Source organism: Humulus lupulus, chromosome 4 (assembly GCF_963169125.1).
Source record: "Humulus lupulus chromosome 4, drHumLupu1.1, whole genome shotgun sequence".
In the NCBI taxonomy this organism is placed as follows: domain Eukaryota; kingdom Viridiplantae; phylum Streptophyta; class Magnoliopsida; order Rosales; family Cannabaceae; genus Humulus; species Humulus lupulus.
Window position 1 is genome coordinate 15,543,030 of NC_084796.1, and position 72,089 is coordinate 15,615,118.

Here is a 72,089-nt window from a genome sequence, read left to right on the forward strand (position 1 = left end):
ATGACCAATTATTCTGTAATACTAAAACTCTGCCAAAATATAGAGTGAAACATCAATAATATAGACTCGTGGATTTTAACCACTGAACCACGTAAAAGATTTGTGTTCTTGTGAATTCATTTAATTTCTCATTACAGTTTATACTAAGCATTAATCTACCTTTTTATTTCTTAATACACTGTTGGCGAAAAACCGCGTCAACATTTTGGTGCTTTCATTGAGAGGGAAATTAGTGCTTTATCAAAATCCAAGTCGAATCTCATCATGGTGCTCACTCGCTCAATGCACGACAATGAGATAGAACAGCCTGGTGGTCAGTAGGCCCATCATACTGCTGTTTCGAATGAGCATGGCCTTGAAGTCCAGCAACGTCTTGGAAAACAACCAGCTAGTCATGGCGAAACTGGGAGTTCGGCGTCATTACCACCGAATCCTAACACAGACTACTTAACTGTCGTTGAGTTGGAAAATATGCAGTTAAGAAGCCATCTCGCTAAGGGAAACAAGAAAATTGAGGAGGTTTTGGCTCAGTTACCCCCTCTTGCAACCGACGTAAATGTCGGAAAGAGGCAAAATGGGTCTCACAAGTCCCACAGGAATAACCAATCCAAACCAAGTCGATTAGTCAGAACTGCCACCCCAAGTTCTGTGCCAACAGGGCGAGACCGCCAGAATGCCCATCACAGTGGCCCTCGTAGGGGTCATCAGCATATCAGTCGATCGGTTAGAACCACAACCCCAAGTTTGGTGCCTCCTTCATAAGCACCTATGAGTGCCCATGGCAACCCATGAAGAGAGGCTGGGATAGGCTCACATATGTATTGCGGGGTGATGCCCGGACATGGTGGGAAGTGGTATCTCAGACACGAGACACAACTGTGATGGACTGGAAGGAGTTTAGACAGCTGTTCAATGAAATGTATTACTGTGATGCAGCCAAGACTGCTAAGATGAATGAGTTTCTGAATCTCGTTCAGGGAAATGCAACAGTAGCTGAATATGTTAACAAATTTGATGGGTTGGCCAAGTTCGCTTTGGACATGGTACCCACAGATGTAGCTCGGAAGGAAAGGTTTATCCAAGGATTGAATTCCAAAATAGCTTAGGGCATTAGAGTTGCCTCAGTGTATGAAATCTCTACCTATGCTCAGGTGGTGGGGAAGGCTCTTGCTATTGAGAGCATAAGAAATGAGAAGAAGAATGCTAGGGAGCACAGAGCTCAGGTAGTGGTACCTCCACTTATTGGAGCAAGCAAGAATGAAAGCTGGAAAATTTATCCAGTATGCACTCGGTGCAAGAGGCGTCATCTGGGAGAATGTCGAGCAAAGGCATGTTTCTTATGTGGCATGGTTGGGCATTTCAAGAAGGATTGCCCAAGGCTAAGAAAGAATGAGCAAAAATGGATGGATAGCTCGACTCTAGCTCGAGTGTTTGTTCCGAGGCAGTCAAAATCTGAGACTGAGACTAGTTTCTCAGGGGTGGCAGGTCAGCTTTCTAGTTCTGACTTTTGTATTATGCTTACTGGTTTTGGTGCCATGCTATTTCTTTGTTTGTTGCATATAGAGAAACATAAAGATGATATGCATATCATATGGTTATGTTGTGATGGGAATGTGATACTATATTGGTGATCTAAGAGATGAGTTGGGTTATGATAAAAGGACTCATCAGTGGTTTTGATAAAGTTGGTTTATGACTGGCTTTGGTATGATTCAGGATATGGATTGGTTAAGTAAGTATGGGGCAATGCTAAATTGCAAGGAAAGGATAGTAACTCTTGGGCTTGAGAGTGGGAAGCCTTGTGATAGTTGGCACTGTGCAGGGATTCTGTATGCTTATGACATCTGTATTGAGAGCTAGAGTTTTATTGCAGGGAGATGCATAGAACTCTTAGATAGTGTGGTGGATACCACTTAGATTGTGTCAGTGGGAATAGGATAGACTAGATTAGTCTGTGAGTTTTTGGATGTGCTTCCAGGGGAATTGCCAGGGTTTCCTTTATGTGAAAAGATAAAATGGTGATTGGATTGGTGCCCAGAATGGAATCAGATCTAGGGCACTGTTTTGAGCGGCTTCAGCAAAGTTGTAAGACCCAAGGGATTTAGTTATTGGATAAGATAGTATTCTTCAAAGTGGATCTTAGATCTGGTTAATACAACTTAGAGATCAGGGAGAAGGTTAAACAAAAGAGTACTATATCAGATAAAGGCACTGGGAGTGCTGAGTTATGATTTGAGAGTTTGATTAATGTTGAGTGTCTTGATGAATTAGATGGATAGAGAATTCAAATGATTATTTGAATGAGATTTGTGATCGTCTTGGACGATGGTATTGTGATGTATTTCTTGCGGAGATTTGCCAAGGTCAAGGGACGCCTTGGTAGGCAAGAGGTTCCTTGGATGGGCAGGATATTACATGTACCTTGGGAAAGAATTCTGAGTTTTCTTGCAGATCAGAATTAGTTTGTAGGATGTTATGACATCTTAGTGACAGGGAGAAGTGATTGTTTATGCAACATGTTGGTTAAAGGATCTGACCAGAACTAGAGTAGAGTTTCTAGTGGGCCAGGTGGTCAGTTTTATGCTTGAGATTATCATTTCAGAGAGGATCAAAAGGAAAGCAATTAAGTGAACCACATATAGGAAAGATTGTGTAACATCTTGGATAGCCAAGACCATTACAATGTGTGTTTATAAAGGTGCAGAACTTGCTAACCAAGTCATTAATTTTGAAACGTGTCACTAAACGTGTATGAGCTAGGGTTGAAAAGGTTTTGGTCTCAAAAGATACATTTTATAAGATTAAACAGTTTTACATAAGGGATCCCAAAAAGGAAATAGTGTTTGAAAGTTAATTTACAAAATCTCAAAAGTTATAGATAATCATTGGCCATACTAAGGCAAAGTAAACATTCCCGGTCCTCTCGTCCCTATTTTTCCCCCAACCATGGTGGCTGAGCAGCCGGTCATGTACATTCAGCTCGCAGAGCTCTCCAAATCAGGGCTGATCAAGTTTGCCCTTGCCTATACCTGCACCACGCAACACCCGTGAGCCAAGGCCCAGCAAGAAAACACAATACACATCATATGCAGTATTAGCAAACTAGTAACCTTTTAAGCATGTTCAATCATCTCAATATTCATATCAACTCTATAGCATGTAATCATAATCCAAGATACAAGTAAACCCCATTAATAATCAGATTACTCAATAGTCACAATAATCATCTTTAATAGCCAGAATACACAATAATCAGGGCCGACGACTTAGGTCGCACCCTCTGTTTAACCCACTGACTCCGGCCCGCTTAAACCGAGCTCAGTGCATAATAAGCTGTCCTCGGCTACCAGTGGCTGAGCCGCGCCCTGTGCACTAGTTTAACCTTGGCACGCTTAGGCCATTGGTTTACTATTTACATGGTATAATACCATTCTTTCAAACATACATATTAGGGAGCCCTTAGTCCCGTTCCAAATATACAATCGGGTGTAGTTTTCTTACCTTTAACTTCTTCGTTTACTAGCTACAAGCGACGTCCCTCGAGCATGATCCTTTCCCGAGTCCTAGCTTTAGCACCTAATCACAACCAAGGTATTGGGTTCCATTAATATCCAAATATAGGTTTCCGGGTACAAAACTAACTTCCGGGAAATCAAATCCCACCAAGCACGGTGGTGAAATTGATCCTGAGCACACTAGGCTCGATTCCCGTGCTTAAAAGCCCTAACTGTTCAAGTATGCATCTATGGGTTGCGGCCCTTGAAGCCTAGCCACAGCCCTGCCCTAAAACAGAACCTAAGGCCTCCCTGGAAGAAGACACGCGCCGCGGCCCTTGCTTTGGGCGCCGCGGCGCTCACCCCTGGTCGAGCCTCCTTGGCTCATTTGCATCCTAGGGTCGTAGCGCTCTAGAACAGAGCTGTGGCCCTTCCCTTCGTGCCCAGAAATTCCACCATTTTCAACATCTAAACCTTACCCAAAATCATCCCAAAGCTTCCTAGTTCAAAACCAATTAATCCCAACACTTTTAAGATGACTTAAACAACATAATTCAACTGAAAACTCAACCTAAAACTCATGGAAATCCCATCTTCAATTTCTGAAACTCAAGAACCTCAAACACTAAAACCATCCATGCAAAACTCGAATTTAAACCTCTAATTCACAAATTGAAGCTTACCTCTTCTGCTGAACCACTTCTCCAAGCAAAATCCAAGTTAATTCCCAAGCTTTCCACCTTAATTCTGCCCTTAAACATCAAAATCACAATTATCTCAATACCTAGCCAAAACTCAGAATTTCTAACCACAAAGAAGGGAATTCAATGCTTACCTTAGTCCTGATTAAGTTCCTTGGATTATCACTGAGTTAATTAGCTAAATCCCACCTTCAACTCTCAAAAATCCCAACTCAAATCCTCCAAATTTCCTCTGTTTCCTTGTGTGTTTTTTCCTAGTTCCCTTGAGAGAGAATATAGAGAAAAGGCTGAGAATAAAGGGTCGGTCTAACTTTTGTTCTACTGTTTTCCTTTAACTTTAGCTTATCCTTATCCCATTAAGTCAATCCCGAGGCTCGGGGTGCCAGAAACGTCCCCGAGGGCAAAACAGTAAAATTCCCCAATATTCCCGCCTACACTTCCTAACCTCAAATATATCTCCATATGTTTATTTTCATAACCCAATAGTCTAAATAACTACCTAATACCTAAAATACCCCTGACTTATCCAAAGTCAACTATTAAGCCCCGTTGTGACTTTTCCCGCTATCTAGCTCCCTAGGATCGCCTCAGGTCGCACGCTGCAGATTTGCCCACATAATAGTGTGGTTCTCACAATTTAACATTCATATAGTCAAACAGGCATTCTTAACATATAATCATGTATTTAGTCAATTAATCCACACATGGACCAAATATGCATTCCCGGCACACTAATCAAGGCCCTTAAGCCACATTAGAGAATTTGGGTCATTACAGATTGAGTGGAAAGTCTTAGCTGGATTAGCTAAGGATTAAACAGTATCATGTATGAACTTATTGTGGTGTAAAGACCAGATTTGGAATCCGATGGACACTGGGATAAATTGGGAGATTATGGATGAATCTCATGCTACTCTTTTATTCTCTTCATTCAGGCATCATGGTAGTGTTCCAGAGTTTGAAAGCTTAATAATGATGACCTGGGATAGAGAGGGAGATAATGGAATATGTTGCAAAGTTCTTAACCTGTTCGCAGGTCAAATCAGAGTATCAGAAATCAGTAACGCTATTGTACCCTTTGAGTATTCCATAGTGGAAATAAGGAAACATCGCGATGGGTTTCGCTGTGGGGGCTGCCCAGGATAATGGGCCAGTATGAGTTGGCATTGGGTCATCGTGGACCAGTATTCCAAGTGAGTTCATTCCTATTAGTGAGAGCAAGTAACACAGCTGATCAGTATTCAGATCTCTTTGTGAGAGAGATAGTGTGCCTTCTTGAGAATTCAAGTTCTATCTTATCAGATGAAGACTTTATTATTACTTCCAGGTTTTTGAAGGGTTAAGGAAGGCGATGAGTATATAGATGGAATTCAGTACAGTTCATTGTCTTCAGACTGATGGTAAATCAGAGAGGGGAGAGAGAGTTATCTAGTAATGGAAATGTACCTTATGATATGAGGTATGTTTGAGAATGTTTATCACCCGTTTATTGGAATGAGATGGGTGAGGTGTTGATTTTGTATCCTAAGGTAGTTTAGGGGACCGTTGAGATTATTAGAGGTTAAAGCTTGGATGCTCACTTCTCAGAATAAATGGAAAAGTTTTACTGAATTGAAAAGCAGGAACATAGAGTTCCAAGTAGAAGATTGTATCTTCTTTAAGGTATCACCATGGAAAAAGGGTGAGGAGTTAAGGGCAAGTTGAGCCCTAGATTGATATGACCGCTTGAGTCCTAGATAGGACTGGTCAGGTTGACTTTGGATCGGCCTTATCTTTGGCACTGTCAGTTGTATACAGTGTATTTTGTATTTCCATGTTGAGGACATGGGTTAAAAGAAACTCATGAGTTGAGTTATGAGAATTTGGGAATTTAGGCTAAGTAGTCAGTTTAGATTATGAAACAGAAAGAACAGGGTTCTGAGAAACAAAGTTGCACCTTGAGTTAAGGTATGATACAGAAACAGTGAGGTCGAGGTAAGGACCTAGGAAACTGGAATCAGTTGTGCGGAATTCTTATTCCGGGCAGTTCAGATAAATTTCGAGGATGAAATTTCTGTAAGAAGGGGATAGTTGTAATGCCCCAAAATCCCTAATAAGGTTTGGGACCTTGATTAGGAAGTCGGGAGGGCCATAATTGATTTATTATGTTATTAAATTATTATATGCATGTTTAGGTGTATTAAATATGCATGTGAACCCATTTTTGATTAATTGGGTGATTTTCACATTTTGGCCATTTTGGGCATATTTGGCATATATGTGATATGTGTGTGGTGCTTTATTATTATTTAGTTATGCTAGGGTTACCCATCACGAGACGATCCTAAGAAGTAAGCTAGTGGGAAAGTCACAACGAGATTTATTCTTGACTCGGAGTGAGTCAAGGGGGTATTTAGAGCATTACCGAGTTATTGGGTAATGGGAATTAATATTTGGTGATAAATTGAGAGTTAGTAAGATCAGGGGGAAATTCTGGAGGTTTTGACTATTTTGTCCCCGGGGATTTTTCGGGACCCCGAGTGTTAGGATTTGTTTGAGGCTACTTAAGCTTGAAGTAACCTTTTGTTAGGCTAAGTTTAGCCTACTTTTTAAGTGTCTTGATCATTGTCTTTTTAATGGTTTATGTGTTTTTGGAGCGGATTTATGCTTGTTTTGCTTGATTTCAGGTTTAAGCATATGTTTTGGGCATTTGGAGTGGATTGTGGAGAAAATATGCTAAACTGAAGGGTTATTCAAGTTTTGCTGAAATTGTATGCGGCGAGCCCTTTTCCAGAAACCCGAGATTTCGTAATTTCCGAGTAGAGCCGCGGCGCAGGAATTGGAGCCACGGCGCTGACATCCGTACGCCTCAGAATTTTAAGGGCAATTTCGTCATTTTGGGAGAAATATAGAATGAGGTCTTCATATTTAATTGGGGATCGCGATTTTTGAAGGGGCAGACAAAAAGGACAGAGAAAGAAGGTCGAAAAAGAAGAGGAGGAAGAAGCGTGGAACGAGCGTGGGCGATCTGTGACAATTCCCAATCTAGTTTCATTTTCTTTTCTTTAATTTCCTATGTTATTGTCTGTGTTTAGTTTGATTATGGATATGAATACTGAGATTATGAGCTAAACTCCTATTTAGGGATTTGATGGATATTGACTGAGATTATTCCATGGATTAATGCTATTTGATTGTTCTTTCTTCCTTGTTTGTGTGATTTGTTCATCTTTGTGCTTAATACATGTTTGAGATTGATCACCTTAAGCATGATTCATGATCCTAATATGAAATCTGAAAAGTGAATATTAGGAATGCTCTAAATGAATAAACATAGGTTTTGATGTGAAACGAAAGTATTCGCATAGCTTATGTGACTTTTAGATTATTGCTTAATGCGAATTGTTTGTTGTACTATCTCAGAGATGCAGTAGTTGACATGCAATTTAGTACCTTCATGATCTGAAAAGAGTTTAGGTGATTTTATAATCTGTCATCTCATTGGAGGAAGAAGAATAGTTGACTAGTATTAACAATTGGGTAATCAAAGCAATTGAAATCATATTCCTAATTTCACATCCATTGTTAGACCCTTTTTTTTATTTCTTGTTGTGTTTTCTGCATTATTATTTTAAAACCAAATTTTATTGTTGCCAAATAGAAATATAAATCCAATTTGGTTAGTACTTAGCTGCAATTCCCTTGGGTTCGACCTCGCCTGTGTGAGTTACTACTTGTATGATACATGCACTTGCGTGTAATAAAATCCGCAACACCTTTTAAGAAATAAAAAGAACGTTCTGTACGTTCTCTCTCCCTCAAAGTTCCATTTTCGTCTCCCAGTCGTATTTTTAAAGGTAACTTGACTTCTAGGACTCAGATTCAAGTGAGGATCAAGGTATAGCAGTCCTAGGGAAGATTATAAGCTTATTAGCCAGATGATTTAGTTGGGAAACAACTCAATCGAAGGTAATCCAAGTTTTACTTTTTAAGTTTTTAAGATTGAATTGGATTTTGTGTTTTGGTGAGTTTTTGATTGAATTGAAGCTTGGTTTTCGTGGGTTTTGGATCATGGGGATGTTTGGGAACTTTGATTTTTGAGTTTGGAGATGTTTTGGATAGGTTTGTGAAAGGTTTGCGAGGAAAAATGGCTGGTTCATGGGTGGGCCGCGGCCCAGGCTCGATGAAGCAGGTGGAGGATTCTGAAAGGCCTAGGGATCACGGCGCTTGGGGCCATTTGTGGCCAAAATGATGTTTTGATCATGGGAACTCAAACCTTAGGCCTCGGGATTGTTCCTACTACCCGGTTTAGTGGGATTTGATGTCCCAGAGGCTAGGTCTTGGTTCCGGGATTAGGTTTTAGAACTTGAACTCATTGGATCACCATTTATGGTTGTGACTAGGTTATCGCTAGGGGCTTGGAATCAGGATCGTGCTTGTAGCTCGTTTATTGGTAACCTGTGCTTGGACCAAAGGTAAGAAAACTGCACCCAGTATGTGATGCATGTGATGCACGAGAAACGTGTGATTAGGGCATGCCATGAATGATGAATATGAGATTGATCAGAGCTTGAGTCTCTGTGTTTGTGCATGATCATAATTATGCTAGCAATTGTAAGTAAGCATGCTGAATGCCTTACATTTGGATATTTGACATATGATATATGCCTGATAGCATTGCTTACTTATGTGTGGCACTGACTCATTAGTCAGAATTGGCAATGGTGTCAGTATTAACTGTGAAGCTGTGACTCATTAGTCAAGTTTGGCAGTAGTACTGAGCACTGGTCACATGGTATTGACTCATAAGTCAAGAACGGTATTAGCGTGTTTAATGCAAGCCGATAAAGATTAGATCTAATCGACATCTGCATTGAATGACTCAAATGAGCATTAATGCCGGACCGACCTCAAGTTCGATGAAAATTATAAGCGCTTGTCTAGCCAAAGGCTAGTCACTTAGAGCCAAGGCCAGAGAGCCCAAATGACTGTTGGGTCACATGGTTATGGGTGTTGAGCCCGAGTGACTTACCCAGCAGTCACTCAGTGACTGTTTAGTCACATGGCTATGGGTGTTGAGCCCGAGTTACTTACCCAGCAGTCACTCATTTGATTGGAGCCAGGGCCAGAGAGCCCCAGTGACTATTTAGTCACATGGCTATGGGTGTTGAGCTCGAGTGACTTACCCAGCAGTCACTCATTTGATTGGAGCCAGGGCCAGAGAGCCCAAGTGACTGTTAGTCACATGACTATGGGTGTTGAGCCCGAAGTGACTTACCCAGCAGTCACTTATTTGATTGAAGCCAGGGCCAGAGAGCCCCAGTGACTGTTTAGTCACATGGCTATGGGTGCTGAGCCCAGGTGACTACTTCGTCACATGACTGTGGGAGCCAAACCCCGTAGTGACTTGTTCATCAGTCACTCATCTGATTAGAGCCATTGCCAGAAAGCCCAGGTGATGGTTTCGTCACACGACTGTGGGTGCCGAACCTCGTGGTGACTTGCTTGTCAGTCACTCATTATGGTTTAATAGAACCTCAAAGTGATATTCACTCATCTGTTCAGGGCAATAAGATTTGTATGATCATAATGATCATCATTTGCATGGCTATGGGTGCTGAGTCCTGTAGTGACTTGCTTGCCAGTCACTCATTATGGTTAATGGAACCACCAGTGTTAAATCACTCATCTGATTAGGATTGACTTGATAGTAATCCAATCAGGAGGGCAGGATTTCTTATTCTAGATTCCCCAGCATTGTGTGAACTTATTTGCATGCTTGAATAGGCTATAATTGCTAGGCATGCCAGATATGATTTTGTGACATGATATTATTGTCCATGAGCATATTTAGTTTTCTTGCTAGGCTTTGGCTCACGGGTGCTATGTGGTGCAGGTAAAGGCAAAAGAAAGTTGGATTATCCTTGAGTTGGAGAGCTTAGGTGACGATGTGTACATATGCAGCTGCTCGACCGCCACGACCGAGGGTTGAAAGAGGAACTAGGGTTAAACCTTGTTTTGCTGCTTAGATTGGCTGGTTGTAAATATTTTCTTGTAATGAACCTTTAAATTATATTTTTGGGATCCCAATGTATACAGTAAATGTTCTAGTTAAACGTTATATCTTAACCAAAAATTTTAATCATACTTAGTTACACGATTATGGCCAAATGACTCGAGTAGCAAGTTTAGCACTGTTCAAATTGCACACCGTAATGATCCTTGGAGTTTAGGGCATTACAAATGCCAGCGTTTCGCCATAGTTGCTTGAGTTGTGCTAGTCGAGCTAACGATGATCTCATCCCCGGGCCATTTGCGGTATGGGGAATCGACCTCATAGGATCCCTGCCTATGGGAAAGGGATGAGTTCGTTACGCAGTGGTGGCGATTTACTATTTCACGAAGTGGGTAGAAGTCGAACCTCTAGCAACCATCACTTCAAAGAGAGTCCTAGACTTTATGGTGAAAAGTATTACATGTCGGTTTGGGCTTCCTAAAAATATCGTGTCAGATAATGGGACAAAGTTCGACAGTGATCTCTTCACTGACTTCTGTGAAAAACACGACATTATTAAGAGTTTCTCCTCAGTAGCGTATCTGCAGGCCAATGGACAGGTCGAGGCTGTAAACAAAACCCTAAAGGCAAGCCTAAAGAAGAGGTTAGACGAGGCCAAAGGATTATGGCCCGAACAGCTCCCGCAGGTACTTTGGGCATACCAGACTTCTCACAGAACCTCCACGGGACATACCCAATTTTCCCTAACTTTTGGAAGTGAGGTCGTCCTTCCAGTCGAAGCCATGGTAGCCATTCACAGGAAAAGGACATTCAACCAGGAACAGAATGATGAACTCCTTAACGCGTCTCTCGACCTGATTGAAGATAAGCGAGAGGAATCGCAATTACAGCTAGCCCATTATCAATAAAAAATCACTTGCTATTTCAATTCTAAAGTTAAGACCCGAAGATTTGGATTGGGCGACCTGGTTCTCCGAAGGGTCTTTCTGGCGAACAAGGATCCCAAGGACGGTGTTTTAGGTCCGAACTGGGAGTGACAATATTAGGTCGTTGAAGTTTTGCATGAAAGAACTTTTAAGATAGCTCGGTTGAATGGGGAAGTAGTCCCGCGGACCTAAAATGCCTTACATTTGAAAAAGTATTATCAATAGTACCATCATCCATGTAAGGCTTATCTATAAAAGCCATTTGATTAAATAATAGATGGATTATTAAATAATTTTTCTTGTTAAGTCAGTTTTAAATAGTTTTTCTTGTTAAGGTTATATCAGCTCGTGTATTAATGTTTGTAAAAGCAACCAATAAAGTTTCTACATTCTGGTTACTTGGGGGCATATAACCCAAGGTTGGCTAGATCGCTGGATAAGTCTAAATTATTTAAAATCCTGGATACAACCAGGTTCGAAACTTAGAAGCTTGGAAAAATGGATTATTCGACAACCTCTAAAGAGCTTAAGTTTTCAATAAACCTAACGCAAACTAAGTAGAAGTCATTTAAAACCCTGGATGCAACCAGGTCCGAAATTTAGAAGCTTGGAAACATTGATTATTCAATGGCTTTTTAAAGTCTGAATTTTTAATAAACCTAGCGCGAACTAAATTTAAAATCATTTAAAACCCTGGACGCAACCAAGTCCGAAACTTGGAAAGTTAGGAAAATTGCTTAATATCAAGGGTTTTTTAAAGCTCGTGTTATCAATAAACCTAGCACGGACTAAGTTTCAATAAATTAGAAACCCCGGATATAACCGGGTTCAAGGCCTGATTCTTAACAGGTATGATACAAATCAAACATACAAAACTTGGACATAACCGAGCTCAAAATATCTATTCCGATCTAAAAATCGATTCCTAAATTCTCGAATGTACAAGTCTAAGGATTCACAAACATGAAAGATAGTAAAGGAGAGATAAATGGATCAGAAAGTTAGATATATATATATATATATGTGTGTGTGTGTGTGTGTGTGTGTGGAAACAAAGCAGGCATTGTCCTGAGGAGAAAAACCTCGAACCAAGCCCGAAGGCAATTGTTTAATAGAAAAAAAAATCGTTAAACAATTATAGACAAATAAAAAAAAAAGGTTATCATTGAGCTCCACCAGTGCGCCCAGCCGAGTTGACCTCCTTGCCATCTCCCTCAGCAGCCTCAGAAACCTCACCAATATCTGACGGTTCTTGCCAAATCCGAGCCTTGCATTTTTCAAGGAGCGGATCCCACAGTCCAGTTTCCATGAAAGAAAAGTTCTCATCTGGGTTGAAGGCCTGGCATTAGTATAACATCTCTTCCATGGAAGACAATGAGGGCGCCTTTTCTTATTTAACTGCGGCCTCAGCCTCAAGCAGTTTGGTTTTGGCTTCATCAACCTCAGACTGAAGTTGTGCAATTTGAGCCTAGAGGGCAGACAATGCAGTTTTCGCAGCCTGCTCGCTTTCTTGGGAAAATGTGAGAGCGGCCTTAGCATCATGCTCACTCTTTTGAGCGACCGCCAAGGCAGCTTTGGCGAACTGCTCGCCTTCTTGAGCAGCTGTCAGGGCAGTGTTGGCGGCATTTAATTCGGCCCGGAGCTCATCATTTATAGCCCTGGTCCGGGCTATGCTGCGATATTGGGCCAGGACAGACTGCAAAATAACAAAACAAGTTAGAGATATACCCTTTATCACAATAATGAGGAATTTTTCACCAAGGAAAGATAACTTACAATGAGGTTCATCCCCATAGCTGACTCTAAGACATTCTTCGGGTTGCGCTCCTCAATGGTCCTTAGATCCCTCGAGCTGGCCTTATAGGCATGCCCCACCATATGGCTCGTCGTCTCATAAATGATGCCCCGAAAAGCTTCAGGGATCTTTTCCAGATCCTGGGGATCTACTAGAATTAGAACGATGGGGGCTGGAATGATGGGGGCTGGAGGATTAGCTTGTATTACTTGGTCCTGAGGGGGCGCGAATCGAGGTGGATGAGGAGGAGGAGGAACCCTAGCGGTAACAGTACTCACAGGAACTGATTCCCTGGTTGAGCTCGCATCTTTCCCCTTGGCAGGGGATCTGGAGGTGTTGCCCGCAACAGGGGGGTTTTCTTTGTGATCCTGAGCCTCTTTACGGAGGGGCCCAAGCCAGTTTTCTTTGTTTGAAAGGCGGTTCGGAGGTCAGGAGCTCCGGGTTGTTCCATCTCTTCGCCTTAAAAGAATAAAAAGGAATTAGTTAGCAAATAAGGTTGTCAGAGATACACATAAAGAAAGAAAATAAACAAAGATCCTACCCTCCGGGATGGGGGAGGGGTCTATTATCACGACCTTTGGCCTTGGAACTAATGGAGAGAGGGAGAATCTATGGTTAATATTTCTGGGTTCCTAAGGGGCTCAGGCTCAGGTCCTTCCTCAGGGCTGGATTCATATACATATTGTCTAAATCCAGGGGCAAAGGCACCCTGGAGCAGAGAAGACCAGGTCCTACGGTTGGTTCCATACTCCTAAAAAATGGCAGATCTAAAGTTTAAAGTGTTGTCAACAACTACTGTGCCCTTAGGGTATCTACTGTCATGGCGTACCACTAGGTGGTCTACGCATTGGAGCAGGGTTACATTACGATATGGGTTATAAGGATGACGATGGACAAGCTGATTTGGGTTAAATCGAACTAACCTAAAATCAGCAACAACCATATCTAATTCCCTAAAGGGGTATGGGTTACCTTGGCCAGAGGGGCCGGTTGCTACCCCTAATGCAACTCATTCTAAGTCAGGTTCCCGGGGAGCCTCAGGAGCCTGCCTTTTCCTCACAAGAGGCACCTCGTTCTCTTCTTCCTTCTCACCTTCAGTGGCTGGCAAGGCCTCCTCTTGAGAGGATGGGAACTCCTAGATCACCGGATGGGTAGCCCGGGTCCTTAAGGCCAACGTTTGACCTTCGCCAATCAACTTACACGCCAGCATCGTGACATCATTCACGACCTGGCGGTAGTCCTTCACGCTAGGTGGAAGCCCAGACAATTTCTCGTATTGACCCCCGAGGGTCACAGACTTCTCCGTCCTCGCAAATATGGATGCATGAGAAACAAATTCAATTAAGACATGTACAAAAGAAACACCATGAAAGGAATAAAAAATGTCACGAGCTGAGGTTTCAAAATTAAGGAACATACAACGACGGTTGAAGTATCTGTGTTCGTAGCTCCGAAACTCATTCGACATAAAGAACATGTCTTTGTAGTCATTGGGGTGACTAGGAAGCTCGATGATGGGAGAAGAATTGGGAAATCTTGTCAGATAGTAGAACCCGTCACCTCGCCCCCTCTGTTCTGGGCTAGCTTTAAGGCAGAAGAAAAATACTATATGTGCCGGAGTGGGGACCTCCCACTCATGCTTCAAAAACAAATATTTCAGCCCCACCAAAAGCCTATAAGAATTTGGGGGGAGCTTAAATGGAGCTAACTTCACATAGTTCAAGAAGTCAGCAAAATATTGGTCTAGGGAAGAAAATCCCCCGCCTTCAAGTGCTCGTCGCTCCAAGTCGCGAAGTCGTCTTGAAGAGGGGAGCAGCTTCGTTCCCCTTCGAACGCAGGTCGGGCAAGGAGAGCTTCGGTCCCAACCTCAATGTTGTGGCTAAGCATGATCTTGTTCACCCTCCCTTGGGTCGTGATCTTTGACACAATGCGTTCAACCTCGAAATAGGCGTTGGGGTCAACCACCACCTCCTTCTCCACCACCGGACCGAAGTGGGGGATGGGAGACTCTGGGGCAATTTGCTTCCCCTTGTTCTTCTGCTGAGCGGACAAACTTGAGGCATTCTTCTTGGGGGCAGTTTTCTTGTGAGGAGCCATCAGATCGTTTAACGAGCAGAACGACCTAGTTAGTAGGCAACCTAAGAGGGTTTAAAGACTGGCGCAGAAGTACAAAGGGGGGAAGGTTTACTTTTGTTATACGAGCTGAGGTTAGCCTCAGCCCCATCGCGTGATGCCACACAATACCCTAAGTTACGCGCCTCAGTTTCCTAATAGACCCCTGATATTTAGGGATCCGTGTGTTAGACTGCCAGACCACTACTTTCCTTGGGAGGCAGTTTAGTGCAAAAACCACCCAAGAAGCGTGACCCCTAAGCAACCTGGTTTAAACCCTAGAAACTCTTCGTCTCCTTTATCCTGAATGGGTATTCTTTAAATTAATTCACCATAGAAATTACTCAGATTTACCCAGAAATTTCTCAGTTTTATGAATGTCTTATTTCTAAAGATATTTTTGGACTCACCCGTTGAACCTAAGTCAAAGCCTATTCGCTAAAAACTTATAGAAATAGCCTAACACTGACTACAGTGAATATTGCGAATGAACATGCTGAAGAACAGAAGTCTAAAATAAAAAATAAAAACAACAACTCTTAAAGTCAAAAGAGTGAGATACTTACAGTGTAATCTTTGAGGGTGATATATAGACTTTGCGATGGGAAGTTCCTAAAAAACTTCTGAGTAATTGGGTGTGGCGAACAATTTTTGGGAATTTCTGGAAAATGAGAGAGGTTCGGAAGCACAAAAGATGAAATTTTTTAAATGAAAGGTGGTGAGGTTTGAAACTTGGCCATACCTTTTATACGTAAATTATGTAAATTAATCCGGGTCATCCATTTGGGTTAGTTCAAGATCCAAGGGCCAAGGTTAAATAGACAAAATGGCGGAAAAAAGGTGATAAGACAATTATTGCAGTCCTCGAAACCCGAACAAACGCCAATTGCAGTACACCACGTGTCCAGTACTCGAGCAGTGGGTAGGCATGGTTTTGTTGTACACTAATGTTAGCTCAAGTCATTCACTCAGTTTGGGTACAACTGTCAAATAAATATACGGAGAAATAACCAAGGGAATGATATTTGCTTATTATCCACGTAAGCAACTCCAGTTTCACATGGGTACGTGTGGTGTTAGACGTCCTGGGTTTAACCCAAGCTACAGACACGGAGGTTGTGAAGTGTGAACTCATAATATTCAAACGGCGTTCGAAATACGGGCTTGGAGGAGATGTTTAGCTCGTGCTAACTCGAATGTATTGCATACTCGGATCCCTGGAGACTCGGAATCCCATTATACGGTTATTTATGACCAGGCTATCATATTTAATGTCCTAGATATTAGGAGAACATTTACTGTATGATCAAATCATATCCCAATATAAATGAGAGATATACGTAATAAATGTAATAAATATGTGTATGTGTGATTGATTCACGTGGTTACCCAAACCTATACAAGGAATTTCTCTATAAATACTGAGAATATTGGACAAAAAAAGGGACCGATTATTCTGTAATACTAAAACTCTGCCAAAATATAGAGTGAAACGGCAATAATATAGACTCGTGGAGTAGGTGGATTTTAACCACTGAACCACGTAGAGGATTTGTGTTCTTGTGAATTCATTTCATTTCTAATTATGGTTTATACTAAGCACTAATCTACCTTTTTATTTCTTAATACACTGTTAACGAAAAACCGCGTCAACAACTATAATAATATTTTATAATATATGAATTCATATTAATATAATTAGTAAAAATTAGGATTACATATTATTATCATAATAATATTTTATAATATTTAAATTTATATTAATATAATTATTAAATATCTAGTTTTGTATTATATATTATTATATTAATGATATTTTATAACATTTGAATTTGAATTTGAATTTGAATTTGAATTTATATTAATATAATTATTATATATGTAGTTTTATATAAAATATTATTATAATAATAATATTTTATAATATTTAAGTTTATATTAATATAATTAATAAATATCTATTTTTAGTTAGTTTTGAAGATATATTCTGTTAAATATTTAGAATATTATGTTAAAATTAACAAAACAAATCATTAAAATCAAGAATTTATGTTATGTATAGAAGATATATATATATATATAAAGATGTTGAAGAAATTGTATATGATCTTTGTGTGTGTGGTAATGGTATATGATAGTATTGAATCTGATATTAGTTTTTTTTTTTAAATGGTGTATAAAAGAGTCAAATTTCTTTATATATTTATTTTAAAATATATTTTTGTCTATGTTATATTAAATATATATTATAATTTGAACACATTTTAGTATAACTATGAATTCCTTTACAAATAGTTTTTTTCTAGAGATTTTGGTTTGGAGAGCACTTGGAAGGATCTCTTTCAGATCTGAATAGATGGTTATTTGTATCTTGTTTTGTGATCTATCAGTGTTATGCGTGGTGGTCATAAGATTTGTAGACCGTAACTTTATTTCCAATACCGGTAATTTTATGTTTTGATTGATTATAAATTTGTAGTGTAACTTTATTTCCAGTACCGATAATTTTATTTTTTGATTGATTATAAGTTTGTAATCATTAAAGTTGATATATCTTTAACGGCGAATATTGTAAACGATTTGATATGTCATTATATTAGTTATTTAAATTTATTTTGTAAGCAATTCAATATATTAATGATTTGTTTGGCATAATTTTTACTTTTACTTTTAGACATAAGAAGAAGAGAAGTAAAATTTTGAGCTTTCTAATTCCTGTTTTGATTTATATTTTGAAATAATTGTTTTCTTTGTTGAAAAGTTTTTCAGAGTGTTTGGTATATACTACATAAAAACTCTGATAAAATAAATATCAAATTTAACCATAAATATATGCTAATAATAATAATAATAATAATAATATATGTTATGTCTGAACTCATTTGAAAATTAATTGTTCTTTTGAAGAAAAAAAATCCAATTGCATACATATATGAATTAATATTAATTAATAAATAAAAATCATAAAAATCTAAACGTAATTAATACAAAATCTAAAATTTTAAATTAAATATTCAAATATAAAAATCTAAATGTAGTTAGAGAAAGAGATTCTATATGTAAAACAATAATAAGAAAAATAAAAACTAAAAATAGTTGTACGTAGATCTTTTTTTAAAAATTAGATAGAATACTTTTTAAGAAAAAAGAAATCGTATTCTATAACGGTTATCTTCACAATTTAAGATAAATATATAATTTATTTTTTTCTTTTATAAAAAATAGGGGTAAAATAGGAATTATGAAATATTCATTAAAACAAGAAAATAACTTCCCGTATTTTTTTAAAAGTCTTTCCTAAACAAGCTGGTGAGTCACTGAAACTCTTATAAATTCAAAAAACTCTTTCTATATTTCATCCAAACACACCTAAAAATAAATTTAAGACTTCAAAAGCTCTTCCAAAATTATGTCAAACATGACCTAAGTACTTTATTAGTGGTTAGATTCTTCATATTTTAATGAAAATTACTTATTATATATAATATGTACACATAAAATTATAAAAAAAAAAACATGAAAATCAATTATATTTTAAAACTTCTCTAATTTAAACTACAAAATGGGTTCAACAATTTCAAAACGTAAGTAGACATAGCAATCATGAAAATCATAATTTTTTGATTGTGGAACACTAGTTCTTCCTTCAATTAAGTTATTGAGTCTATGTAGGGATGATATTAGCTTTCATTTTCAACCTTTTTCCTCCAACTTTTTCAGACAGTGTGATTGCTCCAACCCTACCCACCTCCCATAATGGGAAAGTAAGACTAATAACCTCGACCCCATTTATAAACATCTTTATCATAAAAGAAAAAACTACAATGATTAGATTCTCAATACCTTAAATTCCACATAAGCCACCAAAATCACATCGCACACATTAGTCCAACTCAGCTCAGCTAATGACAAGGCTACGAGTCATATTCCACAAGGCTTTCTTTCTCCTAATGCCGATATCGTTATCTGTTGTTAATTTGAATCAAAATTTTCTATTTTTAATGCCAAACGATAATGATATGACATTTTAAAAAAAAAAATATTATTGATTATTGGAAACTAAAGCATCATGTGTTGCACCATCCTCTTCCATTTGATTTTCTTTTAATATGATAAGACCTATATGAGAAGAGAAAGTGGAATACCCAATAATGGACAATAATAGTCCATATCTGTCTACAAACCATATGATAATGATCTTTAAGATTGTGTGTACTTAAATGTTTTTGCTAGATATACAAACACAAACTTATGCTTAAGGACAGAATACTAAACCAACAGTCATTCAAGAGAAGTCGGATTCTTCTACAAATTTGTCAAAAATAATACTCAATTCTCAAAATGATGGCAGCTGCAACTATCTTAGTTCTGTTAAGCTATTCTCAGTTTCCAGTTTCCGAGCTTGATATGTCCTCTATTATCCCCTTTCCATCCATAGCATCGAAGAAGAAGAAGTTCTTCATGGGATCTCCTTTGCCAGATATAGCCTTAATGACCTCCTGTGAAGTTGAACACTTACCTAGTTAAAATTAAGTGACTGTGCCTTGTAAAATTAAGTTCAACACACACACATGCATATGAATATATATATATATATATATTTATAACAAGAGAAAAATATATATATATATACCTGCCCAAGAATTCCCCCTACAATGGCACAAACTGGAGGGAATTCTCTTCCATTGGTCACCAATCTTTCTAGGAGTGCATCAGGAATATGAGATTCATTCAAAGACTGCATGTTATTCCAAAAGGCCAGGGTAAGAAGATTAAAGAACAATACTATAAGAAAAGAAGCAGAAAAAGTTTCTTGAGAGTATCACACCTGTGACTCACAGAGCTCCTTTTTCAGCTTCTTTACACCAGGAAGATCATCATTTGAGACTTCCCCAGGCTTTCGTCCCTCAGCCTCTTCAAACCTTTCTAATACTGAAAAAGTGTGAGGATAATCCCAGTGAGTCCCACGTGACAGGCAATTATATAACAACCCGTAGAAAAGTAAGACTATTTTTCCAGCTTCAAGTTTCAAGCAATACTGGCCACAAAAGCTCAATCAGACATGCAATTTAATATTTGTTAGCACACCTCTCATGGCAAAAAAGACCTTCGACACTTTCCTTGGAAGTGTTTTCCAAGGAACTGAAATTGCTTCCTGCAATAAATGGATGCAAGTACACAATAGCATATAGTCAGTCACCATTAAATATGTAAATACAACAAAACAAAAAAGTAGGCGCTTTAGTTCTTCCAACTGCTTGGTGAGGACGGTTAGAAAAAAAAAAAAAAAGATAACCATGGCATTAGAGGCAAAGTGGAGCAAAGGATTTAAAAAAAGAAAGTTATTAGAAACAAAGTAATACCTTAAAACTAGGATACTTCAATTCGCAGTCAACAGTTTCCTCAAGTTTTTTCTGTAACAAAAAATCAATCAAGTATAATTAAGAAATTATTGTTATTTCTTGAAAAGTTTATGATATGGAAAAGTACTTTCACAATGATCAGATCTGGTGCATGACAAGTCACTATATCAGAAACTAAATAACTACAACGTGATGATCACCTTTGAATATCTATGGAGTAGGAGATCAACAAAAATTTCACCACAAGAGTCCTTACAATCAACAGTATAGAATGCTACGCGCTTTGATAACTTTCGGCACTTGTCATTGATCAATTTCTGTCAAAGGGCAAAACAAAAATACAGGCAGGAGATATAAATCATAACCTTTTAGACGAGAATTATTCAAACATTGTCAAAAACGTTAAAGGATAGAATATTACTTTTGTTGAAAGCGAACTACAGCAGACAACCACAACATCAAACTTACTATAGAAATCCACACCAAAGCTCGACAAATCACCTGTAAGATCAAAATTCCAAATCCGCCTTGCTTAGTTTTCATTCACTTGAACATGAATATTAAGGTAATGTACCAACAAACAAAAAAATTATAGGGCCATACATAATACTAACTCAATAATAGTGTTCAACTAGAGAAAAGCTATGCCATGATAGGTACAGACCTTTTTCGACAGAAACCCGAACCATTGGGTTAAAATCTTTCAAAGAATCACAACACAGCTCAGCTAAAGTTTTACCACTAAACACATTATCATCAGGAGGTATCAAAAAGTTAGCATCAAGAGCCTCTTCAGTTACTACTCGATCATCCACCAAGGTCAAGCTACCAACACCCGCTAGTACAATATTCTTGCAAAACTATTTAAAATAAATATATAAAAACCAATTAAAATTAACCCCCTTAAAAATTCAAATGTAGAATAATATTTTACAATAAAATTGAATCAACTACATAATATGGGTATACGAAATTTAACTTAAAAGGAGGTCAATATGTTGTTACCTCAGCAGCAACTCCTTTCATTCCAGAAACCAAAATATGAGCTTTACTCAATCTAACAAAAAAATCAAAAATCCATTTCAATATATCATGAAATTCAGAAACCCAAGTATGAAATGTAGGGTTTACGCACCTTCTCTGAGCATCAGCGCCCCAAACCCTAATTTGGCGATCATACAGTGCAGTCTCTTGCTCAGTCAACTCCTCGCCGTCCATTTTCAACGTCAATCTACTTCCAATAAGTCGTAATTTTTAGCTTCTTCTCAAGAAAAAATGAAAATAAAAAAATAAAAAATCAAATCAACTGTGATTATACGCGCATAAGAGAAACCTACAAAACAGAGAAACTAAAGCTTGGATAGAAAATAGGGCAAGAGAAAACCCTAACAGAAATTGGGGCAAAACGCAGAAACTTTTACAGTACTCACTGGCAGCTGAAGAAAAAGCGGTAATGATTTGTAAATTCGCAAAGTTGTGGGTTTATCGAATAAATATAGGCCATTTACATAATTTAAATAAAGTCCAGGGACTTCAACAAAATTTTCATTTTTACTCTTTACACCTATTTTAATAAATTTAATTTGTTACCATCATAGTTGCTTTTGTTAAATGATTTTTACTTTTTTTTTTTACCACTTTTTCATAGGCAAAAATTCTTTTTGTCTTCACATTAAATCCTTATTGAATAAAAAGAATAAATGTAGATAAAACTCGTCTTGTTCACTCTAAAAAAAATAGTATATATTTATTATAAGTAATGTTAATAATTTCTAATAAATTAGTCATAAAATAGCAGTTGGCAATTCTTGAAAATAGATGGACATACCTATTTGCTATTATTTGAGGTCATCTTCTCTACTACTACCCTATACAAGCACATTGTATTTGACTATGAATGATAATTAAAGCCCATAGTGACTAAAAATTATAAAAATCATTTTTTTATTTTTTTTATACTGATTTTTTTTAGTACATTTTAGTCATGACAATTGAGTTATAATCAAAGATATATTTAGGATAAGAAAAAAAAACTGATAATCAATAACTTTACTTGCTTTGAAAACTTTGGATTCAAGAGTAACTCATTTCTTGAAACTATATGTCTTAGCTCTTCTTTCTCAGAAAATAGTAATGCTTTAAGTCCTTCTCCTACATAAACTTTTACAAGTCACTAAATCAAACTGAAAGAAAAAAATTCATAAACTTACATCAAAATAAAATAACAACTAAAAAAATGAGTAAAAAAATACCTGATTTATCTCTGACTCTTTGATTCTCTTGCTTTGGATTCCTTAGCATGTTCATAGTAAACCTAATTGAACCTTGAAATTTTTATAGGAAAATCTTGGAACTTGATCTATGATTTTGGCAGTCTCAATTGTCCCTATTCACAATTTAAATAGATATCACTAACATTGGGCTTATATTTTTATGCATTGAATTAACGAGTTTCTCCATGAATTGGAAGAGCCAAACTTGGAATTTGAAGATTCAAATCAATTTCACTTTTTTACAAATTATTGTTTGGAAAATTCCAAGAGTCGTTTTATAATATCATCTAAAGATAACGATTCCTTTTTTCCTCTGTTTTGGTAATTGAGAAAAACTAATCAATACAATTATACAGTAGGTGATTTATTGTTAAATTAAATGTTTATAAAAAAAGATAGAAAAAAATAAATAAAAAGTTATAGCAACTAAAAGGGTAAAGAAGAGCCTATCGCCGACATCTACGAGAGAGGAGTTGAATGGTGAGAAATAGGACACGTGGCAAATGATTAACAATCCCTTATTATTAAATAAATAATTAATTAATATTTGAAGACCGACTTTTGGTTGGTTTCAGATTTTAATGTCTCTCACCCAAGCAACAAACCAACTTTACCCCTATTTTTATTTCATTATTACTCAAATACCCTTGTCGGTGAACTACACGCGCTCAACTTTTTCTACTCTCTCTACTTGTCTACCTATTTATCCATAACCAAATTTTACATCAAATGTTCATTTATGAATTTAAATTAATGAAAAGTAAAAATTAAGCAGCGTGTGTCTTATCAATCAATTAAAAAATAAATTTCACGGTGTAAAATAACCGTACGTAGTTACTATATATAGCTTTTTTTTTACTAGATATAGGTATTTATTATCCTAGGTTAAGAAACTACTAAAAAGAACAAAAGTCTTTAATGTTAAGACATTAATTTTCAAATTATTCTTCAAAAAAGATCAAATGTCGGTTCCATATAGTGTGTGTGTGTATGGTACATGATTAGTTTTGTTTTTATATCTAAAATTTTCTTAATTATGGTACTAACTTGTATTGAAATATTGGCAAAAGATAATTTGAAACCTAAAACCAATAATGGGTTTTTAATGGAGTGATTAAATTTTTGGTAAAAACCTCACACAACAACAAATCAAGTCAAGTCAAGCCGTCAACAACTGTTACACTCCACGCCCCCAAAATAAATAGGGTTTTGTTTATTTATTTAATTATTAAATTAAACATCATAATAAACTAATGGATGATTTTGAACACTAGCCTTTTAAGTGTGCTAAATGTGATTTTTCTTTTAATGGGGTTTAATTATTAATATGCGCAACATGCAAACAAAATCTAAAGAAAGCAACATATCATTTTCATTGAAACCTTATTTCATCATCCATGGATGTCCTGTCACTTTCTCTCTCCCTACCATTTTTTCTTCTTTCCTAACTATTTTGGGCTATTCCTTTTTGCATGAATGGAGATTATATTATAGACCCTGTTGCCTGATTTGAAGCAAACATTTTTGTTCACATTAATATGGCCTATACAATTATTTGTGCAAAAGCAATAAAGGGTCCCCACCAACAACACATATCTAAGCACAAAATCTAACTCAATGATAATTAGATTTTCCTTTTTCTTGGCATTCAATTCAAAATTTAAAAGAAGAAAATTTGCTATATAATTGTAGAACTACTAGTTGTTCAAGTTTTTGGAGGTTGGTTTCCCACTCACAGTCAATGGGGGTGAGGGAGTGTGTTGTAAATTCACAAAACAGAGAGCCCCTCAAAAGAAAAATTCAAAGTAAGCCCAAAAGAAAGACATACCATGAAATGTGAAACACAATGCCACATGCTTTGTCTCAAGCATCCATCCTTGTACTTCATTTTCTTGGTTCACAAAAGTTGAAAGCAACAAACAGCCTGTCCCTATTATTAATTGTTTGTTGTTATTATTATTTATTTATTTATTTTAATTATTATTTTTTTTGTTCATAGGCCATAGTCATACTCATAGTCATGTATTTCAAACAAACCCTCAAAATAGTAAGCTCCAGCTTCGAAAGCAAAATCTACTTCCTTTTGGCCCTTACATAGGAGTTTCTCTCCAGTCACTACCCTCTCTTCTCTCTTCTCTCACTCTTTTTAAGCTCCTTCTTTAGTAATCTTGAATTGAATAAATTATCCACTCTCTCTCTCTCTCTCTCTCTCTCTCTCGTGAAGAAACTCCCAATGGCATTTGCTGACAGGTATAAAAATTGATTCTTTACTCTGTTAATCCCAGACCCAAATCTCTTTTCCTTTCAAGTTTTTCTCTTTTTTTTTCTTTTAATTAAAATGAACAAAGAAAAAACCTCTTCTTGATTGTTAATAGAATCATATGTCAGTGAATAAATGGCTGGAAAGAGAACTTGGGTAGATTTTTTTTTTTTTCCTGTTCTTCTTTTTCTGGTTTATTTATTAACTTATTTGTGTCTTATGATCTTCACCAGTACCTTCCTCAATTCAGCTTCCCAATATCTTGGAGCAATATATATTATATATGTGTAACTTATTCACTTGTTTACTTATATTATTATTATTATTAATCAAAACAAGCAAAAGCTTGACCTTGACTTTCTATTACGAGGTTATTGTTTTAGTAAAATCTTTTTTCTGCAACTGCATTTTGAGCCTCCTTTTCGTCTAACTTATTAGGTTCATCTTCTCTTCCTTCTCTGTTCTTTATGATTTATGACACTCCTAACTACCTTAAAGAAATTTGTCTTAACTGAACCGGTAGGCTACTTATAATTAAAGACTCTGGTTGTTGGGCTCTATTATTGTTTAATTTAAAACTGCCATTTTCTTCTTTTGTTGAAAATTTCACAACCATATACTGTTTAAGGAATTCTTTTGCCAATTGGTTTGCTCACTTAATCTGTTTACTTGGGTTATTGTTGAGAGACTAGATTTTTGCTACTAATGATTACTATCAATGTATCTGTTGATGCAAATTTCAAGCGATTTTTTCTATGTAGGTGATAAAACAGCTAAGAAGCTAAATTGGGTCAGATTTTAAGGTCAGGATAAGCTAAAGTAGAAGAAGAATCTAAGAAAGTTAGAGATTTTATGGACTGGAACTCGAAAGCACCTTCTTGGGAATTTACTGAACTAGAACAAGAAACTTTCTCCAACTTAGGCACTGTTAATGGGTCTAATAACCACTTTGGAGATTATAATAAGACTATCAGAGAGGATTTCTCAGTAGATTTGAAGCTGGGCCAGGTGGGAAATTCTGGCAATAATGAGTTAGTGGATACAACATGGAAGGAGTCAGGGCTTCCAAGACATGCTTCTTCTACTTCTTCACCCTCAGGATCTACGAAAAGGTCTCGAGGATCTTACAATGGATCTCAAGCAGTTTCATGCCTTGTTGATGGGTGCAATGCTGATCTTAGTACTTGTAGGGATTACCATAGACGCCATAAGGTCTGTGAGCTCCATTCTAAGACTCCTCAGGTCACAATTGGTGGGGAGAAGCAAAGATTCTGCCAGCAGTGCAGCAGGTATGCATTGTGCTTTATGTTCATTAAACTTGTTTGATTACTTGAAGTTTTGGGTTAAAATTTGAGAGCTAGAGCCTACTCAGTTATGGCATTATCATAGTTCTCTCTTAGTTACATATGTAAACTATTTGGATTTACAACTGTAAAATGAAGAGCTTAATGCATGGCATGAAGTGTATTAGAGAAGTACTTTGAGTTTGTGGAAATTTACGGTTGATACTTGTCATAACATCATTCTCTCTGCTCTGAGATAGATTTTCAGCTTAAGTTTCTCACAGCTTCATCTGCTTTTCTTAGGTTCCATTCGCTGGAGGAATTCGATGAAGGAAAGAGAAGCTGCAGAAAACGTCTCGATGGACACAACAGAAGGCGAAGGAAGCCTCAACCAGAACCCTTCTCACGCTATGGTAGCTTAATGTCCAACTATTCAGGTTAGTCACCCTGCATTTTCCATTTATTTTTGCAAGGCACACTCTATATGAACACCCCACTTATCTAAGTGCCTCCTTAATGTTTTCCTGCTTTGTGATCACATATCATTAGTTTATAGCCACAAATCTGAGCTCTATTGGTAATTTTCCAAGTGCTATAAGGTTCTGGCTACATGACATCCTTTTTAACTACATGTTTTCCCAATTAAAATATTACCCTTCCTATCTTTATGCATGATGGCTTTCTTAACTACTATGTTAGTAAACAATGATTCTTTTCGAAGGAAGAAAAGGAGGCTAAGAACTCTTCTGCCATGAAAATACTCTTCTACTTCTGGCAGGTACTCAGATGTTACCATTTTCATCGTCACTCGTTTACCCCTCTACCGCTGTTGTGAACCCCAACTGGGGAGGATGTGTAGTCAAAGCGGAGGCAGACTCCGGTCTCCATAACCATCATCAACAACAGCTACCCTTTCTTGATAAACATAACATGTTTCTAGGACCAACCTCTCCCAACAACAGCAATGCAAACTACAAAGGAGGAGATGGCAGCAGCAACAAGTTATTCCCAATTTTGCAAGGACACAGTCCTGGAGTTTCAGCATGCCATCCCCTTCTACTGAGGACATTTCCTTCATTGTCACAATGTAATGAGGTGCCTAGGAGCAAATTGTTCTATGACAGGCTATTAACATCAACAACTAGTACTACTTCTTCTACAACAGCACAACAAATCCATAACTCGGATTGTGCTCTCTCTCTTCTGTCATCACCGTCACCGCAGGCGCAGACACCTGAGATGGGTTTGGGACACAACATAATGTCACACCTTAGCTCCTCAATCTCAATGGTAGGGCAGCACCCCACCCTGCAGACAAATAATCATGGTTCAGAGCCTTTCATGAGTTCAGTTTTGATCACTAATGGAAGTAGTGGCAATGCTGATGTCCACTGTTCTGGGATGTTTAGCATGGGATCTGATGGTCATGAACCCCATCAAACTCTCCCTTCTCACTGGGATTAGTAAGAAGAAAAGATTGGAAAAAGAAAAAGAGAAAAAAAATGTTGAAGATTTCTATGACCATTATGGGACATGAATTTGTATCGTCTCCTTCATAATTTTTATGGTGCCACCATAATTGTGACTTTAACCTTTGGCTAAATTTTCTTTTCTTTTGGTATGAATATCTCCAAGAAATTTTTGTTTTTGGAGCTTTTTAGGTTTGATCTTTTGGGAATTAGTACTAGCTTGGAAATTTTCATATGAAAAAACAAAATTTCCCCTCAATTATTGCATTTGTCTGGTATTATCTCCTGTATTTTCTTTTTGTATTATTATCTCCCAAGAAATTTTTGTTTTGGGAGCATTTTAGGTTTGATCTTTTGGGGGTTAGTACTACGATCTTAGAAATTTTCATGGTGAAATGGCAAAATTCCCCCTCAATTATTGTGTTTGTCTAGTTTTACCCTTGTATTTTTTTTGTGTTATTGTCCCTCGAGTAAAATTTTATAGTGCACCATTTAAAAAGATACACCAATGTACTTTCCTTGTGTTTCCAAAATGTGATAGTTCTTCTATTATCTTTTGATATGATAGTGTATATAGTAATTATTTATAACTCTTACAAATTTTTGAATTTTTTTTAATAATTTACTATAGTGAAAATAAGATTCAGACAACTTTCTTCAAACAAGTATAAAGAAAAACATGCATGCAATAGATTATTTAAAATATGTGTTCGATACTGTAAATTATTTTAAATTTTCTAAAAATTTATAAGATATTTTAAATAATTATATAAAAAAATTAGGGTTATAATCATCAACATGTCAAAAACAGAAAGGGTTTCACTAGTAAATTCCCCTATTACATATAATTAACATTGTTCATCACTAATCACTTTTATCTTTAACAATATATTGGTAGGTATAGAGGATGCAAGTGATTATAAATACGATGTGTTGTTCACGAGGAAAATTTGTCAAATTTTAATTTTAGAAGCTGACGATGTTGGATGATTTTTAAAAAAAATAAAGTAATAGTTTCTTATTGTGTTATCACTCTTGAATGCTATCAAGACAACACTAAGGTAAAGTGAAGAGAGTACATGTTTTTTTTAAAAAAAAAAAAAGAATTTTCGGAGAAAAATGTAACTTTTATTTGGAGAAAATAATTCGTATAATTCATTTATGGATCGTTTATTTGCACGTAATCAGAAAGATATACAATGAGAATTACTAGTAATTGATTGACCTTTAATTGGACTACTGAATCGGAGTCAGAATATGATATTTACTTAATTTGCAAGAATCGGAATCAAAATCACTAGTATTCTTATTGATGTGTTTACTTTAATTTGGAATCATAATAAATCATTCATAAGTTACAAAAATTCAGCTAATTTTTTATATAAATATTATAATTAAATATATTTTTAACTTATGATATTAATTTATTTTTTTTATTAATTTTGAAATATAATATATAATAAAAATTAATTATAAATAAAATAAATTAATAATTTTAAATAAAACACGAATGAAAATTGGCAATTATTTAATTAATATATTTATATTATTTTTTATTGAATCAAATAAAAAATATTTAATTATTAATTAATAGATTATATATTCAATTTTAATTAAATACATTTTATAATTTGAGTAGGAATAAAAATGACAACTACATATTTTATTTTCGTTTCTATTCAAAATTAAAGTAAACAAGGTTAATGAAATATATTTCTCATTATCATTCGTATTCCCATTCATTAATCTCCCAAGTAAACACACCATTAGTTTATTAGTATTTATCAAAACTCATAATCAAATATGTACTTTTATTTTATATATATATTTATATGATAATTTGGAGGTATTGGCACCAAAATTGAAAAGAGGTGCAATAATTGTAACAAATCTTTTTCATGTCGCACGCACACAAACTCCTCTGATTAATTGGATTGTACTTTTATAGTATCCATTTTTTTTTTATTAAATTAAATTTGTTGGATTGTATTGTAGTTTTTTAATTGTTTATTGTACGCTTTGACTTCTGATTACTAATAGTTTGTCGTTGACTCATTATTTATAGCGTTATTTGCAGTTGTAGTTTTTTTGTTGTACTTTCCTTTTTGTAGTTTTTGAACTTCCTTTTCTGCCGTTTTAAAAGAAAAATTAAATATATATATTTTAGGATGATTATCGATTTTTGGATTAAAAATCCAAATGTTCTCATTTTGGTACATAAATGTTGGAAATTTTTACGGTAGGACTTCAAAAAGAACTTTATTGGTGGAGCTCTTTTGTGTTATCAACTTGTAAACAGTTTTTAGCGTGATTTTTTTTATGATCGTCTATATTATAGTTATTTAGAGCATCCTGTAAATTTTCAGAAAATTCCGAATAATTTACAGTGCCAAAAATTAGTATAAAAATAGGTTGTTGTACGCGTGACTAATTTTTTTATGTGCGTGGAAAATAACATATTTGAACCTAGTTTTCGGCACGGTAAATTAGGAGTGTTCATAAAACTGCTCACACCGCACCGCAATTTGCAGTTTAGAACCCTTCGCCAAACCGCGTGGTGCGGTGCAGTTTGCGGTTTTAAATTTTATAAATGTGGTTTAAACTATACCGCACCACATCATTATATATAATAATTTTTTTATATTATTTTTTTTCAATTTTACCATATTTAAAGTTAATGCATAAATATTTATATAGTATAATATAATATACACAATATCTAGAAAGAAATATAATGTTTCATAGGATGTTAACACATATTCTACTTCAATCTACATATTATCCTCCTTAATTAAAATAATATTTATTTTTATATTACATTTTTTATTTGTTATTAGTTTGTTATATTTTTATTGTTTTGCTTAAAGTTTATTAGCTTGTTGTACATTTAATTATTTTGTTAAACACTCTATAGTTATGAGATTTATTATGAATCTTTCTTAATTACAATATTTAATTGTTAAATTATTTGGCAATAGGTATGAACCGCCAAAATCACACCGCACCACACCGCATTTTTGCGGTGCAATTTATGCAGTTTGAGGTCTATGCGGTGCAGGTTGTGGTTTGGAAAATTGTTCAAACCACATATGCGGTGCGGTCCAAAAAATTAGAGAAAAATCACACCAACCGCACCACGAATACTCCTACTGTAAATTATTCGGAATTTTCTGAAAATTTGCAGGATACTCTAAATAACTACAATATACACGATCATAAAAAAAAATATCACCGAAAACTGTTCACGGGTTATGAATACAAAAGAGCCCCACCAGTAAGGTTCTTTTTGAAGCCCTTACCAAAGAAATTTCCCAAAAATGTAATGCATTTAGTGAATTTTTTTTTTATTATTTTATAAAATTGATGTACAACTTTTGTTTTTGGTACTTGTACAACTTTGATTGTTCTCTTATTGCATTCATATCAACTTTTCTATTCTATTATTAAAAATATGATTGTTGCTATTTGACGTCTTAATGTGCCTAACATCACATGATGTGTCATATCATGATTAGTTAGCAATACCCCATAATAATTATTAAATTCAAATAAGTGAGACCCGATATTAGATTACACCAATAGCGGTATGTCACCTACTTGTGGTGTTGGGCACCAGTGGTGCCCATTAGCAATTCTCTAAAAATATCTTACCAATATCTCAATTTTTTTTTATTTTACCTTAATATTTTATACTATATCATTTATTAGTTTTTCTATTTTTTTTTCTATATCATTTAAATATTATATTTTACTCATTTTAAATATTTTGTCTTATATTTAATAATAGTCGCATATAATATTTAATAATTAAATAATTTAAATAATTTTTAGCTTCAACTATATGCAGCTAAACTACAGTAGTTATAAGGAAAACTAGGTAATATGGAGTGCATTTTAACCTTATTTTATTGTATTTTAGCTAATGCTTTTACTTTTTTATATAATGAGATAAAGCAACAAAAATAAGAATATTGATTATTTTGAAAAAGACTTATTTTATGTCGTTTGTATATATGTACTTTCCTATTGTCATTTTATGGCAGTTGTAGATTCTTTCTTAGTTTCTCTCTCCCTTGATTTTTTAAAGTTTCTTAATTCATTATTTTTTTAAGGAAAAACAAATTCAATGTTGTCTTCCCTTCCTAGCTCATGCTCACCGATATTTTAGAATGATATAGTTTTTAATTTATTATTATTGTAATTGTAATTTTTTTTCTGTTTAGTTTTAAACTTTTACTTGCTTTTTTACTTTAAGATTTTTAATTTTGTTATTATTAAAAGCTTTCATCTTTTTTTAAGGAATAGTAAGTTGATTAATTAATCGAGACAATGGGCACCAGACGGGATCTCTCCCTTTGTAAATATCCAGCTTCCAAGTTAGTAATCCTAGCTTTCTTTGCTAGACCATCAGCAATAACATTGTCTTTCCTAGTTATACAAATATAGAACCTGCTCATAAGAGCTATAACACTTTTTGAACACATGCGGTGATCTCAAATTTGGTGGGCACAACCCACGATTGAAAGCTTCAGCTGCCACTTTAGCATCTGATAGTACTTCAATCTTGCTACATCCTCAATCAGTTGCCCACTGCAGTGCCAATTTGATGGCAAACACTTCTGCTTCCATTGGCGATTGTGCTGCAATCCGCTTGAATTGGTAGTCTGCCTCCCCTGAATCCATATCCACTGATGTGACTGCCAATCCCGCAAGATTATTCTTCCATGAGACATTTATTAAAATTACCTTGTCACTCTCTCTGGAGTACACGTAGCTGGAGCAGGATTCCTCGTGTGTATTGCTAAGTTGGGCAATTCCTCTGTAGTGCCAGTGGACTCATTCCACCTTTGCATTACATGTTGCAGCATGATCTGCATTGAGGCTTGACCTCCTCTGAACAAATATTGTTGCGTTGTCTCCAAACACTTTCAAAGAGGCACCCTGCGTATGACAAGAAACTTATCATTTTTTTTTACCTTGAAAGTGAGTAACCATTTCCTCCATGAATTGTAGCATAGAAACTATCTGGATATTGCTTGTTAGCATATGCTAAGGTCCCGCAAACCACGAGGTTGTGGTTATATGACAGTCTTTGAATACATGTAGTGGTGTTCTCATATGTTCACTACAAAAGAGGCAATGCCTCTCATTCAAAAATTCTAGCTTGTCTCTTGTAGGGAGAGCTTCATTTAGAGTACGCCATAGGAACACACTAGTTGTCATATGTATACCCGAATTCCAAATCCACTTCCAAATTTTCCTAGGTGCATTGAACTTGTGTCTTTGAGCTTCAAAATAAGATCCTTTAACTAAAAAATTCCCATTGGCATTTTCCTTCCAAACCATTGTATCTTGAAGGCCTTGAGAAAGTCGATTTATCCTTGATAATCTATTCCCCAAAGTCACTCCAAAAATGGCTATCAAGAGGTCTTCGTTCCACTGCCCTTCACTTGACATCAAATCTGAGACTGTTTTCAGATGAGGTGTCTTACTTCTATGTGCTTCCATTAACTCTCAAAAATCCTTATACTTGATCCAAGGTATCCACGACTGTCTTTAGACATCCACCTCTTTACCACCAGCTATGATTGTATTGCTGCCATTTTTTATTGTGCCCTGAGCTTCTAGGATGGCTCTCCATATTGGTGAGTCTGTTGTCTTTCGGTCCACTGCCCAAAATGACTTTTTGTCACAATATTTCCTTATTAAGCTATCTACCCAAGGTTTTGTATCTCCTTTTGCCATGTGCCAAAAGCGTCTAAACCCCAAGCCTCCTGATTCTTTTGGCTAACATAATGCTTCCCAACTCTTGCTTGCTTTGTATCTTTCTTTCTCCATGTTTTTTAGTCCACCAATGCTTTCTTACTACGGCATCCATTTCCTTACAAGTTGACAGTGGGACTTTGCATGTGGACATTGTATATGTTGGCATATTCAAAGCCTCTGACTTTGCTAGCGTTGTGCGTCCAGCAAAGGATAGAAGTTTCATTTTCCATCCTTCCAGTCTATGAAGGAGCTTTTCTTTAAGCTTTGTGTAGTCATCTTTCCTCCTTTTCTTGAACATGAACGGGTTCCCCAAGTATTTCTCCTCTCCATCTGTCTCAGATACATTCAATAGTTGATGAATTAATCCTTGCTTGTTTGCCCCTAACATATTGGTAGACATAAGGATTGTTAGGCATATAGACAAACAGTTAGATAGTTAGAATTTGCTCTCTGTTTTGTAACTGTTTCTATAACAGATTTCGGTTTGGTTTGTATAGCTGTCATTTTTTCTGTTACAAACTTTTCTGTAATCCATGGCTATATATACAAGTTCTCTTGGCTATCAACAGTTAGTTGAGCCATCACATTTTTCATCACCATTGTCTTTTCTTCTTCACTTTACATTTTCTCTGTTTCTTTCTCACCAAAAGTTCAAGCTATCTTGAACTCTTTCATGGTATCAAGAGCCCCATGGAGTCCACAGCTAACTCTACACCAACGGGAAATGTCACTGGAGCTCGTCCCGATCCTCAAGTTCACAATGACGATAATGCCGATCCACCAATTGCTCCAGTGCAAGCTCAACTCCCTGTTCCAGAACTAGTTCAAATCGGACTACCTAACAACAATCTGCTGCCTCTAAATCTTCGTTTGGATCGATCAAACTACTCATTTTGGCGATCTTTAGTTCTTGCAGCAGTTCGTGCATATAATCTCGATGAATACATTCTTGGAACCTTTCCAATTCCAGCTCAGTTCCTTGCAGGTAATATTCTCAATCCAGCTTATCAGAATTGGATTCGATTTGATCAATTCATAATGCACTGGCTGATGAATTCCATTTCTGAACCAATGCTTGGCTATGTGATCAACTGTCGAACCTCGTCGGAGATCTGGAATGTCTTTGCTCAACTCTTTGCCACTCGATCTAGAGCGAGACTTCTTCAAGTTCGTGGCCTTCTCCAATCGACCAAGAAAGGCTCTATGAGCATTGACGAATATTTCTTGAAGATGAAGCAGCTTGCTGACTCTCTAGCTGCTGCTGGTCAACCCATCTCCGATGATGATCTTGCTTTATACATTCTTGGTGGTCTCGGACCAGAATATGAAGCTGTTGTGGTCAATTTAACCTCAAGAACTGAACCTCTCTCTCTTCAAGAAGTTCAGTTCATGTTACACAGCCAAGAAATGAGAATAAGTCAACAGACCAGTGCTACTCTCGACAATATCCAGGCAAACTTTGCTGGCTTATCTCTTCGTGGTGGTGCTGGACGTGGTGCTCCGTCTGTCAATAGTGGTTCCTCCTTCACTGGCCGTGGATATCGAGGTTCTTATAGAGGTGGACAATCTTACAGAGGAGGTGGTCATTTCAGCCGTGGTAATCGATCTATTTGCCAGCTATGTGGACGAAGTGGACACACTGCACAGAAATGTTATCACCGGTTTGATATTTCTTTTCAAGGACCTCTTCCCTCCAATGCAGCTTCAGCCTCCAATAACACTGAGAATCCTCAAGCTCTTCTATCCACCACTCATCCCACTGAAGATCTCTCCACTGCCTGGTATCTTGACACAAGAGCAACTCACCACATGACTTCGAATGACCAAAATCTCGATCACAAGCAAGACTACAAAGGGAAGGCCAACGTAACAGTTGGTAATGGTCACTCTATCCCCATTTTGCATATTGGTTCTAACTCAGTGCATTGTTGATCCCAAAAGAGAGTGTTTTAATAATTAAGCTCGCAAGTGCACGAATCGTTTCGGAATATAATGTTCATGTAAGTACGAGGTCGAACCCATGGAAGTTGACTAACATCAAAAGAAACTATTTCAAACAAGCAAGAATATTCTAACCTAGTTCCAAATATTTGATGAGATTTTGTTTTAGAAAAATAAAACACAAGTAATAAAAAGATGTAAGATTAAATAGAAAAATTGTTTTCAAATGAGATATATAAAATAAGATTATTAAGATTTTAGAATCCACAAAATGCAAGTTCAATAGTATTTATAAGTATATTGATTCCCAAGTTTTAATATAGTTGAAATAAATCATACTATATATTTTTTCAAAATATATTTTCTATTCAAGCACAAGTTACTCTTTCAAAAAGGTAGGATTTTTCTTCACTTATATAAGATATAATTTCTAAGCATTAGTTGTGTTACAACCTAATGAAACTACAAAAAATCAAAGAGATTATGTTTAGGCAAAATATGATACTTATGCTCTAAGAATTAGATGTGAACAATTTAATGAAAAACATTTAATCAAAGAATATCATATTTTTGCATAATGAAGAACTAAGTGTAATATACTTTAACACTCAATAATAGATGAAAAATGCATATCATTGATAGAAAAATCCATAAACAATGTTACACAAATGGGAAATCAACATACAATGAAAAATACTATCTAGTTACATTTTGCTTCATCATCATCTTAATAACCTTTGAAAAAGATTAGAAGCTCATAACTAGATAAAAATTACAAAATAACATACTTGACATGCTCTTCAAAAGATGAAAATGGTAGAGAGAAAATAGTGAAAAGAAGAGAGAAAAATATGTGTAGAAGATGATGAAAAAAAGATGAAGAAGAAGAGCCCCCAAAATGGTCTTACAAGACTCTATTTATAGGCAAAATATGGAGATTAAATTAATCAAATTAAAATAAATAAATTGATTAATTTAATTGTGTTGGGAAGTGGTAGGATAAATAGAGTAAGTGTAAGAGTATTGGAAAGATGAAATGTTTGGTTGGATAAAAGATTAGTGAAAAGCTAAGGTAAAAAAATAAATTAGGAATGTTTATTTAGGTAAGAAAAATAGGGAAGAGTGAATTGATATTTGAGTGAAAGAAGAAAGACATTGGGAAGAAAAATGTTATTTTTGGCTATTTGGTGATTTTGACTAATTCAGAAAAATACTAGTTTTTTTCTTTGGGCTGGTCAAAAGGCAGATGGGCTTGCTGAATGTGGGCCGTTTGGAGTCTTGTGGCTGGCAGGCCCACAGTGGCTTGGAGCAATTGGGGCTTGGTGGCATCAGCTTTATTGATGCTAAAGAATTCGGGCCCGTGTGCTGGAAGGAAGGAAGGCTGCATGGTGATGATATATATGAAGAGGGTATATGCTGCTTTGGAGTGATGTTGCCGAAGGAGAACTGGTGAGGCACGTGGAGGAAGCTTGGAGATGTTTGTTGATATGCATATGTGCATATATGATGCAGTTGATTTATGAAGAGCCAGGTGGGCTGGAGGAGTGATACGGGCCAGGGGCAATTGGGAGCATCAGCAGTTGGGCTTGGGCATGGGCCTGGCATGGGCCTGCTTCACAAAATTGCCATTTTCTTCATTTCTTTCTTGAAAATTGCCATAGTTCCTTCACCATAAAAAAAATTAAATTAAATAACAATCAAATATTTTCAATTATAAATAAACCATATTAATTATTTGAAAATACTTAATTAAAACTTAATTTAATTTATCAATAAAGATCAACAAAATTGCACTTTTATTTTACTTCTAACTAAACTATATTAATTACACATAATTTAAACTTCAACATATTATAATAAAATATCTATAAAAATATATAAAAATCTAGAAAATTATAATAAGACTAATAAATGTAAAATTACTTAAAAACTTAATAAATCAATTAAGAACTCAAGAACTAAGCAACAATTAACACATAAAAAGTGGTAAAATAACTCTATTTTGTAGAGTTATCATGCATACAAACCTTTCTAATCATCCTCTAGTTTTAAAAGACATCCTACATGTTCCTAATATGACCAAAAATCTAGTTAGTATTTCACAATTCACTAAAGACAATCATGTTGTGCTTGAATTTGATGATACTTGTTGTCTTATTAAGGACAAGAAGACCAGCCAAGTACTTCTTCGGGGTACCCTCTGTGATGGACTATACCAGTTGCAGCTTCTTAATCCACTCAACTCCAGCTCAAGTGTCAATTCTTCTCAATTCCCTGTTCTTCCAAGTCTCTGTAATCCCAGTAGTTTCAACTGTACAACCACTAGCAATCCAGTTTTTAATAAGACCAAAGCAGCCTCTGTTTGGCATTGCAGGCTTGGTCATCCATCTAAATACGTTTTAGGGAAAGTTCTTGCCACTGTTTGTCCTGAGGTCAAATGTAATAATGTAGCCTTTTGTGATTCTTGTCAATATGGTAAACTTCATCAATTTGCCTTTAAGTCAGCTGAAAATAAAACCACCGCCCCCTTTCAATTGATATATTCTGATGTTTGGGGTCCCTCATTTCATGTTTCTCTAGATGGCTATAAATATTATATTAGCTTTGTTGATGATTTTACCAAATTTGTGTGGATTTATCCAATGCAAACCAAGTCTGAGGTAACCACCATTTTTAAACAATATAATGCCTATGTTGAAAGAATGTTTGAGGTGAAAATCAAAAGTATTCAATTAGATCTTGGCAAAGAATACCTCCCTCTCTATAATCTGTTCACACAGTTAGGTATTTCTAGAAGAAATTCATGTCCCCATACTCATCAACAACAAGGGAGAGTGGAAAGGAAACATAGACATGTGGTAGATATTGGTCTTACTTTACTTGCTCAGGCCAATATGCCTTTAAAATTCTGGTGGGAAGCATTTGCCTCAGCTGCCTATCTCATCAATCGGCTTCCTACACCCACTCTTAAGTTTCTGTCCCCTTTTGAGAAATTGTTTCACCTCAAACCAGATTACAATATGATGAAAGTGTTTGGCTGTTCTTGCTTTCCTTTACTTCGACCTTACAACAATCATAAGGTGTCCTTTAGATCAGCTAAATGTGTCTTCATAGGTTATAGTATATCTCAAAAAGGTTACAGATGCTTACACCCCAGTGGTAGGATTTATGTTGCTAGAAGTGTCACCTTCAATGAGGAAGAGTTTCCCTATAATAGTCTTTTTCCTTCTGTTTCTTCCTCTAATTCCCACCCTATCTCTGTCATTAATATCAATGATTATAGTCTCCCACGGCCTATTTCTACTGGTTTTTCCCCTTCCTCACTGTCTCAAAATCATCACCCTAGTCCACTGAATGTCAGCCCCAACAATGGTTCTTCCTCACATAGTCCTGCCACTTCTCTGTCTTCTATCATTCCATTCGCCTCTTCCTCTCATGACCATGATACACCAACTGTGCTGCCTATACCTGAGTTACCTCATGTCTCATCACAGTCTTCTAGTGTTCAAAATATTCATCCTATGGTCACTAGATCAAAAGCAGGTATTCATAAACCCAAAGCCTATATTGCCCAATCTGTCACTGAGTTAGAACCATCTATAATCAAACAAGCTCTTGCCTCTCCTAAATGGAAAGGTGCTATGGACACTGAGTTTGATGCTCTTACAAAGAACAAGACCTGGTCATTGGTTCCTTATTTTGATGGCATGTGTTTGATTACTAACAAATGGGTTTATCGAGTGAAGTACAACTCAGATGGGACTGTGGACAAGTACAAAGCCCGACTGGTAGCAAAAGGCTTCCAGCAAACTCTAGGTTTGGACTACTTTGAAACCTATAGTCCAGTTGTTAAACCTTGTACTATACGACTTATTTTTACTCTTGCTGCAACACATGATTGGGATATACAACAAGTTGATATTAATAATGCTTTTTTAAATGGGGATCTCCATGAAACTGTCTACATGACTCAACCACAAGGTTACATTCATTCAGATTTTCCCAACCATGTCTGCAAGTTAAACAAGGCGATTTATGGTCTCAAACAGGCCCCTCGTGCCTGGTTTGACAAGTTAAAATCTGCTCTTGTTCAGTGGGGATTTCACAACTCTAAGGCTGATACTAGTTTATTTTTCACCAAGAAAAGTGGAAAACTCATTTTATTACTAGTATATGTTGATGATATCCTAATTACAGGTGAAGACCAAGCTCAGATTTCCAAAGTCATTTCTGATCTTCTTCATCAGTTTGCTTTGAAACAGTTAGGCTCGGTGCATTATTTTCTGGGGTTTGAGGTGTTTCGAGATTCTACTGGCTTCTACTTGACTCAAAGCAAATATACTAAAGATCTATTAGTCAAAACCAATCTTCTTGATGCTAAGCCGCAGCCTACACCCATGTGTTCTAGTGCCAGACTAACTCTTACTGCAGGAACACCTCTTGAAGATCCAAAATTGTACAGGAGTGTCCTTGGCGCTTTGCAATACCTTACGCTTACAAGGCCTGACATTGCCTTCTCTGTAAATCGACTCAGTCAGTTTATCAAAGCTCCCACCACACATCATTGGGCTGCCTGCAAAAGGGTTCTTCGATATTTAGCTGGTACCACCAGTCTTGGTCTTCATTTCACTCCTGTTACTCGGTTTGAGCTTCATGGATTTAGTGATGCTGATTGGGCCGGCTGTTTAGATGATCGTAAGTCCACATCAGGGTATTGTATTTATCTTGGAGGCAATCTCCTCAGCTGGTGTTCCAAGAAGCAGTGTATTGTAGCTCAATCAAGTACGAAATCCGAGTATCGATCCTTGGCTTTGGCAACAACTGAACTCATATGGCTGCAGTCCTTACTCAGTGAATTACAAGTCTCTCTTGCCTGCTGTCCTATCGTCTGGTGTGACAATCTAGGTGAAAGTTCTTTGGTCTCCAATCTGGTTTATCATGCCCGCACCAAACACATCGAGATTAATCTCCATTTTCTCAGAGATAGAGTCATTGCTCAGCAGCTTGATATCAGATATGTGGACTCCAGCAATCAAGTAGCAGACATTTTAACCAAACCTTTGCCTATTCCTCAGTTTCAATTTCTGGCAGACAAGTTGACACTACAGTTTCCCCCGTGTCACTTGAGGGGGGATGTTAGGCATATAGACAAACAGTTAGATAGTTAGAATTTGCTCTCTGTTTTGTAACTGTTTCTATAACAGATTTCGGTTTGGTTTGTATAGCTGTCATTTTTTCTGTTACAAACTTTTTTGTAATCCATGGCTATATATACAAGTTCTCTTGGCTATCAACAGTTAGTTGAGCCATCACATTTTTCATCACCATCGTCTTTTCTTCTTCACTTTACATTTTCTCTGTTTCTTTCTCACCAAAAGTTCAAGCTATCTTGAACTCTTTCAAGGATACTTGACTTTTGCTTACTATATTGTTGCCCCGACCCTGACTCAAATATTTTGATGCATTCCATAAACTTCTGGGCCACTTCTTTGTTTGCTCGAGAGAAAAGAATGGTATCATTAGCAATCATGAGGTGGGACATTGGGGGTGCATTCATTGCAATGGAAATTCCATGGATTTTTCCCAGCCTTTGCTCTTGAGGATTAGTTTAAAGAGCTCTTCATTGCAAAGTAGGAATAGAAAAGGGGATAACGGATCCCCTTGTCTCAATCTTCTTTTTGGGAACATTCGCTTTAGTGGCATTCCATTGAGTAGTACTGAATAAGAGATTGTGGTCACACATGACATGACTAGCTTGCACACATGATTACTGAGATCGTTAGCTTGAAGAACCCTTAAGAGAAAGGGTCACTTAATTCTATCATAGGCCTTATGCATATCCAACTTAATTTCCATAAGACCACTAACTCATTTCTTCCTTTGAATGGTATGGATAGTTCATGTGCTAGTATAGATGATTTTGCAATCCATCTTCCTAGGATGAAAGCCGATTGCAAAGGTGAAATAAGTTTATCCATGAGTGGTTGCAGCCTATTTGATATGATCTTCGCCATGATTTTGTGTGCAAAGTTACAGAGACTAATCTGGCCAAATAGCTCCACTCTATTTGGATTCTTGATAACTCTATGAAAATAGAGTTATTTAGCTCTTTTTGTGAATTGAATTAGTTTTGTTCTCAAGTATTTTTAGTTTATTTTAGTGACTTTTAATTAGTTTTAAATAATTATTCATTTTAATATTTTAATATTTTTATATTAGTATTAATTAATTTTTATATTATTTTTATTTAGTTTCCTATTAAGTAATTAATTTACCTCAATTATGTATAATTTTGAAGATAACTAAATTGATTTCAAATGCTAATTTTTGGTGCAAGTATTTCAGGAATGCTGCAGCATTTTCTATAGCAAAAGACACAGCAAACACTTTGTAAAAGATGATGTGAACATCATACAAGTCATTTGATCTATAATCTAAAGGTGACAATAAGAGGTTCACAATGACTTATTTGAGCTGGTTTTAAGTGGTCCAAAAGAGAATGGGCCTTGAACTTGATAGCAAAAGAAATTGGGCAAAAATAGGGCAGTTTCCCTAATTTGTGGTGCCCTAGCTTTATACAAAAGAGAACCCAACCACCATTTGAGAGAGAGTTGTCATTGTAGAGAGACGAACACAAAAAATGAAGAAGAAGAAGAAGAAATTCCAAGCTTGAGGAGTAGAATCCAAGGAAGAGGAGGAAGACAAGATCATTGATTCATCTTCTTCGGCTTGTTTTCTCCTCTTTAATCTCATTTAGTTTGTAATTTCTATCTTTTTTTATTTTAATACCCATGGGCATATTTGATTTTGGATTTGTGTTCTTGAATTTAGATATGAACTAAACATTTTGAGACTTGAATTATTAATGAATTCTATGTCTTAGTTTTCTAGCACTTTATTTTAGCAAAAAATACCCATTGTTCATTCAAGTGTGCTTAATGATGAATTCGTGTTGTTGTTTGGCCATCAATGGCAAAATGGTTGGTTATATTTGTGCTGGGAAGTTTTGTGGAATATAATCCACATCAACTAACTTACCTATCAAAGTCAACTCTCCTATTTTTTAGAATTCTGTTTTTTTGTTTTTCCTGTTACATTTCAATTGTATGTTTTTTAGTCTCTTTTTGGTCTCAACTAGTTGTATATATAAGGCTTGTGTCTTGTGTCATTTGGTTGTAGAAAACGGTAAGAGAATTGAGAAAAAAGAGCTTTTTGGGAAACACTTAGAGTGAGTTTTGCATCGGGCTGAGAGTGAGAGTTCTTGTGAGAGTTTTGTACCTCAGTTCAAGTTTGGTAACTGTGTTTTGTAACCTCAAGAACAAGTTCACACTAGTTGCATTTGTGACTTGTATGCCTAGTGGAACTCCATGTTTGGAAGAACTGGATTAGACCATAGCAATATGGTTGAACCAGTATAATTCTTGTGTTCTTGTTCCTTCTCTTTTTCTATTCTTATTTTGTTTTGTCTAAATCTTGTTAAAGTGCTATTGTTATTATATAATTCTTGTCTTTTGATTTATTTTGTGTTTGAGTCTTGTTGTTGTAGAGTGAAATACAACAAGTGGTACCAGAGGCCAGGTTTCGAACAAGAAGAAGACTCATTGTAAATTGCTGCAAGAATCAAGAAAGATACAAGAATGGCTTCTCCATCAACAAGATTCGAGTTAGACAAATTTGATGGAACTGGGGATTTCAGCTTGTGGAAAGAGAAGCTGATGGCCATTCTCATCTGCCAAAAGCTTGACTCAGCTTTGGAAGTGGGAACACAAACAGAAAAAACTGAGAAACAAGAGAAATCAGAGAAGAATGAAGAAGAATTTTTAATAACTAATTATTTCTCATATATAGAAGGCGTGTGATATTTCTCTCTCTCTTCCCATGGGGCGGAGGAGGAAAGTTATATTGAAGCTGGCGGTGGTTTCCGATGAATCTACAGTGGAGGTCCTCTCTTCGCATGCTGATACGACGGTTGAGACGGTCATTGCTGAGGAATTTCATGAACCATGTGCAGAGTTAGAGTCTGACCATGGAGTTGAGGAGGTTGATGAAGGATATACAATTCGATCTTCATCTCGAACAGTGAATTGGGCGGAGGAGGTTGAGGGTAAAGACTTTCAGAACTCTGCTAAAGAAGTTTGGAGTAAATTCAAATCGAACCAGGTTCGAACTCCTTCGACTAGACTGGATTTTTCTGAACCTATGAAAGTTGGGGACCAGGTTGTAGCTAGGCTTGATCTGGAAGAGGTGGAGGTCGAGGCGTCATTCTGGAGGAATGCCATTGTCTGTATCATTCTAGGTGCCAACCCTCCTTTTCGAGTTTTTGAAGGTTTCATCAAACGTATTTGGGGAAATCTGGGGATTGAAAAGATTGTGCGTATGCACTCAGGCTTTACTCTGGTTAACTTCAGGGATGAGACCACTCGAGACCTGATTTTGGAAACAGGGGTTATTCACTTTGATAGAAAACCAGTCGTACTTCGCCCTTGGACTACAAATTTGGATTCGGTTAGAATGGTCAAATCTGTCCCGGTTTGGATTCGCTTGAATGGGTTGGGATTGCAATATTGGGGTAAGAAGAGCCTTAGTGCTCTGGTGAGTACTATTGGCAAACCTATTATGGTGGACAAGGTGACTCAGAGCAGAGATATGGTGAAATATGCTCGGGTATTGGTTGACATGGAGATTTCGGATCATCCTCCTAAGAGCATTGCTTTTATCAATGAACGAGGTCAGTTAGTTGAGCAATCGGTTGAGTATGAATGGCTCCCATCTAAGTGTGCTGCTTGTGCTCAATTAGGGCATATTGTGGCTGATTGTAACAAGGGGAAATGAGGTATTTGGATGAAGAAAACAGCTGATGTTAAAGTAGACAAATCTGAGCAAATAGATAATGGTATTGAAAGTGCTAAACAACAAGATTCTGGTGTTGCTAGTTTAGTTCACAGTGAACCTTTCAGTGCAGTTCCGGATGAGGAAGGAAGGGATGAGCCATTACATAAGAGTATTGAGTTGAAGGTGAATAATAACGCACAGAATTTACATAGAACAACTCAGCTCGTTGAATCTAGTAAAACAGATACTGGTGGTACCTGGTCTACTCCTAAAAGACGTGGGTCTAAACAGATTGTGGCTTCTCTTAACAAGACAGTGGTAGATCCTAGCAAGGCTATTGTTAGTAATGGTTATGCTATTTTACAAGAAACAGGGGGAGGGACTATGGTTACTAATTTTTCCTCCTTAGCCTGATGGAAGTTTGTAATTTGATAGGGTGGAATGTGAGGGGTATGAATAAAAAAGATAAGCAAAAGGCTATCTTAGATGTTTGTAAGGAGAACAAGGTTGGGTTTGGAGCTTTTTTTGAAACGAAGGTGAAGCATGAGAAGATTCAAGAAGTTTTTGGGAATAATTGTCACAATTGGGACTATTTTTCTAGTTCCATTATCTCTGGAAGGATATTGATTATATGGCAAGCTAAGTTTGTGCAGGTGGATATTTTGTTTGAGGACCCCCAACTTGTCCATTGTAGAGTCAAAGTCAGTGGGCAAAAGGATATGTTCCTTGCTACGGTAGTGTATGGAAGCAACTCTATGGTAGATAGGAAATCTCTTTGGGACAAACTTGCTAACATTGGGCATCCGAATTCTCCTTGGATCATTTTCGGGGACTTCAATGCAATGTTTAGCTTTCAGGATAGGAATGGAGGTCGTCAGATTTTAGCTAAAGATATTGTTGATGCTCAAGATTGGCTGGCTTTAGGCCAAGTGGAAGAATTTCAATGCTCGGGTGCGCACTATACGTGGTCCAATAAGCAAGAGTTAGGAGACCGGATCTTTTCTAAACTTGATAGGGTGTTTACTAATGAAGCTTGGCTGGATTTATTTCCTAAGACGGAAGCTTGTTTTAAATGGGATTTTGTCTCTGATCACAGTTATTGTATTATAAAAAACCAGGAGGTTAACAAAGTTGGAATCAATCCATTTAGGTTCTGCAATCACTGGCTTCATTTCAGTAGATTTAAAGAGGCAGTCATGGGTAGCTGGAATTCTTTGCCTGGTCTGGTAGGGGGTCTGAATCAGATAGTTAAGAAACTATTGAGAGTGAAACATGTGCTGAAACGATTTAACAGGGAGGAGGTAGGTGATGTTGTGTTGGATTATAAGCTTGCCAAGGAGGAGCTTAGTTCGGTTGAGGAGGCCTTAGCAGCAAATCCTTCTGATCTTTCAGTGCAGTTAGCTGTTAGTCAAGCTCAGCAGAGTTTCTTTATCAAACAGAAACGATATTCCTGTTTCCTTAAGCAAAAGAGTAAGGTTAACTGGGTGGTATTTAGTGATGAGAATTCTAAGTACTTTCATGCTATTATGAGGAAAAGAAGGCTTGAAAACATAATTACATCCTATATTTCTGGTGACAAAACTGAAGATGACTATGGGAAAGTTGTTAATCATTTCTTGTCCCATTTTGAGCAATTTATGGGGAGGAGGAGCTCAGCTACCATGGAGCTGGATCTAGAGTGTATGTACCAGGGTAATATTCTTTCAGTGGAGCAACAAGTGAGATTATTGAGACCCTTTAGTAAGAGAGATGTTAGAAAGGCTATGTTTAGCATTCATTCCTCCAAAAGTCCTGGATTGGACGGTTTTGGTTCAGGTTTTTTCAAGGGTCTTTGGGGTCTCATTGGAGAAGAAATATCGCATGTTGTCTTAGGCTTTTTCCAGGATGGTTTCTTACCTAAGTCCTTGAATGAAACGGTGATCTCTCTCATCCCTAAGGTTGCTGACCCTAAATCTGCTAGTGATTACAGGCCAATTGCGTGTTGTAATACCCTTTATAAGTGTATTTCGAAGTTGCTTTGTACTAGGATTTCGGAGGTGCTTCCTTTCCTAGTTCATAGCAACCAAGGGGCCTTTATAAAGAATAGGAACCTTGCTCATAATATCATGATTTTTCAGGACCTCTTAAAAGGGTATACTAGGAAGAATATTTCAGCTCGGTGCATCATGACGATTGATCTCAGCAAAGCCTATGATACCGTTGATTGGCTCTTTGTTGAGAAGTTGCTTAAGAGCCTCTGTTTCCCTACTAGATTTATTAATTGGATCATGATTTGTCTTAAAGGTACGAGGTACAGCCTTCTCATTAATGGTAGGATTCAGGGGTCGTTTAAAGGGGAAAAAGGTCTTCGTTAAGGTGATCCTATTTCGCCTCTGTTATTTGTGTTAATAATGGAGTACCTAACTAGACTTTTGGCTCACAACACTGGTAAAAAAGGTTTCGGATTCCACCCTTTGTGCAAGCAGCTTAGATTAACTAACCTTTGCTTTGCAGATGATTTGATCCTTTTTTGTAAAGGTAACTTTAACTCGGTGAGATTCATTCATGATGCCTTCAAGAGATTCTGTGATTCATCAGGTCTCTCAGCGAATTAATCTAAATCTAATATTTTCTTTGGAGGCGTTAAAGATGAAGCTAAACTTAAGATTCTTGATCTTATGCAAATGGATGAAGGTAATTTCCCTTTGAAGTACTTAGGTGTTCATCTTAGGCCTACTAAATGGCAGGCTGCTGATTGTGGGGTGATTTTGGACAAATTGCACAAGAATCTTAACTGCTTGGCGAGTAAGAACCTTTCCTTTGCAGGGCGGGCTCAGCTTATTCATTCAGTGCTGCTTGGTATTCAGAACTTTTGGATGAGCATCTTCATTCTGCCTTCCAAAGTCACAGCTGCTATTGATAAATGTTGTCGTGATTTCCTTTGGGGTTCAAGAGGTAATAGGAGTAAGTTTCATCTCCCGTCTTGGGAGAAGGTGTGTCTTCTGAAAAATTTAGGTGGTATTGGCTTTCGTGAAGGCAAAAAGTGGAATGTAGCTGTGATGGCTAAGTATATTTGGGCCTCTTCTAGTAAGTAAGATTTTCTTTGGGTTAAATGGATTAATTCCATTTATCTTAAAAATCATACTATATGGAGTATTCCTGTTAAGCAAGATATGAGTTGGTACTTCAAGAAGCTTCTCAAAGTTAGGCAGTCCACTGACTATCATTCTTTGCGGCTTGCTGAAAAGGGAGGGAAATTTAGAGTTAAGAAGTTTTATTCGTCCATGTTTTCTGCTCAAAGAGTTATATATGCATAAACGGTTTGGAATAAACTCATTGTGGCCAAGCATAGATTTATCTATTGGCAGATTTTTAACTCTCAATTGCTGACCAGAGATCACTTGAGCCGCTTCATTCCTATCATATCCTCTCTTTGCCCAGTTTGTGATCTGGTCTTGGAATCACATAGTCACCTCTTTTTGGACTGTCTCTTTTCCCGAAGGCTTTTTGGGGAAATTAGCAGCTGGCTTGGGGTCTTTAAGTGGCCGGCTTCTCAGGTGGAGCTCCATAATTGGTGCCTTTCTGCTACACGAGGTCTGAAGTATCAGATTATCAATGATGTTCTTGCAGCTACTTTGTATTTCATTTGGAAAAATAGAAACAATTGTATTTTTGAGTTAGCTTGCTATACTACCAGTAGTGTTAGTTCTGAAATTAGGAAAGTTGTTAAATGTAGAATCTTGGGTTTGGGTCTTCCTAGAGCTAGCAAAATGGACAATTATTTGATCAATATTGTAGAGGGCTGGTAGCTGCTTCTCCTTGAGTTCAGCGGCAGTTTCTTTTGCTGCTGTTCTCTTTGTCTTAGCAGCTTTTGATTTGTTTCTGTTTTGTATCTGTTGGTTTTGAATAATAGAATTCTTCTCTTGTTCAAAAAAAAAAAAAAAAGAGAAGAATGAAGATGCCGAATTAATCATGAAGCAAGCCAGATCTGCTATTGTGATGAATTTATCAGATAATGTACTGAGACAAGTCATTGGGGAAAAGACAGCAGCTGGTCTATGGAAGAAGTTGGAGGATTTGTACATGAAGAAATCTACTGCAACAAAAATCTTCTTGAAGGGAAAGATGTATGTTTCAAGATGAATGCAACTCTGTCACTTGAACAAAATTTTGATGAAATGAACAAAATTGTTCTTGCTCTTTCGAATATGGGAGAAGATATTAAAGAGGAAGACCAAGTCGTGATACTCATGAATAGCTTATCTGATCAATTCAAAGAAATGAGGATTGTAATCATGTACAGTCGTGATACATTTACCTTATAGGATGTGATGAGCTATTTAAGATCAAGAGATGCATAATTGACTTGGGAAAAGGCAACCAAACAACAAAAACAATAAGATGTTTTAATGGTTTGAGGCAGGACACACAAGAAGAGTATGTCAAGAGGACATTCAAAGTTTCACTCTAGATCAAAATCAAGACCAAAGGAAACTAGGAAATGTCATCACTACGACAAAGTTGGTCATCTAATCAGACATTGTTGGGAATTAAAGAAGAAGAAAAGAGAGAAGGAAGATGAAGATAAAACCAAGATTCATCATCTTTAGTTGATACTCTACAATTCAGATAGTGATGTGTGTTGTGTTACAATTCAAAGAGATGTCTCAGATTGGATATTGGACAGTGGATACACTTATCACATGTTCCCAACAAGGAGTTGGTTCACTGATTATCAATAAATAAATGGTGGAAAGGTTCTCATGGGAAATGATCATCAATGCAAAGTGGTAGGAATTAGAAATATAGCTATAAAAGGTGTTAATGGAACAGTAAAAATACTGAACAAGTAAGACATATACCAGAATTAAAGAGAAATTTAATCTCTTTAGGCACCTTGGATGATGAGGGCTATGAGTATAAGAGCAGCAAGGGAATCATGAAAGTTACAAAAGGTTCTTTAGTAGTACTAAAAGGAACTAAGATAAATTGTAATTCCCCAAAATCCCTAATAAGGTTTAGGACCTTGATTAGGAGGTCAGGAGGGCCATAATTGATTTATTATGTTATTAAATAATTATATGCATGTTTATGTGGATTATATTATTATATGATGATAAATGCATGCATATGGGTCCATTTTTAATTATAAGGGCATTTTGGTAATTTGGCTCGTTGAGGGCGTAATTGTGTATTTTCATGCATGTTGGTGAATTATGAATAATACCACATTATATGTGGATTTTTTCGATTCATTCGGCATGAGAGGATCTTTGAATGCAAGTTATCTGTTTGGTCAAAACGGGGTTAATTTCGGGGCTTGGGGTGAGTCTCGGGGTGATATGAGAATTTGAACATTACCAGGAATTAAAGGGTAATGGGATATGATTTATTAGCATTTAAGAATATTGGGAATAACGGGAATTGGAGGGTGTTAATTATGATTAACGAGATGGGCGCGAAAGGACGGTTTTGCACTTGGTGGTTGTTAAGGGTTTTAAATAGGCTTGGGGGCATTTAAGTATTTTCACCCTAAGGTTTTATTTAGCCATTAGAAGGATGTAGAATTATCAAAATAGAGCATCACCTTCATCTTCTCCTAATCATCATTTCCACTTTTTTTTCTTTTGAATTTTGAAGCTCTTTTTGAGGAACCAAGCTAGGGAACCAAGCATTGATGATCTAGGGTTCTGTTCTACCATTGAAGAGGGTGTGATTATGAGATTGAGGTGAGTTTCTAGCCATTAAAACTATGGTTCTTGCTCTGTTTTTCTTATTGAGTTTCAGCTGGATTTTTTAGTTGGATAATGGGAATTGATGAGAGTTTTTGGCTAGGGTTACTTGGGTTATGATGCCTAGGGCTTGTGTATATGGTATTTGGGTTAATTTGGGGGTTTGGATGAAGTTTGGAAGCTGGTTTTTCGGGTTGGAAATGGAGGAGTCGAAGGAGGGAAAAACCAGGGTTGAAAACCCTGGTTGTAGCGCTACAGCACTAGCCAAGGGGTGTTTCACTCTGCCAAGGGCGCTGGGGCGCTAGGGGGGTAGCGCTACAGCGCTACCATGCTTTTCCATATTCCTATTTTGGGCACTTTTGAGGGTTTTTTGCTCGGGGTTTCAATTCCTAAGGCTCGGTATCGAATCTACTCACCGTTTGGGTACGATTCGGGGTTTCGGAAGTGAGGTTTAGGTCAAGAACCTTTCATTGCTCATTTTCATTGATGGATTTTATATTTGGTTATGACTAGGTGACCGCTAAGGAATTAAAGGATCGATCGTTCTCAAAGGTCGTTCAGTTGTTATTTCTCGCTCGAACCAGAGGTAAGAAAACTGCACCCAGTATGTGATGCATGTGATGCATGAGAAACATGTGATTAGGGCATGACATGAATATTGAATATGAGATAGATCAGAGCTTGAGTCTCTGTGTTTGTGCATGATCATAATTATGCTAGTAATTGTTAAGTAAGCATGTTGAATGCCCTACATTTGGATATTTGACATATGGTATATGCCTGGTTGCATTGCTTACTTGTGTATGGTACTGACCCATGAGTCAGAAATCGGCAATGGTGTTGGTATTAACTGTGAAGCTGTGACTCACTAGTCAAGTTCGACAGTGATACTGAGCACCAGTCGTATGGTATTGGCTTAAGAGTTAAGAATGATCTTAGCATGTTTAACGCAAGCCGAAAAGATTAGATCTAATCGACATCAGCATTGAATGGCTCATCATGAGCATTAATGCCGGACCGACCTCAAGTTCAATGAAAACTAAAAGCACTTGTCTAGCCTATGGCTAGTCACTTAGAGCCATGGCCAGAAGGCCCAGGTGACTGCATTGTCACATGGCTATGGGTGTTGAGTCCACGTAGTGACTCACTCATCAGTCACTCATTTGGTTTAAGTTAGTGACTTACTCATCAGTCACTCATCTGATTAGGGCTATACGCCCCAGCATGGTTAACAGAACATCAAAGTTTTAAATCACTCATCTGATTAGGGCTATAAGCCCCAACATGGTTAACAAAACCTCAAAGTGTTAAATCACTCATCTGATTAGGATTGACTTGATAGTCATCCATTTAGGAGGGCAGGATCCCCCATCATTATCTGAACCTATTTGCATGCATGAATAGGGCTATTATTGCTAGGCATGCACATTATGATTTAGTAACATGTTATTACTGTTCATGAGCATATTGAGTTTTCTTGCTGAGCCTCGGCTCACGGGTGCTATGTGGTGCAGGTAAAGGCAAAAGAAAGCTGGACCATCCTTGAGTTGGAGAGCTTATGTGACGATGTGTACATATGCGGCTGCTCGACTGCCACGGCCAAGGGTTGAAGAGGAACTAGGGTTAAACCTTATTTTGCCGCTGAGGTCGGATGGTTGTAAATCTTTTGTTGTAATTAACCTTTAAATTATATTTTTGGGATCCCAATGTATACAGTAAACGTTTTAGTGAAACATTATATCTTAACCAAAAATTTTAATCATAAACCGCTAATCATACTTAGTTACACGATTATGGCCAAATGACTCGGTTAGTGGGTTTAGCATTGTTTAAAATGCACACCGTAATGGTCCATGAGTAGTAGGGCGTTACATAAATGGTCTATATCATTTAGAATGAGTAACAATACCTCTTGCACATGCTGCAGCAGTAAAGGAAAATGACACAGAAACTCAGCTTTGGCATGCTAGATTGGGACACATTAGTGAGTAGGCCATTGTTGAACTGACTAAACAAGGTATACTTAAAAATTATAAGCATGTCAACTTACCTTTTTGTGAGATTTGTGTGCAGGGAAAACAACACAAAGTTAAGTTTTCAAATAGCAAGTATAGAGCAAAGCATATATTGGATTACATACATGCGGATTTGTGGGGTGTAAGCAGAACAAAAACTCAAGGAGATAACCAATATTTTTTATCCATTGTTGATGATTTCAGTAGGAAAGTATGAGCATTTTTACTTAAGAATAAAACTAATTGTTTAGAAAAGTTTAAAATATGGAAAACACTCGTAGAAACCCAAACTGAAAGAAAATTTAAAGTTTTAAGAACAGACAATGGACTTGAGTTTGTGAATGAGGAATTTAATAATTTAAGCACAAAGTATGGAATACAAAGGCACAATTACACACACACCTTAGCAAAATGATGTTGCTGAGAGAATGAATTGAAATTTAATGAATAAAGTTAGATGTCTCTTGCTTGAATCTAGTTTAAAGAAATTTTATTGGGGGGAAGCTTTATATATTTCTTGTTACTTGATAAATAGGAGTCCTAGTAGAGTTAATAATCTGAAAACTCCTAAAGAAAAGTGGTCTAATAAACCACCCTCAATGTCTCATCACAAAGTCTTTGGATGTGTAGCTTATGCACACCATGTTGATGATAAACTTGCTAAAAGGTCTATTAAATGTGTATACTTTCTTTGTTACCCTACTGGTGTGAAGGGTTACAAATTATTGTCCCTAGAAAATAACAAAATAATCACTAGTAGAAATGTTATTTTGAATGAATATGATTATAATTTTAAAAGAAATGAGGAAGGTGTGTGTAACGCCCCAACTCCTGGGACCGTTACGGTGTGCCTTGTAAACAGTGCTAAACTCGCTAATCGAGTCGTTTGGCCAAAATCGTGAACTAAGTATGATTAGCGGTTTAGGGATTAAACATTTTAGTTAAGATGTAACGTTTCACTAGAACGTTTAATATATACATTAGGATCCCGAAAATATAATTTCAGAGTTTATTACATAAAACATTTACAAAAGGCCGTTCTAAGCGGCAAAACAGGGTTCAACCCTAGTTCCACTTTAAACCTCGGCCGTGGCGGACGAGCAACTGCATATGTACACGTCATCACCTAAGCTCTCCAACTCAAGGATGGTCCAGCTTCCTCTTGCCTTTACCTGCACCACGTAGCACCCGTGAGCCGAAGCCCAGCAAGAAAACCCAATAAAGCTTGATATAATATCAACAACGATCATAATAATCATTCAGGACTATTAGTCCAAGCAAATAGGTGACAATAGCCAAAAGTCACAATAATGAGCATCGCTCCTTCTAGCCATGTGACGATAGGGTCACCATGGCTTAACTGATAAATGATCCTTTCATAAGTTCGATTAGGACAGGTGCAAGGTGATTAGTCACCAACATAACCTTCCTCACGACTCTAGAGTCGAAACTATGGACAACGTCCCTTAGCCATGTGACAAACGGTCACCGGGGTCATATACCTTGGCTATAAACATCTGGTCATAGACCAGGCAAGCGCTTATAAGTTCTTCGACCCTAGGGTCGGTCTAGCATTAATGCCGTAGAGCCATTCAGTGCGTGATTCTCGACTTTAGAGTCGGTCCCTGATTAGTCAGTGTCATTCACAAGTAAGACATGCCACCATTCATATATCTCATGTTCCATATCCATAAATGAGGCATTTAGCATGCTTACTAAACAGGTATTAGTGCTATTAGGACCATGCATAAACACAGAGGCTCAAGCTCTGAACAAATATCACACTCATTATATAAAGCATGTCCCAATCACATGTTTCTCATGCATCATATGCAATATATCCAGCAATCCAACATGCACCAATAACAACCATGCATGTCACGTTTAATAGTCAACCTACATGCACCAATAACAGCCATGTATGTCACGTTTCATAGTCAACCAACATGCATCAAGTATAGCCATGCATGTCATACATAATAATCAACCGACATGCATCAATAATAACCCCGCATGTCATACTCAATAATCAACCAACATGCATCATAATAGCCATGCATGTCATACATAATAATCAACCGACATACACCAGTAATAGCCATGCATGTCTCATATACACAGGATGCAGTTTTCTTACCTCAAAGTCGAGCTAGAACGATTAAAAGAACGACCCTTGAGAACGATCAACTTTTAGTCCTTTAGCGGTCACCTAGTCATAACCAAATATAAGGTATCATCAATAAAAATGATCAACTTAAGTTCCCAAATCAATATCTAGCCTCCGGGACATCAATCCCCACTTAACCGGGTACTAGGATCGACCTCGAGGCCTATGGTAAGCATCCCTAAGCTAAAAACACAGTTTTGATCAAATCTGCCCTGATGGGCCGCGGCTCACCACAGCCATGCCGCGGCTCATCACCCTGACAGAGGCATATTTGCCTCAGAAGCCACCTTAGGCCGCGGCACACAAAAGCCAGGCCGCGGCTCATTACCTAAATCAGCCAAAAATCAACAACGCACCAGCTCGACCTCCATTGCATATTCCCCTAGAACCAAGCCTTCAAACCAGTTCCAAACCTTCTCCAAACACACAATTAAACCTCTAAACATCACCCATAACTCCCCCTCATTAAAAACCAACCAAAGAAACACAAAAACTCCCCTTGATTCCCTCTTTCTACACCAAAAATCACAAGCTGAAAACCAAAAGGAAAACAGAGCATAACCTGAATTCAATGGCTAGAACTCACCTTAAAAACGATTTTGAATCCCCTTAAATGTCTGAATCAAGTTCCCTAACTCCCACCTTTGATCTCCTAGCGCAACTCCTCAATTTGGGCTCTCAAAAATCAAAGAAAAGTGAAGGGAGAAGCTTGTACGGGGGAGAAAGGAAGAGAAGATGAGGATGGTTCTGTTTAGTCTTTATCCTTCTACAGCCAACTAAAGGGTAATGTAAATCCCTTCAAATGACCAAAATACCCTTAAGCCACCTAAAGCCTCTAAAACCATTTCAAGGGTAAAATTGGTAGTTTCCGCTTATCCCGTTAATCATAATTAACGCTTTCCAATCCCCGCTAATCTTAACATTCTCAAATACCAATAAATCATATCTCATTACCCTTTAATTCCCGGTAATGCTCTAATCATTAATTTCACCCCGAGACTCACCCCGAGCCCCGAACTTAAACCTGTTATGACTAGACTGAACACTTACATCACATGATCGTCTCATGTTGATTAGCTCGAACCAATCCACCTTATAATGTGGCTATATTAATTAATCACAATCATGCACCCAAAATATACAATTACGCCCACAGTGGCCAAATTACCAAATTACCCTCATAATTAACATATGAGCCCATATGCATGCATTCACCATCATATAATAATATAATTCACGTAAACATGCATATAATCATTAAATACTATAATAAATCAACTATGGCCCTCCCGGCCTCCTAATCAAGGTCCTAAACCTTATTAGGAAATTTGGGGCATTATAGTGTGTTTGATGATATTTTAGGTACAACTAACAAAGCTGATAGCACCAGAATTAAGGTGGAAATATCACCAAATCAAAGTTCAGTTACTAATTCAGATACAATAGAAACTGAAAGTACAAAAGAACTACAAGAAGAAGACTTAAGTGACTATCAGCTAGCTCGAGACAGAACAAGAAGGGAAACTAAACTACCTGGTAGATATGCAGAAGCCGAAGCTGACATTATAGCTTATGCTCTTAGCATAATTAATGAAGGACTGTAAAATGAGCCAAAAGAATACAAATAAGCCATGGAAAGTAAGGATGCACACAAGTGGAAGTTAGAAATGCAAGAAGAAGTGAAATTCTTAAAGAAAAATGGAACTTGGATCCTAGTTCCCAAACCAGAAAGACAAAAGATTGTTGGAAGTAAATGGGTGTTCAAAATAAAAGATGGTCAGACTGAAAATGATTCAATGATCTATAAAGCTCGATTGGTGGCTAAATGTTTCACACAAGTTGAAGGTATAGACTATTCTGAAAACTCACAAGTGGTTAAAATGAAGACAATTAGGTCGATGATTGCTCTAGCTGTTCAGTTTGATTGGGAAATAGAACAAATGGATGTAAAGACAACTTTCTTAAATGGATAGCTAGATGAAACAATATATATGGCTCAACCCGAGGGTTTTAAGGTGGAAAAAAATGGTGAAGAGCTAGTGTGCTTACTTAAGAAATCATTGTATGGTCTTAAGCAATCACCAAGACAGGAATACAAAAGATTTGATTTAGTTGTCACCAAGGTTGGATACTCAAGATCCAAGTATGGCACATGCCTTTATTTTTCATATTTAAGTTCAAATAAAGCTACCTTTCTACTTATCTATGTAGATGATATGTTAATCATGGGAAAGGACTTAGAGAAAATCAAATAATTAAAGCAAGTCTTGAAGAGTGAATTTGAAATGAAGGATATTGGAAGTGCACAAAAGATACTTGGAATTAATATCATAAGAGATAGGAAAAATCAGAAGCTATTTTTATCTCAAAGTCAGTATCTAGAATTTGTTTTGAAGAAGTTCAATATTCTTGATGCAAAAGAAGGAAGAACACCTTTGGCTGGCCATTTTGATTTTAATTTGTGTGGATATGATACTCAACTTATCATTATATTACTTGTTTTGTGACTGTGTACACTTGCGCATTATTGATCAAATTATATCACAACAAGTTTTTGGCGCCGTTGCCGGAGATTGAATTTAGTGAAATTTTATTTGTTAAAATCAATTGCTTTTCAATTTGGTTTCTTATTTTTCTTTAGTTTATTTTATTTTTTATAGTTCCTTTTTACGCTTTTGTTTGTTTGCTTGCTTCTTTAGCGAGTTACTTGAGATGTCAAATCAAGAAGTACTCTTGAATTTTGTTCAACATGACTCGGAGCCTTTACACAGAGCTTGGTGGAGATACAAGGCTTTGCTAATGAGGTTCTCATACCTTGGTTTCTCCAAGGAGTGTCAACTTAAAGTCTTCCTCAATGGGTTAAATGATACAACAAGAGAATGGGTAGAAAGAGGACATGCTACCACCAATTTCTACCAAATATCCATGGATGAAGCCTATTGGATGTTGGAAGACATGGAAAAGTATGATGAGCGCTGTTGTTGGAGTTTTCCAATAAAAAATCAAGTTTGGGAGAACAATTATAGCCATGTGGAGCCTATTTTGGACACTTACACGCAGGACCAAGAGAAGAGAACTTGGTGAATTTTCAAGAAATATCTTCAAGTGGGGAAGCACAACTGAGTTCATTGGATGATTTGTTGGAGATCATATAGAAAAATTGGATGTGTATATTGCAAGGAACGATACCTTGATTCAAAGTCATGTTGCATCCTTGAGGAATCTAGAGAATCAAAGTGGGCAGCTAGCTAGTGAGTTGTTTAATAAACCTCAAGGTGTTTTTCCAAGTGAATCAAAAAGTCCAAAACAAAATGGCAAAGAACAATACGAGGTTGTCAATTTGAGGAGTGATAGAGAATTGGAGCTTCCTATGGAAAAATCAGGGGACAAAGAAAAGCCTTCTTAAATGCAAAGTAGCAAAGAAAAGGGAGAGGAAACAAGAATTTTAAGTCTATCAAAATTTGTCTCTGCCCAGTTAGTTGCAGCCTTTTCGTCACAGCAAAGCTGCCCAAAATTTCATAAAATCCAGTAACAAAATGTCTTGACTCCTCAACCTAGTGAGCCATTGGTAATGCAAGAGTATACATATGAAGATCCTATGTGGCCACTACACCCTCTACCATCATTAGTATCATTTCTTGGCATCCATCAACAACATTCATTCAAAGCAAGTCAAGTTGAACACATGAGCCCAACAATTCCACATCTAGCCAAGCTTGAGGGCATTCGCAACAAATACCCATATATGAGGGCATATGCCACTCTCTGTGGGTGGAAGCCGCTCTTTGATGAGCGTTTCTCCACAAAGTCAAGTCGATGACTTTAAATCAAGCACTTCCTGGGAGGCAACCCAAGTTTTCTAAACTTTTTCTTTGTGTTTTTTTTTTTAATTTCAATAAGCGTTGTAGTTTTTTCTTTCTTCTTTTTCTCTCTTGTAGGTACAAGCATTGAGACAAGTGGAAGTGGGTGCAATTATGGAGATTGGCACTAGCAAGCTTGCACATCATTGAAAGAGGAGTTCTTCTTTAACTCATCTTTACTTTTTTGTTTTTTTAGCTTGCTCACATGCTTGAGGATTTTGTGTATACAAAGTTTTGGGAAACTAAAATTTTCTTTTCATTTTTTTTGTTAGTTTGCTTGTTTTTTTTTTTTTTAAATAAATAAATAAATTGATGCATATGTGCTTTTGTTTGGTGATTTTCCACATTCCAATGATAGGATATATGATTGATATTGTGTGTAGCTTGTTGAAAAATGTGAATATTGTTTGGGATTGTGACTAATTCTTGTGTTTGTTTCATTTTAATTGTGATATGTCCATATTTGAGCACAAATTCCTTGACCAGTGAATTGTGTGCGAATTTGGTGAAAGTTTGTGTAAATATGTGATTTTGTAATCTCATAAGTCTTAGAATTTGTTTGATTCTCTCTTGAGGCAAAATCTTAGACTACACTTGACCAAAGACATGATTTAGGTCATCTTTGGACCGTTTGAGCATCTCAAGCCTACATGGATACATTTTATATCCCTAGTTACCCCCATTGAGCCTAAATTATCATTTTCTTTGTTAGTCACATATTAGCCTAGCTTTTAATTTAATTTTCCTACTTTTTCACCTTCACCTATAAGCACTTTGATCTTCATGAGACATATGTTGAGTGGTGCCATTTATGGGAGGATGGGAGGAGTTTGGAAAAGTTGTTGTATTTTTGCAAAAAATAAAATAGAGGGACAATTTGATGAGATATTGCATTATCTTATTTTTCTTGTTTTGAAGAAAATGTTGATTTTAAGTTTGGGGGTGAGGTATATGTCACTCATTGAGTTACTTCTCATTGTATATTTCATATTGTATTTTAAAAAGAAAAATGTTATCCCTAAAAAATCCAGGGATGGCGTGGCGAATGAGAAAGCGGCACGTGACATCACAATTCGTGAAAAAACGACAAAGTATTGAAAAAAGACCGACGAACAAATATGGATAGGTCCAGTTTCTATAGGAAGTCGACCAGGCCTAAACCCCCTAGCGGTGGTCGGCCTGGCATTGGCCCCCTAGGTGTGGTCGGCCCACGCATGACCAAGAACCCATTGGGGTAGTCGGCCCACCCTATTCTTCATAGGGTGGTCGGCCTACACTCCCAAAGACACTTCACTGGGTAAAACTCACGCTCATTCAAACTAAGATCAACAGGCCTAGCACCTAGAAGATCAACAGGCCTAGCACCCAAAGGACCAACAGGCCTAGCACCCAAGCTCTAAAGGGTCGTCGAGCCTAGCACCTAAGTCTCATAGAACAATCAAGACTTAGCATTTTCTCGAAGGTCTCAATCGTGCATTATCGATCGCAATCTAGAGAAGACAACGGGAAGACCCACGTTCTCATAATCATGGGAAGGTGGACACATATCTCCACTCCCAATGATTGTGTACCAAACCACAATCCCGCTTTTATTGATCATGTAATAGCCCCTGTATACTATAAATAAATGACCCAGGGCGTCGTTTCAAGGGAATTTTTTTTTTTTTTGGAAGAACTTGTGAGGAGTGAACTCTGAGTTGATCTTTGTAATTTTCTATCGAGCGATTCAATACTAAAGACTAAGTGGATTAGGTTATTACTGTTCAAAAGAACAGGGCTGAACCACTATAAGTTCCTATGTGTTTTTGTTTAGATATTTGTACTCTATCGTATATTAGATTCATTTCGTTCAAAAGGTGTCGTATATTGTACATACAACCGTTGGCCAATTTCATAGGTAAACATTTTGGTTCTTTCATTGAGAGTGCAAAATCAAGAAACACACTTTCATCAATTTTACGATGCCTCCAAAATCCAGTCAGATAAAGAAGACGCCTCCTAGGGATTCCACCACTCAGGCTTAGGGCCTTGATTAGGGGGGCAGGATGGCAATATATGAAGTTATGTTTTTAATTGTTATATTAATTGTAATTATGTGGATTGTGTGATAATATGATTAAATGTGCATATTTAAGGGTATTAAATATGCATGCGGGCCCACTTCTTATTAGAAGGGCGACTTTGGTAATTTGGCCCGTTGTGGGCATAATTGTGTATTTATGTGCATATATGTGATATATGTGAGAGACCACATTATTATGTGGGTTATTTTGGGTTACTCAGCATGAGGCGATCCTAGAGAGCAAGTTAGCGGGAAAGTCACAACGGGACCCGATACCTGACTCGGGGTGAGTCAAGGGGTATTTTGGGTAATAGACATTTATTTGGGTTATTGGATTATGAAAATAAATACTTGGAGATATATTTGAAGTTAGAAATTTAGGAGGGAATATTGGGGAAATTTACCATTTTTCCCTCGGGGACATTTTTGGTACCCCGAGCCTCGGGACTAGCTTAAGTTAGTTAAGTTAGATAAAACAAAATTAGAAATCCTAGAAACTGCAACCTAGACCGACTATTTCTCTCTCTACTCACTCTCTTTTCTCTCAAGCATTCCAAGCTAAGTTCTTGAAGAACCAAGGGATTTTTTTACTAGAAATCACAAAATTGGAGCTCTAGACTCTAAGGTTGAAGGTGAACCATGGGGGTCGGGCTAGCTTTATGGCTAGTGAGACAGAGCTAAGGGCAAGGTCCCTGGTGACTCTTTGGTCACGTAGCTAGGGCATAGGCTCGAGAGTTGGCATAAAAGCCAATTGAATAGGGCGACGGCCCCTGGTTGATCCAATGATTATGTGATTGAACTTTTATGATATTGACTATGAATTAATGTTAATGATTATTATTGAATGGTTATTTTAAAGTTATATTCTTTGTTGTTGCACGTTCTGTTTTCTTGTTGAGCCTCGGCTCACGGGTGCTTTGTGGTGCAGGTAAGGGAAAGGGAATGCTTGACCAGCCATGAGTTGGAGAACTTCGATGGCGGCGTGTACATATGCGGCTGCTCGACCATCACGGCTGGGGTTATCTCAGAGGAACTAAGGTTACAGCCCTGTTTTGCTACTTAGGCCGACTGATGTAACTTTTGATATGTATCTATCCTTTTTAACAGTTGAGTTGTAATATTTTGGGATCCCATGTTATATAATACTTTTGGAATATAAATCAACTGTTCTTTGACCGAAATTTTTAACCCTAACCCCTTGTCACTAACCTTTGTTACACAATTTAAGCCATATGACCTGATTAGCAGGTCTGTTACAATTTTAAGTACACAATGTAACGGTCCTTGATTAGGAGGGCGTTACACAGGATCCCATTGATCCCGTTAATGAAACTCAGGTGGAGGTTGGAGACCAACCTAATGAAGAAGATCCACAGGATGCTCACCAGGAGGAGATGGCACAATTTCTGGCGAGGCAGGAGGCCTTTGCTGCAGAAATTGCCCTCCAGAGGGAGACTATTGAACGACAATGGTGGAAGATAGACGAACAGGTCCAGAGGATGATCCAAAGGGAGCAGAAGGCTAACCGGAGGCACTAGGAGGCTGTTGTGGCCCTGGAGGTAACTACTCAGTTAGCCCGAGCTAACGATGAAGCTGCTGCTTAGGCGGTAAAGGAGGCTCAGACCAAAGCAGCAGGGATGCGAGATAGCAGTAACAGGGAGTCTCGGGGAGTAGTCGAACCCCAAGGACACTCTCAGAGCCACTTTCCTAGAGATAGGATGAAGAAGCACAATCCAAGACTTCCTCCATGACTAAGAAGAATAACACTTCATCTCGGAGTAAGAGTGTTACCAACCCGAAGGCCCCCTCCCAGGGGGACAGACAAAACAACGCAGGAGATGAGGGTCAAACATCTGAGATGCATGACAGAATGGAAATGGCTGCTCAAAGTCTCAAAGTCATGTACGAGGAGAGGAGAGGCTCGGGGGTAGGGTCGCATCGACAAGGAAAGCCATGCGTTCAAAAGGAAAGAGGGACAAGAATAAGTTTTGTCATTTCCACAATGATTATAGGCACAGCACAAACGAATGCAAACAGTTGAAGGATGAGATAGAGTTTCTCCTCTGATCATGAAAACTCTTGAGGTACCAAGTCAAGACCGAAACCCCGAGTAGGAATCCAAAATTCCGAAGGTAGAGGAGTCCACCACTGGAGCCAACGGCTGTGGACTTCACATTGGATACCATATGTGGGGGGGGGGGGGGGGTTGGGGCTCACATAGCAGGCAATAGTAACAATGCTCGTGAGAGATATGCAAGGACCCTAAGACATGAGGTAGGGGAGTCTTCCCAGTGCATGGGAAGTCGAGGAGCGGTGTCCAAAATATCCAAAGTATAAAATTGAAACTCTTACTTTTACAAAGGATGACGCCAGGCACGTGAGGTACCCCCACAATGACCCTCTAGTCCTTACCATTCAAATCGCCATGCCCGAGTGAAGAGATGCTTGGTGGATACGGGAAGCTCAGTAGATATCATCTAGAAATCATCCCTTGGAAGATGAATCTCACGGTCAAGGACTTGACACTGTGTTCCCAAGTGATATATGGGTTCACGGGAGAATGCCTAGCACCAGCAGGAACTATCAGACTACCGATCATGGTGGGGGATGCCCCTTGGCACGAGATTGTGATGACACAGTTCCTGGTGGTAGATTTCTCATTGGCTTACAATGTAGTGTTCGGGAGACCCCTCTTGATGGAATTACACCCAGTAGTGTCTATCTAGCATCTGTCTATGAAGTTCCCTACAAGCGCAGGGCAAGGATGTGTATAGGGTAACCAAAGGGAGGCACATGAATGCTATAATGCGTCAGTGGTCAAGGCAAAGAAAGGACTATGCGTAAACAACATGGTAATAATCAGCTGTGAAGGGAATGAAGGAATCGATGAGGTTGTCAACATGGAAGTTGACATTGAAAGAAACACTTTACTGGAGTCGGGGGCTCCTTTTAACGAAGATTTGTTATTATAGAAAGTTTCCCAAAGCGAGGGAAACGACATCGATCCTTGCTTTGGGGATGACATCATGGGGGTAAGACCAGTCGAAGATCTTGACGAAGTCCTACTAGATGAGGAGGACCTGACCAGAGTAATCAAAGTTGGGAAGGAGCTAAAGGTGGAAATTAAGGCATAGTTGGTACAATTTTTGAAGAAGAACCAGGATGTCTTTGCCTGGTCACATAAGGACATGGTTGGAATTTCTTTGTCCGTAATAAGCCATGTCCTCAATGTGGACAAAAACTACCCACCGGTGCAACAAAAAAAGAGACTGCTTGACAAAGACCGATCTCAAGCCCTGAAGGAGGAGGTCAAGCAGCTCAAGGAAAACGGTTTTATAAGGGAGGCCTACTACCCAAATTAGGTATAAAACCCCATGCTGGTCCCAAAACCAAATGGGAAGTGGAGGACATGCGATGACTTCACAGATCCGAACAAGGCTTGCCCCAAAGATTGCTTCCCACTACCCAGAATAGACCAACTGGTCAATGCAACTACAGGACATGAAATACTCTCATTCATGGATGTGTATTCTAGGTATAATCAAATAAGTATGCACCCTCCCGACGAGGAACATATGAAGTCACCTACCATAATTAAAGATGTGCAAAGCTTAACAGGGAGAGTAGTTGCCCTTAGTAGGTTCATATCAAAGTCTACGAACAAGTGTGTCCCTTTATTTAACTTACTGAGGGCAGCAAGAAGATCCAATGGACTGAGGAATGTGAGAAAGCCTTACAAGCCTTGAAGGAGCATCTCGCTCAACCTCTCGTCCTAGTGAAGCCAATAGATGGTGAAGTATTATTCATCTGTTTGGCAATCACCGATCATGCAATCAGCGCTGCTTTGGTAAAAGAAGAGAACAGGGTACAACACCCTGTGTACTGTATCAGTAAAAGGCTAGTAGGTGCGGAGTCTAGGTATCCCCCTCTTGAAAAGCTAGCCTACTGTTTAGTAATCGCCTCTCGAAAGCTGCGTCCATACTTCCAAGCTCACTCGATCTGAGTCCTGACCGATCAACTGCTAAGACAAGTTCTTCAGAAACCAGAGGCCTCAGGATGATTACTCAAGTGGGCAGTGGAACTAGGACAGTTTGATATCACTTACCATTCGAGGACGGCGATAAAAGGACAAGCATTGGCAGACTTCATAGTCGAAGGCACCAACCTTGAAGACCCTTCCTACCAATCAGAGAATGAAGATACCGAGAAGGAAGGAGATACTCCCGTATGGAATCTATATGTTGATGGAGCATCCAATGAACGCAACTCAGGTGCAAGAATCATACTGATCACTCCGGAGAATCATCGAATTCACTGCGCTCTCAGATTTGGATTCAACGCTTCAAACAACGAGGCTAAGTACGAGGCATTATTAGCAGGATTACATTTATCTCAGGATGTGCATACACAGTCCCTGGAGATATTCAACGATTCCCTGCTAGTGGTGTACTGTGATAGTCAGTATCCCGTGATCCGTGGGGGGAAGACCGGGTAAAACTGTGCAATCCCACATCGCCTGGGGAAGGTCAAGTGTGATGATTCTAAGACTGTGTAGGTATGGGACTACACAGTTGAAGATGGCTTAAATGGATTGATGGGTACTACCTATATCAACAAGATGCATCTTCTTTTCGGTAGCCCATCATTTGAGAACTTCAAAGTTAAGCGTGCTTGACTTGGAGTAATCTCAAGATGGGTGACCTCCTGGGAAGTTTTCCCAGGAAGAATGCAAGTGAGTACAAAGCACGTTGTAAAGACTCATGTTGGTTTGTAGGGCCAGTCGTCATTCCAAGAAGCAGCCATAGTGACGTGGGACGTTACATGTACCAGGTACTGGGGGAGTATCAAGCAAAGGGACTTAAGATGGTGCAATACCTAAACAAGGTGACAGACTTGTTGACACAATTCAAGAGATACTCGATTACATAAGTCCCAAGGGAGCAAAATGTCAATGTTGATGCCTTAGCCAAGCTTGCCAGTTCCAAAGACACACCCTAAATGTCATTCTCGTCGAATACTTGGTGGAAAGAAGCATAGCTGAGCAAGAGACAAATGTATTATTTTTTAATTATCTATGTAATAGCCATTGTGCTTCAATAAATGAATGAATTTAATTTCTTAAGTTTCACTTAATTCTTTAAATTATGTTCAATAAGAGACAGGTCCTAGGACCTTGTCGTCAAATTATGGATCATGTTCGATCTTGGTTCTTGAGGAGTCTATCGACCCATTCGATCCAAACAAGAGACTAGTTCGAGGACCTTGTTGCCAAACTATTTGATCATGTTCGGTCTTGGTTCTTGAGGAACCTATCGACCCACACGATCAACAAGAGAGATAGGTCCTAGGACCTTGTCGCCAAATTATGGATTATGTTCGATCTTGGTTCTTGAGGAACCTATCGACCCATACGATCCAAACAAGATACTGGTCTGAGGACCTTGTTGCCAAACTATTTGATCATGTTCGATCCTAGTTCTTGAGGAACCTATCGACCCACACGATCAACAAGAGAGACAGGTCCTAGGACCTTGTCATCAAATTATGGATCATGTTTGATCTTGGTTCTTGAAGAGCCTATTGACCCATACGATCCAAACAAGAGACTAGTCTGAGGACCTTGCCACTAAACTATTTGATCATGTTCGATCCTGATTCTTGAGGAACCTATCGACCCACACTATTAACAAGAGAGACAGGTCCTAGGACCTTGTCATCAAATTATGGATCATGTTCGATCTTGTTTCTTGAGGAGCCTATCAACTCATACGATCAAAACAAGAGACTAGTCCAAGGACCTTGTCGCCAATTTATTTGATCATGTTCGATCTTGGTTCTTGAGGAACCTATCGACCCATATGATCAACAAAAGAGACTGGTCCAAGGACTAGTCGCCATTATTTGATCACATTCGATCCCGGTTCTTAAGGAACCTGTAATGACCCAAATTTACTAATAAGGCTTAGGGCCTTGATTAGGAGGTCGAGAGGGCCATAATTAATTTATTATATGCATGATTATGTGAATTATATTATTATATGTTGATAAATGCATGCATGTGGGTCCACTTTTCATTTTAAGGGCATTTTTGTAATTTGGCCCGTTGAGGGCATATTTGTATATTTTTATGCATGTTGGTGAATTATAGATGAGGCCACGTTATAATGTGGATTTGTTTGAGCTATTCGGCATGAGACGATCTTTGAATGCAAGTTAGCAGTTTGGTCATAACAGGGTTATTTACCGGGCTCGGGGTGAGTCTCGGGGTAATTTGATGATTAGTTTATTACTGGGAATTATAGGGTAATGAGATATGATTTATTAGTATTTGAGAATATTGGGAATAACGGGAATTGGAGGACGTTAGTTATAATTAATGAGATAGACGGGAAATGATGATTTTGCCCTTGGGGGCTGTTAAGGAAGTGAATTAAGCCTAGGGGCATTTTGGTCATTTGACCTTAGGTTATATGTGAACTAGAAAGCTCTAGAAGGAAGCTTAGGCAATAAAAGCAGAGCCTCTCCTCCTTCTTCCTCCCGATCATTCTTTTTCTCCTTTTCCTTTGAAATTTTTGAAGCTCCAACTGAGGATTTAAACTAGGGAATCAAGACTTGAGGGTTTAGGATTATGTTCAGCCTTTGAAGAGGGTTTAATCTTGAGCTTGCGGTAAGAATTCAGCCATGGAAACTCTGGTTTATGCTCTGTTTCTCAATTGATTTTCAGTTGGGATTTTGGATTTGATAGTTGGGAATTCAATGAAGTTTTTGGAAAAGTTTGATTGGGTTTTGATGCCTATGACTTGTAGAATGGGTTTTTGCGTTCATTTGTGAGTTTGGTTGAGATTTGAAATCAATTTTTGAAGTTTGGAAATTGGAGAACTCAAAGGGGAAAAACCAGGGCTGAAACACCCTGGTTCTAGCGCTACAGCGTTGTCCAAGGCAATGCAGCCCTGCTTGTAGAGCCATGGCGCCTAGGGAGCAGCGCTGTAGCGCTACCCTATTTTTCAGGGTATTCTTTTGGGCACTTTTGAGGGTTTTTGGCTTGGGGTTTCAATTCTTATGGCTCAAGATCAAATTTATTAACCGTGTTAGTAGGATTCGAGGTCCCAGGAGCGAGGTTTAGATCATGAACCTTTTATTATTGATTTTATTTATGGAATTCCATATTTGGTTATGACTAGGTGACCGCTAAGGAATCAAAGGATTGATCGTTCTCAAGGGTCATTTTTAACTTGTTTCTCGCTCGAACCAGAGGTAAGAAAACTGCACCCAGTATGCAATGCATGAAATACATGTGATTAGGGCATGACATGAATATTAAAATGAGATTGATCAGAGCTTGAGTCTCTGTAAATGTGCATGATCATAATTATGCTAGTGATTGTTAAGTAAGCATGCTGAATGCCCTACATTTGGATATTTGACATATGATATATGCCTGGTTGCATTGCTTACTTGTGTATGGCACTGACCCATGATTTAGAAATCGGCACGAGTTTTATGGTATTGGCTTAAGAGTCAAGAACGGCATAGATGTGTTCTACACAAGCCGAAATGATTAGATCTAATCGACATAAGCATTGAATGAATCATCATGAACATTAATGCTTGACCGACCTCAAGTTCGATGAAAATTAAAAGTGTTTGTCTAGTCTAAAGGCTAGTTACTTAGAGCTAGGGCCAAATGGCTCAGGTGACTGCAACGTCACATGGCTATGGGTGATGAGCCCATGTTTGTGACTCACTCATTAGTCACTAATCTGATTAGGGTGCAGAGCCCAAAGTGTGACTCTTTAATCACCTATTTGATTAGGGTGCAGAGCCCAACGTGTGACCCTTTAGTCACCTATCTGATTAGGGTGCGGAGCCCAAAGTGTGACTCACTCATCTGATCAGGGCTACAAGCCCTAGTATGATTACCAAAATCATAAAGTGTTATTCACTCATCTAATTAGGATGCATATCCCAAGTGTGTGACTTAATTGTCACTTATTTGAGTCACTTATTTTAGATGGACACATTAGCCATCTATTCTCATTATGACTTGATAGTCATCTATACAAAAGGCAGGGCCCATAAGTCATCTATACAAAGGGCAGGGCCCATAAGTCAGCTATACAAAGGGCAGGGCCCACAATCATTATTTGGACTTATTTGCATGCATGAATAGGGCTATTATTGCTAGGCATGCCTATTATGATTTAGTAACATGTTATTACCTGTTCATGAGCATATTGAGTTTTCTTGCTGAGCTTTGGCTCACGGGTGCTATGTGGTGCAGGTAAACACAAAATAAAGCTGGACCATCCTTGAGTTGGAGAGCTTAGGTGACAATGTGTACATATGCGGCTGTTCAACCGCCACGACTGAGGGTTTAAAGAGGAACTAGGGATAAACCCTATTTTGCCGCTTAGGTCGGCTGGTTGTAAATATTTTATTGTAATTAACCTTTAAAATATATTTTTGGGATCCCAATGTATGCAGTAAACTTTTTAGTGAAACGTTGTATCTTAACCAAAAATTTTAACCCTAAACTGTTAATCATACTTAGTTACATAATTATGGTCAAATGACTCGATTAGCGATTGTTTTAAAAGTGCACACTGTAACGGTCCCTGGGTAGTAGGGCGTTACGGAACCTATTGACCCATACGATAAAAAAAAAATACTAGTTCGAAGACCAGATGCCATCATCGGATGATAATCGAATCTGGTCCTTGAGGGTTCGATCGATAATTTGACCTAAGACTCGTTACAAGCTCGATTAGCCCATGTAGACCCAGTTGATCCAACTTAGACACTTCTGTCTACAATCATTATAACGAGGAAATGAAAGATTACGTAGATCGTGATCGACACTTGCTACACTATTTGCATCTGTGTATACATATCATTACTACTGAATATGAACCCATCACCCGACTACCAATGAGGGACAAGCATTTGCTGCTTGCATCATTGGTTGAAAATGATAGTACTATGTGTCTAAACGCTCGAAGCAAGGCATGATCAAGTAGCAAGTGACCAAGGCTTTTAAACCCATGATCACTTGGGGGGCATATAGTAGATACCGATCAGGGTATACACAAGCAATGAGGATGTGACCTTAAGTACTAAACAAGCTCAAGTTTTTCTAGGACATTTATTCAACATATGTTCTGAAAGTACAAAAAACAAAAACAAAAAGGCATTGTAGGGAGACTCCTAACCATGTCCCTTATAGGGTGGTCGACCTGCCCACCAATCCTTATAAGGTGGTCGGCCTATCACCCATGGGGCGGTTGACCTGACTGTTTTGTTCATGGTACTTGGTGAAGTATCTTACTACTCACATTACCATGGTTGTTAGCATGAAAAATGTAAGGGAGTAAGGTTAGTATGGCACGTGAAATACATGTGTTTAGAGTATACTGATACATGAACCAATGAGGGTTATGAGTTGATATACTTAGTAAGCATTGGATATAAAAAATTTCAATCAATACACTAAGTACTCATAACAAAAAAGCATAAAGGCATACAATGTCATATGTAAAAATTGTCAACTACAAGTTGCCCCACCAATGGCACGAAAGGAAAGATAGAGTAAGAGACCGAAAGAAGACTAACTAGGGTGAGGAGTATCATCTAAAAGACCAACCTGAGCCTCGGAAGCCTCATGAGCCAAATACTTCCTAAGCTCCTTCGCTCGCGTCTTCTCGAGAAGGAAATCCAAGTTCAGATCTTTGTTGGACTTCCAGATCAGCTAGAAGTAAGAGAAAGTTGTCTCTGAATACTCCTCTTAAGCCTTGTCCCGGGTAGCTTTGACCTCTTGCTCCTTCTCGACAAGAGCATCCTTCCGCAGCTGATCCATGTTGGCAATCAACTTCTCCTTCTCAGCTTCAGACTGTTTGAGTTGATCGGCAAGTTTCCCCTCCATGTAGGTTATCCTGAGAGTCAACTCAGTCACTTCCTATTGTTTGAGCTCCCCGGTACTGCAGAGAGTGCTAATTTGTTCATCTTTCAAAGCAATGTCCATATCCCTAGAGCCAAGAATGTGCCTAAGGTCCAGTACCTTCTGGTGGATAGCTTCAAGCTCTGAACGAAGGTTGGAAAGCGTAAAGGTATACTCTATAGACCTATCATGGACATGGTAGACCAACATCAACGCCTGCAAAAAACATACAAGTGTTAGGTAACTTTAGTACATAAGCTAACCAGACAGACTCCGCTGAGATGTGCCTTGAGAGCCACGGGAGTACTATACTGAGAAGAGATCTGAGAAGATCCAGGCGAAGAGCCCTGAGTGATGTGCCTGGCAATATGAGGATTATCTTTGGAAGGCTGCCAAGTTATCTGTTTTACTCTCGCCATTGGGCTATACATTTTCAAGAAATCTTCCTCACTAAACAAATAATCGAGGGAAAATCCTTTTCACCATTTCCAAGAACTCCTGTGGAGTGCGCTCACTTACAAACTTATCTGATGAAAATAAGTTGGACATCTGCAACAAAGGAAAAATATAGAGTAAAGTTAGTACATCGACATAACGAAGCTCCCTACCACGGACCAAATAGGCCAGTAGCTGGAAGCATGTCTATTACTAAGGAGCAAAAATGAAGAAATCAAGGGAAAAATCTATATAGAGGGTCGGCCCAGTGAGACTAAGCTCAGGCCGACCACCTTAGGACTCCCCTAGACTTGTAAAAATCAATCAAAGTCTCAAATTACGGGTCGACCTAGTGGAACTAAGCCTAGGTCAACCACCCTGAGTCCCTGAGCTTACAAAACGCAAAAGAAAAAGACCTAGATGGTCGGCCTAGGCTTGGGCCGACCACCCTAGGATATTGGAAACCCAATAACATGCAAAAAAGAAGACTAGGTGGACGGCCTAAGGTCGACCACCCTAGGGATTGAAGAACACTTTGGCGCATCAAGGAGACAAAGAAGATCTAAGGTAATCGACCTACCACATTAGGCCGACCACCTTGAGGATTTAAGCTCTAGAAAATCGCAAAAAGGCTAGGGTCAACCAAGGAGGATCTAGGGTCAACCAAAACTGAGGATTTGAAACCCTAGAAATCGCCCAGTGCATGAGGAATATGACCTAGGCTTGGATTTGGAGCCTTGAAAATCGCCTATACTAGGGTTTGGAACCCTGGAAATCGTCCAGGCTAGGGAAATCAAGGGGTGGTCGGCCCATGATGAACTTCACAAGTCTGGAAATCGCCCAAGATAAAGGAAGCCCTAGGGGTGCTCGGCCCATGATGGGATATGTAGGCTTGGAAATCGCACAAGGCAAGGGAAACCCTAGGGTTGGTCGGCCCATGATGGAATTTACAAACCTGAAAATCACCCAGGCCAAGGAAACTTAAGGGTGGTCAGCCTAGGGTTTACAAGCTTGGAAATTTCCCAGACTAGTGAATATGAAGGTGGTCGGCCTACTGACCTCTAAACCCTAAAGCATCACGCAGAAAGAGGCAAGGATCAAGCCAACTTTTGATTAAAAACAAGTTTTTGGTTCAGACAAGTCAGTTATTTTGAATCAAAGCATAGCACAGAGATTCAGACAGATTCACCAAAAACTTAAAAATTTGGAAAGAATACTTACCAAATAGGAGATACGTAGAGTTGATGAAGAATTGGAGAATTCCACAGCTCAGAACTTCTTGAAGGAGGTGCATGGGTCAGGAGTCTGATGAGTGAGGCCCTACTTATAGCCTCTCAGGCTAACCATATTTTTAGGAATTCAAAATCCTTGAAAAATATACGCAATGGTTAAAAATTCAAATTCCATGAAAAATACTATATTTTTAGGAATTCTAATTCCTTGAAAAATATCTTATACTTTTAGGAATTCAAATTCCTTGAAAAATATTTTGTATTTTTAGTAATTAATTTCCTTGAAAAATATATTATATTTTTAGGACTTCAAAACTCCTTGAAAAATATATTATATTTTTAGGACTTCAAATTTCCTTAAAAAAATATATTTTTTTTTTAGGAATTACAATTATCCTTGAAATTGATAGTTGATAAAAGTACTAAGTAATGTCCCGAAGGACTTTGCTGTTAGAGTACTGCT

The 72,089-nt window shown here is 37.8% G+C and overlaps 4 protein-coding genes across 7 annotated transcripts; 3 read left to right on the top strand and 1 right to left on the bottom strand.

Annotated features, from left to right (window-relative positions):
• Positions 1–19,147: 19,147 nt before the first annotated feature.
• Positions 19,148–21,923, bottom strand: LOC133830035 (SUMO-activating enzyme subunit 1B-1-like). Of its 4 annotated transcripts, none has more exons than XM_062259928.1 (11): positions 21,817–21,923; positions 21,522–21,617; positions 21,392–21,443; positions 21,051–21,246; positions 20,808–20,887; positions 20,587–20,703; positions 20,387–20,437; positions 20,112–20,178; positions 19,852–19,955; positions 19,657–19,761; positions 19,148–19,522 (listed from the first exon to the last, which is right to left on the bottom strand). In XM_062259928.1, the coding sequence occupies exons 1-11, from the start codon at positions 21,888–21,890 to the stop codon at positions 19,406–19,408; spliced, it is 1,059 nt and encodes a 352-aa protein (XP_062115912.1). In that variant the 5' UTR covers positions 21,891–21,923; the 3' UTR covers positions 19,148–19,405. The 4 variants fall into 4 exon arrangements, with proteins under 4 accessions (XP_062115912.1, XP_062115913.1, XP_062115915.1 ...); XM_062259929.1 differs by having other exon boundaries at positions 21,522–21,647; positions 21,817–21,866; XM_062259931.1 differs by having other exon boundaries at positions 21,724–21,817.
• A 2,722-nt stretch (positions 21,924–24,645) lies between these two features.
• Positions 24,646–28,096, top strand: LOC133830036 (squamosa promoter-binding-like protein 13A). The gene is made up of 4 exons (XM_062259932.1): positions 24,646–24,909; positions 25,681–26,208; positions 26,506–26,639; positions 26,981–28,096. Exons 2-4 carry the CDS (start codon positions 25,772–25,774, stop codon positions 27,664–27,666), a joined length of 1,257 nt encoding a protein of 418 aa, XP_062115916.1. The 5' UTR covers positions 24,646–24,909; positions 25,681–25,771; the 3' UTR covers positions 27,667–28,096.
• Positions 28,097–43,256: 15,160 nt separating this feature from the next.
• LOC133831931 (uncharacterized) lies at positions 43,257–44,210 on the top strand. The gene has a single exon (XM_062262334.1). The coding sequence runs from the start codon at positions 43,257–43,259 to the stop codon at positions 44,208–44,210; it is 954 nt and encodes a 317-aa protein (XP_062118318.1).
• A 2,390-nt stretch (positions 44,211–46,600) lies between these two features.
• LOC133831933 (uncharacterized) lies at positions 46,601–48,332 on the top strand. Its single transcript, XM_062262335.1, has 3 exons — positions 46,601–46,727; positions 46,830–47,276; positions 48,103–48,332. Exons 1-3 carry the CDS (start codon positions 46,601–46,603, stop codon positions 48,330–48,332), a joined length of 804 nt encoding a protein of 267 aa, XP_062118319.1.
• The last annotated feature ends 23,757 nt before the right edge of the window (positions 48,333–72,089 follow it).

Coding starts and splice junctions, on each gene's coding strand:
- LOC133831933 (XM_062262335.1), top strand. CDS start 46,601: ATGGAGTACCTAACTAGACTTTTGGCTCACAACACTGGTAAAAAAGGT. Junction 46,728..46,829: donor TTTGATCCTTTTTTGTAAAG/GTAACTTTAACT, acceptor TTTTCTTTGGAG/GCGTTAAAGATGAAGCTAAA. Junction 47,277..48,102: donor GTATATTTGGGCCTCTTCTA/GTAAGTAAGATT, acceptor TTTGAATAATAG/AATTCTTCTCTTGTTCAAAA.
- LOC133830035 (XM_062259928.1), bottom strand. CDS start 21,890: ATGGCCTATATTTATTCGATAAACCCACAACTTTGCGAATTTACAAAT. Junction 19,956..20,111: donor GGTCTTTTTTGCCATGAGAG/GTGTGCTAACAA, acceptor ACACTTTTTCAG/TATTAGAAAGGTTTGAAGAG. Junction 19,523..19,656: donor TAGGGGGAATTCTTGGGCAG/GTATATATATAT, acceptor TCAACTTCACAG/GAGGTCATTAAGGCTATATC.
- LOC133830036 (XM_062259932.1), top strand. CDS start 25,772: ATGGACTGGAACTCGAAAGCACCTTCTTGGGAATTTACTGAACTAGAA. Junction 26,209..26,505: donor TTCTGCCAGCAGTGCAGCAG/GTATGCATTGTG, acceptor TGCTTTTCTTAG/GTTCCATTCGCTGGAGGAAT. Junction 26,640..26,980: donor CTTAATGTCCAACTATTCAG/GTTAGTCACCCT, acceptor TACTTCTGGCAG/GTACTCAGATGTTACCATTT.
- LOC133831931 (XM_062262334.1), top strand. CDS start 43,257: ATGGGGCGGAGGAGGAAAGTTATATTGAAGCTGGCGGTGGTTTCCGAT.